We start from the raw sequence: 72,089 nt of genomic DNA, 5'->3' as shown, positions 1-72,089 counted from the left end.
CCCTGACAGATCGCTCAGCACACAGCGCCAGGGCCTTGACATGGGCTGAGTGATCATGCATACAGGGCCGGATTGAAGCAGGGGCAAAAGGGGTCAGTACCCCTGGGCTCCCCTCTATCTAGGGTTCCCCTGTGGTTGGCATGTATTTTTTTTTTACATGCTTCTCAGTCCCATGGAGGACAGCAGCAGCAGCCTAGTCATGGGAGGGTTTTTAATCAGAGGCAGCACTGGGACTGTGAGGTCTCCTACAGAGTAAGGTGCAGAGGGACAAACACAGACTTTTCATGTGATATGTATATATATATATATATATATATATATATATATATATATTTTGACCAAGTTTATACTGCCTTTACTCTGTATTTTGACAGTGTAATATTCTCCCCTGCAGTTTGCGGCCAGTAATGACAAGTGCAAGAGGGCCCCCCTGTGTAAATTGCCCCGGGCTCCCCGAAGGCTTAATCTGGCACTGCATGTATAGCATTAGTCAGAACGTTTAGCGGGTCGCTCTGTGTGTAGGGACCATTACACTGGAAGCCTAAGATAGAATAGTGTCAGACTTGCTGTTTTATTTACTGATGTGTTTTCTCGTCTCTCTCCAGGGTTGCGGTGCAGAGCTGCTGTAGCTACGTGTTGTGAATCATACAAGGATAGAGACAGGGATTATAGATTTATCAGAAACTCATTTGGATATAGATGCATCTGCAGCCATACAAGATACGATTATTGAATGGATTATTGAAATAAGTTTGTATTTATCTGCCTAACAGATATACATCTATACAGAGGTAGCATTATAGATGTATAACAGCACATTTTGGTTTTATCATTCTGGGAGCCTCAGCACCTCTACAGTGAGCAGGAAGCCCCAGCGCCACTACAATCAGCAGAGGGCCCCAGCACGAAGCCACCGCTACAGCAGGGAGCCCCAGCACCCCTACAGTCAGCAGAGAGCCCCAGCACGGCGCCACCACTACAGTGAGCAGGGAGCCCCAGCGCCGGTACAGTGAGCAGGGCGCCCCAGCACTGCTGCAATAAGTAGAGAGCCCCAACACTGCTACACCCAGCCAGGAGTTCCAGCGCCCGGTGATTAGAAGGAGACCCCACTGCAGCACTGCTGGAGGTACAAGCGCCGCTTGCACTGGTGGGGGCGGGGAATTCAAACAATTTTAAGCCCCTAATCTCCCCCTCCTCTTCATCCTCCTGACCTACACCTCCCATCCTCTACTCCCATCTCCTTTACACCTGCCCCTCATCTCCTCTGCCGCCCCTCATGTCTTCTACCCTGCCTCTCTCCTCCTCTAACCCTCTCCTTCTCTACTTCTGCCCCTCTCCTCCTCTGCCACCCCCACTTCCTCTACGCTCCCTGTCTTCTCCTCTACCCCTGCCCCCATCACGTCCTGTACCCTGTTAACCTATGCCCCTCTCTCCTCATCTACCCCACCCTCTCCTCCTCTGTCACCCCACTGTCATGGTGGAGGCCACACCATGAACTCTCTCCTCTTCTACCCCCATCTCATCCTACCCTCCTCTCCTCTACCACCTTTCCTCCTCTACCCCCGTCCTGTCATCCTGTACTCCCCTATAGTTCTGTACTCTCCCCTAGTTCTGTACTCTCCTTTCTGGTGGTGGAGGGGGGCCCTTTCAAAATTTTGCAATGGGCCCTCATAGTACTAGTTACGCCCCTGCTCAGGCACATAACTAAGTGTCCGCAATGTGCATTCCACACTGCTGACAAGCACGCCAGCGTAAATGCGTCATCAGCGTGCATCATTATGTCGCTCATCCAGGATCACAATCGTCACTCACCACTCGTGGGGTGCACAATGTGTCCCACACACAACCGCTTCCGCGTACCACCAGCTAACACCCAGAAGTGTAATGTTTACAACTACAAGCAGCAGAAGTTTATTATTAATCATTAAAATATGTCACCTACGGATCCTAACTAAGCACTGCAGGAAGTGGCGTAACTATATCCCCGCAGCCACGCTGTGGCGGGGAGGCGCTGAGGGACTGTGGGCGCCGGTCTGCGGGGCAATAGTTACTAGTATGCGTCTGTGTGGCCGGGAGCGGGACATATCGGCAGCACCGCTCCCCTCCCCCTAGCCCTCCCACTCGCCCGCCCAAGTAAAGTTACACCCCCTCCTACTAGCCCTTCCACTCACCCGCCCATGTAAAGTTAAACACCCCCTTACCCCTCCGCATGCCGCCCCATTCAGGGTCCCGCAGCGCAGATCTTCTCCTGGCTCCGTCTCCTCCTGCAGTTCTAATGAAAAATAGCTATCACAAAATGGCTGCCCCCCCATACAGCAGTCAGTTTTTTGGGGATGCTAGAGGAGGCGTGGGCCTCCTCTAGCATCTTTAAAAAATGTCTGCTATTAGGGGCAGCCATTTTGTGATGGTCATTTTTCATTAGAACTGCAAGAGGAGATGGATCCGGGAGAAGATCTGCGATGCGGGACCCTGAATGCGGCGGCGGCATGCAGAGGGGTAAGGGGGTGTTTAACTTCACTTTGGAAGGTGGGTGGGAGGGCTAGGGTGAGGGGGGCTACGCTACCGATATCGGCGGGGGGGGGCGCAAATGTATTAGTTACGCCACTGCCTGCAGGCATGTTCATATATAGATATAGATTCAATCAGGCCTACTTATTGCGCTAAAGGATCGATTATCAGCTGCTACTCCGATAAGGCTCCCCTGTTAGTGAGAGTCTAACAACAAAGATACAAGAAAAAATAATTTATCAGAGAGCGCTAGACTTAGTACCACCTAGTCAATTATACACTGGTTACTGAATGAAACACCAATCACATTTCATATGACAGTTCTTTGTCCCCAAGATTGAAGTTCTTTATTAAAAACCCAACGCGTTTCGTCAGAAAGACTTCATCAGGGGTGTGACAAAAGGATTTAATTATTAGGCCTGCTCGGCAATTAATATTTCATTCACAACAACGTAAAATCAGTAATGTGGTAGATTAGAGAGAAGCCAATCCGGCTTAAGATAATAAATAATTCCTGTGGGGATACAGTCCTTAAATAGTGGGCTCACAGGGCCAATCCGGTGATAGATTGGGGTAACTCAGTCTGGTTCAGTTTGTCCGACAATTACTGTAGTTATGAGGTCCTCAGATATCGGGCTCACAGAGCCAATAAAGAGATGGATTTAGGGGAAGCCAATCTGTTCTATTTTGCTGGATATTTTCTCTGTAAGCGTGAAACCATTGAAGGTACTCTTTACCTAGAACGGCGCCCGCGATTGGCATCGCGGGCGTCGGGGGTAAAAAATTGTGGGCATCGCGGCCATCGCATGCACATAAAAACGGGTGCGACGAGATGCCCGCGATGCCCGCGATTTTCCCATAGGGATCAATGTTAAAAGTCAGATTGGACGCGATTTTAGTGTTAAATGCCTCAATGCCCGCGATTTATACATAGGAAACAATGTTAAATGGGCCACAGAGCCCTAATAGTCCCCCTGAAGTCTTAAATGGCCCCCACAATTTTTAACGCCACCCCACGATCAACGTGAACCCGAAGCGTGGCGAGCGCAGCGAGCCCGCGAGGGACGGCGGTACGCGTCCTCCGACTTTTTCATACCCCCACTATCCACGTCGGCGTGGAGTTGAGAATAGAATAGTGTGGCGAGTGCAGCGAGCCACCGAGCCCAAAGCGTGGCGAGCGCGGCGTGCCCCGCGAGGGGAGGCGGATACCTGTGAATCCCGCAAAGGGACGCGTTTACCTCTGAAGGTATCCGCGTCCCCTCGCCACGCTTCGGGCTCGGTGGCTCGCTGCGCTCGCCACACTATTCTATTCTCAACTCCACGCCGACGTGGATAGTGGGGGTATGAAAAGGTCGGAGGATGCGTACCGCCGCCCCTCGCGGGCTCGCTGCGCTCGCCACGCTTCGGGTTCACGTTGATCGTGGGGTGGCGTTAAAAATTGTGGGGGCCATTTAAGACTTCAGGGGGACTATTAGGGCTCTGTGGCCCATTTAACATTGTTTCCTATGTATAAATCGCGGGCATTGAGGCATTTAACACTAAAATCGCGTCCAATCTGACTTTTAACATTGATCCCTATGGGAAATCGCGGCCATCGCGGGCACCCGTTTTTTAGTGCATACGATGGTCGCGATGGTCGCGATGGGCGCCGTTCTAGGTAAAGAGTACCCCATTGAATATTAGGCTCGCCAGGCCGTATTCATACGGATGGACATTTTAGATCCAATAGAAAAAAAGGGGAGGGGTCCAGATGTGAATAACACCTCTCAAAATCACCACAGTGTAGTATAAGTCCCAAGCTCCTTCACTGGCTGATATATGTTCATATATATAATTATGTATATAGATCAAAACCTTATTGGCTATAGGGTGATGTTTAGCGGGGGGGGGGGGGGGCTATAATGATAACCAGCTGTTTGGGTAGCATCACCAAAAATATTGTGCATTAATTACAAACAAAAAAAAAAATCTATACAAAAATGTACCTAGATAATCAAAGGTAAAACGCTAAAAAAATATTAATAATAATAATAATAATAATAATAATAATAATAATAATAATAATAATTAAAAAAAATCTATTTCCTAATGCCACCAGTTGCTCATAGCTACATATCAATTATAGCGTGTATACAAAATTTTTCTTATCTCTCAGATTTCTATTCAACAGTCTCCAATTCAGTCTCCTCTAGTAGAGCAACAGGTCTAGAATCCAAATGGTTGAAGGTATTAGCACCTTCTAACTCATAAAAATATTGACAAACGATTCACCTCATTGAGGCCCTTTGGTGCACTTTGGTACCTAACTACTCCTCACATTATTTAAGGTGAAGAACCACCACTGACCACTAGAGGCCACTCTATGGGCCAAATTACTCCTTAACACACAGTGAAAGCAAAATGATCTGTTCCAAACTTTCTGAATATGGAGAGAGGGAGCTGTGAAGGCAGAGGGGGAAATTTACTAAGAATACGAATACATATACGTACTGTAACCAAAATATGATTCATAAATAGGTCAGATTTATTAATCTGCCATATTTACTGATTTGCATTTGGCCGATGGCGTAGGCGGGCCTATTCCGCCAGATTTGTATTTAGCGGCCGTATATACAGCCGCTAAATACAAATACGAGTTGGCAGCCTGCACGGATCAGTCAGATCTGCTGCCGTGTAAAAAAAATTGAAAAAATAAATAATTTTTAAAAACGGCGTGGGGTCCCCCCCTAAGGCCATGACCAGTCCCAGGCTCACAGAGCTGCTGGGACTCATAGTTCCACAGCAGAACCCAATAGTGTTAGCTTTATTTTACACAAACATCAGCCCGGTGCCCAAAGCCCAGGGGAACCGGGGACAGCCCCGGGCTTCAGCCTGGGCAGGTAAATTCTGGAGTGGGGGACCCCTTCATTGGGGGTATCCGAATCCCAGATTGACTACACCCTTAACTGTAATTTTTTACAGGCTTTTAACTAGTAAATTATAAGGCATTCTGTTATAATTCTGTTAGAATTGCTATAGGCTACGCATAACTGTCTCCAGATCAAGTTAACAGTGTCAGAGATATTTATTTTGTTACACATATTTCTTTTTAACCTCTAAGAGGTTTATCCAGCGGTGGCATAGACACATCCATGAAAAGAAAATGAAATGCAGTATGAGAGCCATCCGACAACTGGAAGTCCGAGTGCCTGTCAGATCGAGAGGTTCTCTCCCCACTGATCAACGGTCTGACGTACATTCATAGTGACAAGTGTTCTTAAGCTTCAATTACTCTACGGATTCATTTTCTATTTAATCAAATATTTTAGCTTTTGAACTTCACATTCTATAACTGTTTGTGTGGAGATTGCTGACAGCAAAAGACTATTTGGAAATTGCTGTTTTAGAGATAAAAGATGGAATTAAAAATAGAGATGACATACATTTTACAGGTGCAATCTATAATTATCATGTTTTAGAATATTCTACCAGACACGCTTAGGCATTGATGTCTAACAATGGCTGATTTCTAAATTGCACAAAAGGGGAGGCATACAGTAGCTTACACATACGTAGATTCTAACTGGGTCTAATAAGGGCTAAGCCATGGGGCAGTACAGGTGGTGTAATGGTTAGCATTACTGCCTCGCGGCAATGAAGTCATGGGTTCGATTACCACCACAGCCTTAACCGTGTGTAGAGTTTGTATATTCTTCCCGTGCTCGAATGAGTTTCCTCCAGGCAGTGGCGTAGCTACGTTTTGGGCGCCCCCCTGCCGTTAGGGGGGGCGCCCCCCCCCCCCCCCCCCGTCGCCGCCCCGCCAAGCACCCCTACCCTGCCGCCCATGCAAACCCCCCTCAATCCCCCACAGACTTACCTATCGCGCTGGTCCCGGCGGCTCCGTTCTTCTGCTGAGGACCACCAGAAAATGGCCGCCCCCATACAGCAGACAGTTTCAGAGAACTGTGTGCTATATGGGGGCTGCCATTTTGTGGTGGTCCTCAGCAGAAGAACGGAGCCGCCGGGACCAGCGCGATAGGTAAGTCTGCGGGGGATTGAGGGGGAGTTTAACTATAGCACCGCAGCCCCCGGCGCCCCCACATGCACAGCGCCCCCCCGCGGTGGCGGGGGCTGCGGTGCTATAGTTACGCCGCTGCCTCCAGGTACTCCAGATACCTCCCACAATACACAAATATACAGGTATGTTAATTGGCTCCCAACAAAAAAAATGAACCCTAATGTTTAAGCATGTACATGTCTTTAGGAGGGATTGGTACTAAATCCCGGCGGTCGGAATCCTGGCGTTCAAAATCCCATTCCGGAATCCCAACCGCCAAAATCCCTGCGCTCGCCACGCAGCAGGCACACTAATTTATTCTCCCTCCCCTTGTCGGGATTTCAGCGGTCGGGATTTTGAATTCCGACCACCGGCATTGTATCTGCATCCCCTTTAGGACAGACTAGATGGGCCATCAAATTCTATGAGCTGGCTAGTTCTGAAGTAATTCCCTTTGATGGATACTAAGTGTAATAGTAGCACTTGCAAAAATATAAAGGGAACATCATACTCAGTCTGCAAATACAATCACCAACCCTCTATCTGCCCCTCTGATGGACCTGTACTGACTCTGTTCATCTAGGAGCTCTCTATGGATCATGAAACTGGACCTCCATTGGTGGTACCTCTAAGAGTTTTTACATGATACCTGTTAGCTTACTGCTACCAATGATGGACTCCTCTCTGATTAGGCAGACCTTGACCTCTCTATTACTTTGGCATCTCTTTCTAAGGGATACTTAACCCTTCTCATCTCCAGTCCGACTGTGTCTTGGGTGAACTCTGTAACAAAACCAATAAGGTCTGAGTCCGGATCTTGCGTTAACATGTATTCAATAAAATATAACTGAACTGTAATTTGATGGTTTAGTAGTGTTACACCAGTAGTGTTTATGATGTTTTAGTACTGTTATATATGATGGTCACTTTGGTGTAATGGGGTTTGATTTTAATGACCAGCAATGTCAAAATGTTTGAAATGTTCAATGTGATGTCATCAATGTAGCAGTATGAAAAATGTAATCAGAAAATTCCCGTGAGTGAAGTCATTGACTTAAAGTCAACATTTTTGGTTGGCCAAACTTGCTTGTATACTCTTGGCCTCGATATCCAAAACCTCATAGAAGCCCTATTGTGAGTCTTAACTCTTCTCCTGATGACCGTATCTGATGATAAGATAAGGAACTGCTGTGAGGAAGGAGTCTAGGACACATGGGCATGCGCTTGGACCACTAGAGGAAAGAAGATTTTGTAAGAAGGAAAATCCTTTTATGGTCAGGGCAATTAAATTATGGAACTCTGTTCCTGGAGAGGTGGTGTCAGCAGAGAACAATAAATACTGTTCTCTGTTTGTGCTTCAATAAATAAGTACAATAATATTATTTTGATTAATTTTATGCATTTAATCACGTTAAAAGTATAAAAAAAGGTATACATTTTCAGTCTCTAGAGTATAAATCTATGCTAAATGACCTCCTCTCTATCCATATGTACTAAGGAAATGATCCAGGTAGGCATTAAGCCTGTTGATGTGCAAGATACTGAACCACAGGAGAGTGATCAGAGGTGACTCTTGGTGATTGACAGATGTATTCGTCAGGAGCACCGGTACCAGCAGGTATAGATGTGACAGTTAGTAAATGTCCCCAGTTGCTATTAAACAAACTTTTTATAGATTGAGGCACAGATGCTTCTGCAAATGAGCAAATCTCTATATGGCAGTACATTATTGTGAAGAACTCACAAGTTCTGTATTTATGACAGTTAAGTCGCACATTTAAGCAGCTGAGAAAATCAGAAATAGCATATGTTTGTCATAACATACCCAATTTAAATTTCCTCAACAACTAAGCATGCTGATTTATAAGCTCAATGATAAACTGATGGTATATTGTGCATCACAGTCACAAGCACCACAGGAATAAGGGAATTCAAGGCTTTATTAAGCACACAAACACACAAGGTAGTGCAAGTTGTAATCAGTTCACACAGGAACTTGGGGATTTGAAGGTAAAGGTGGATGGGATCTCATGCCTAAAGGCAAGGGCTGAAATGGCCTCCATCTTGAAGCCATGGCCAACAGGTTTAAGGGGCCGCACTCCTGCAAGAGCTGGCAGATAGGGACTAAAACTAATCCTGTCACTGCAGTACTAACAACCCTTCCTAGGCTATGATAATCTCTGGAATGGCAGACAGTAGTCGTTCCTTGGGATGAGCAGCCAGAAGTCTATCTGTGGAATCAGTAGACATGACAGAAGTTCCTCCTTGGAATTGTCATATAGATATTCCTAGTTGAGATTAGCATACAGTAGTCCCTCCCTGGGATCAGCAGATGGAAGTACCTACTTGAGATTGGTTGACAGAAGTTTCTCCTTGGAAATGACAGACAGATGTCTTTCATGGGAACAGGCAGACCAATTCCTGGAGTTCCAGAATCAAAACTTCTTGTTGGGGCAGAACACTCAGATACCCATCCTGGAGCTGGATGTCAGGAACCAAGTTGAATGGTTTAGTCTGTTTTGTTTTCTGTTCAGTTTGTGTTTGGCGTTTGACTCACTGGTGGCCTCAAGTGGTAGGTCTGTGCCATATCAGCTCAATATTCTGGGAGCTAATTATTCACTAGTCTGCGAGGTAATGAGCTCGTTAAGCACAAGCTTGGGAGCTGCCTGGATCTCCACCAGGTGTAATTAATCACTTGAGCCCTTTATAGGGCAGGCTCTCCTGCAATACTCTGCCAGTGATAGCTTCCTGTTACCAGTGTTTAGTTCCTGCTTCCTGTGCAGGGAACTCTCTGTCAGCTCTCAGCTACGCTACCTGGTCCCTTGTTCCGGTCTCCTGTTTGGATCTCAGGATATATCCTTTGCAGCTCAGCTCCCAGTTCCTTTGTCTCATTCTGGGTCCCATTACGTCTGCGGCTCTGCTTCCGTGTCTGGCCCTGATCCACTGTTACCTCCTTTCTGTGGGTCACGTAAGTGTTCCTGTGGAGCCTGGTTATTTTCCATTTGTTCTTTTGGACAGCTGCCAAGCTCTTTTAGTTATTGGGCCGTTCAGCCCATTGTTTAGTTTGTTTGGGTTCAGGATTGCGCCCCGCCATGGGCCAAGCCCATTTCCTCCCTATGGTAGTTACCAGTTATTTACCTTTGTCTCCTTTTGCTTGCCCTTTCTATGCATTTAATAGGCAGGGCCTGACCCGTTCAGTCCTGGTTTTGTTTTGGGGATTCGCCTCTTAGCCTTGTCTCCTTTTTGTGTGGAGATTCCCCGTACTCCGTCTCTTGTGCTTGCGACTTGATCGCATCACCGTCATTGGCCAGGTGCCAGCAGATAGGGGCATTTTTCAGTTAGGCCCGTTAGCTAGAGAATCCTCTTGAGCCACCTCTGACGATCACTAACTCTTTGTCTTTCCATAAGACCTAGCTGCATCGGGGTTGGAGCGGGCCTAACTCGCTCCTTCGAACACGGCGGCCACAGGTGAAGCCTAGTGTTCGCAGGGGTTTGTCATCTGCCCGAGGTGCTCAATAGAGTTACCGTAGGGTTCACTGTGGCCGTCCTAACCAGCGGTCCCGGTCACGGGCTCACGTCTGACCTCCGGCTCTCTGCCTCCTGTAGTCTCCCCCAGCGCCCAGGCAGCAACCCTAACATTATCACTGGCCATACCGATATATGCATGTGTTCACAATAGTCATAGGGATACATGCATATATACAATTTTGTTTCATGATATTTTGGATGTTGTGCTTGATTACTGGACCTATAGATTTACCCATATTAAGATTTTTTTTCTCCCTTACGTTCCAGTAATTGTCCGGTTCAGGGTTTTGTTTTATTCAGCTTGCTCAGGTGGTCTGGTCTGTTTGTTTCATTGCTGTACATAATTATGCAGGCCTTGCAAGCATCCTTGGTTGCCTTAAATACGTCTTTTTCAACCTTGAAGCCTGAGCGGGTTGAGGTTTTGCAGCAATCATTTCTGCAACTACAGGACCTCTTAAAAAAATATTTTCCTGGACCTCTCTGAGGTTGTTGGGGTTGTATCTGCTTCTAATGAGAATGAGACCCTGGTTAATGAAGTGTCAACCGGCAATTCCTCATACCAAGAGGTTCAGAAGAGTCATAGAAGTTTTGTACGGCCAAGGCTCTCACAGAAGGAGCGCTGCCAGAGGGGGTCTCAGAAACCGTTACTCCAGAGGCGGCCTCAAGTGGCTTAACCCCAGAGGGGGTCTTAGAGGCCTTTACCCCCAAAGAGGCCTCAAGGGGCTTAACCTCAAAGGGGAAATCCCAGGTGATAGTTTCAGCTGGGATTGTTAATAACATTGTTTCTGAAGTTCCTAGAGTCGCCTCCGATGTTGAGGATTCCGTAGTGGTACCCGATGTTGGGGGTCCCGGAGCTACCTCTAATGTTATAGGTTCCAGATTGGTACCCAATCTCCCGGTCCCCACGGACGAGTCCATTGCCAGGGGCCCACCGTGTGACTCAGGTGCCAGGGGCCCGCTGTGCGACTCAGGTGCCGGGAGCTTGACGTACGACTTAGGCGCTGGGGGCTCACTGGCGAGTCCGCTGCCGGAAGCCCATCGGGTAACTGGAATGCACAGGGCCCGCCAAGTGAGTCAAAGGCCGTAGCCTTGAGTGGTGGCCCAAAGGCCGTAGCCCCAAGTGGGGGCCTAAAGGCCGTAGCCCCGAGTGGGGGCCCAGAGGTCTGTTTCGCCAAAGAAGAGGGTCAAGTCTGTTTCGCCCCAGAAAGGGGTCAAGTCTGTTTTGCCCCAGAAGGGGGTCAAGTCTGTTTCGCCCCAGAAGGGGGTCAAGTCTGTTTCACCCCAGAAGGGAGTCAACTCTGTTTCGCCCCAGAAGGGGGTCAAGTCTGTCCGGTCCCAGAGGGGGACTCTGCCTGTCCAGTCCCAGAGGGGGACTCTGCCTGTCCAGTCCCAGAAGGGGACTCTCCCTGTCCGGTCCCAGAGGGGGGCTCAGTCCATCTTGCCCCAAGAGGTATCTTAGAAGCTGTGTCCCCAGAAGGGGTGGCCACATCCTTGACTTAGGTCCCAAAAGCCACAGCCTCAGCAAGGGTCTCAAAGGCCATAAGCCCAGTGGGGGTTTCTGTCTTGTCTGCTTCTAGGGAGGCTTCAGGAGTTGCAGTCTCTGCAATATTGTTCTCGCTAAGAGTTCCAGTTCAGAGGTCCCAGAGGTGGATGTCTCCACGTCCGTAATATTTGAAGGAGATCTAGCCCATTTTATTTCCCGGTTAATCATTATGCTGCCCTTTTTGAGTCAGGACCATCTTCCGGGGTCACTTGGGCTAATACTGTTTACCTCCTCATTTCTGCCTTCAAGGGTAGAACTTTTAAATGGGCTTACGAGCGGATCAATTCTGGTGACCCTTGTCTTCGAGATCTATCTTCTATCTGTGATGCGGTTAGTAAGAAATTTGGTCCCAGAAAGAGGGGTTTTGTTTCTCCAGCTCCTGTAAACGTGGTGCCCAGCATAAGCCAGGGGACCTGGCTTCTGAAGAATCACAGTCTCTGTTTGTTTATTCTTCTTCTGCCTCATCCCTTGGTCTGAAATCCAGGAGTTTAGCTATTGGTTTTGCCTCACTAACTCCTGCCAAAAATTTTTTGGACACATCTGGTACCTGTAAGTCTGGGGAATCCAATAAAAATTCTGCCTGTGGCCAATTAAGTCATTCTTCCCTTTTTGAGATTCCATCTGTTAAAAATACTCTCATGATCTCCTCAGATGGGGACTTCTCGGATTCTGATTTGGTAACATATAGCTGTGGTTTGGTAGAAGGTACCATCAGATCTGATAATGTGTGGGGCCTTAAACTGCTTATACCATACTTATACCATCGAAATCTAGGAAAAAGAAAAATAAGTATTGATCTGTCCCTTTTACCCAGATTATCACCTTTTATTTCTTGTGTTTGTGCCCTGTGGTCACCGTCAAGTGGGGGGCACTGTCACAAGCTGTTGTCACAGCTTGTGTCTGTTTGTCCGGTGTTGCTTTATTGTCCTTCTACCAATGTCCAGGCGCATATGCTTTTTGGTAAGTCTGGATATTGGGGTCTGTTGACCCCTCCTCAAGGGGGGGGGGGGGGTACTGTCAGGAACCAGGTTGAATGGTTCAGTCTGTTTTGTTTTATGTTCAGTTTGTGTTTGGCATTTGACTCACTGGTGGCCTCCAGTGGTAGGTCTGTGCCATATCAGCTCAATATTCTGAGGGCTATTTATTCACTAGTCTGCGAGGTAATGAGCTCGTTAAGCACAAGCTTGGGAGCTGCCTGGATCTCCAACAGGTGTAATTAATCACTTGAGCCCTTTATAGGGCAGGCTCTCCTGCAATACTCTGCCAGTGATAGCTTCCTGTTACCAGTGTTTAGTTCCTGGTAACAGATGGAGAACCAGATTGCGGGTGTTCTGCTGCCTTCTGTGAGAGGCAGATGCCAGAGGCCGGCTATCCTGCTCATACTGGCTCCTGGAATGGAGACCGGAACCACCACAGAGACCAAGGTGGTGGACGCGGAGGCAGAGCTGGAGGTTAGAGGGAGAGGCATCCATTTCAACAGTATCGTCCACGGCATCCCTAGAGGTTAAGGAAACAGAAGAGGGGTAAGAGGTCTGGCACTGTGGTTAGATTACTAGTGTTTTCCTGGCCAATGTTCAATAACTCCCAAATAAAATGGATGAGATTAGGCTAAGGATAGACTGTTATCGGTACTTATGTACTAACTGGGCTGCCGATTTTGAAATCGGGTCCATCGCATCGCATCGGACCATATCGCATGCGATGCGATGCAAAGCGATGGACCCGATTTTTCCATAGGATTCAATGTTAAAATGGACTGAGTCCATTTTAACATGGAATTCAATGGGAAAAGGGGTCCTTTTCAAACCCCTACTATCCAAATGGGCATGGAGTTGGATATAAACCTGTGGCGAGTGTTGCGAGCCACCGAGCCCGAAGCGTGGCGAGCGTAGCGAGCCCCGCGAGGGGACACAGAATACCGTCCCCGCGCGGGGCTCGCTTCGCTCGCCACGCTTCGAGCTCGGTGGCTCGCTACGCTCGCCACAGGTTTATATCCAACTCCATGCCCACTTGGATAGTAGGGTTATGAAAAGGACCCCTTTTTCCCATTGAATTCCATGTTAAAATGGACTCAGTCCATTTTAACATTGAATCCTATGGAAAAATCGGGTCATCGCATCGCATGCGATATGGTCGTATGCGATGTGATGCGATGCGATATCGCATCGCATCTGATTGTATGCCTTAAGTTAAGGCATACAATCAAAAAATCGGCAGCCCAGATAATACATAAGTACCCTGTTATCAGCTGCTGAATAGCTGCTCTCTACTTATATTCACGCAGAACTGGCTGGGTATTGGTGATCCTGCCTGCCTATTTGAATTACCTGGGAGGACTTTATTTAGAGACGATAGAACATCAGAGTCTGGAAAGAAAAAAAGTGGTGGCCTTTGCATATTCACCCATAACAACTGGTGTTCGGATGTAGCCATGATCAAGGAGTTTTGCTCAGCTGATTTGGAATATATCTACGGTATAGGCCATTCTACTTGCCCCAGGAGTTTTCGGTGGTCTTTGTGACTGCAGTTTATATCCCACCACATCACATGCCAATATTTCCCTAGCTTTGGACACCTTGTTTAATGTTATTTCCAAATTATTAACTGCTCATCCGGAGTGTGCTTTTATTGTCGCTGGTGACTTTAATTAGTATTTGAAGTCAGTTCTTCCTAAATTTTCTCCAGAATGTGGGCATCCCAACATGTGGAAATAACACATTGGACCATGTATATACGAATATCAGAGACGCTTATAAGACTGTTTTATGCCCCCATATTGGGCAGTCGGATCATTCTTCTTTATTTTTAGTTCCCAAATATCTCTCAGCGTTTAAAAAGTCGGTACTTGTTACCTAGAACTGCGCCGACGATTGTGATCCTAGGCATCGCAAGGAAAAAAATCGCGTCGGTCGCATCGCATGCGGACAAAAAATCGTGATGCGATGCGACTGACACGATTACCGCGATTTTACATAGGGAACAATGTTAAATGGCCCAATTGACCCGATTTCACATAGGGAACAATGTTAAATGGCCCACATACCCCAAATACCCACCCTGAAGTGTGAAATGGTCCCCCCAATTGTTAACCCCACCCCACGATCAACGTCAACCCGAAGCGTGGCGAGCGCAGCGAGCCCGCGAGGGGCGGCTGTACGCATCCTCGGATCTTTTCATACCTCCATTATCCACGTCGGCGTGGAGTTGAGAATAGAAAGTGTTGCGAGCGCAGCGAGCCACCGAGCCCGAAACGTGGCGAGCGCAGCGAGCTCCGCGAGGTGACGCGGATACCTTCACAGGTATCCGCGTCCCCTCACGGGCTTCACAAGTATCCGCGTCCCCTCGCGGGCTTCACAGGTATCTGCGTCCCCTCGCGGGGCGCGGTGGCTCGCTGCGCTCGCCACACTTTCTATTCTCAACTACACGCCGACGTGGATAGTGGGGGTATGAAAAGGTCGGAGGACGCGTACCGCCGCCCCTCGCGGGCTCGCTGAGCTCGCCACGCTTCGGGTTGACGTTGATCGTGGGGTGGCGTTAACAATTGGGGGGGCCATTTCACACTTCAGGGTGGCTATTTGGGGTCTGTGGGCCATTTAACATTGTTCCCTATGTAAAATCGGGTTAATTGGGCCATTTAACATTGTTCCCTATGTAAATCGCGGTAATCGCGTCGGTCGCATCGCATGCGTTTTTTTGGCCGCATACGATGCGACTGACGCGATTTACCTTTTACCATTCATTTCTATGTGAAATCGTGGGCGTCGCATCGCATGCCATTATAATGGCATGCGATGTACATGCGATGCCCGCGATGGGCTCCGTTCTAGGTAACAAGTACCAAAAAGTCTAGGCCAGTTGTTAAGAATATTATGGTTTGGCCGGATGGGGCTTTATTGAGTTTGCAGGGATGACTGAAATGTACGGATTGGGACCTGTTTATTGAGGAGGCAACCGATGATTCTAGCATCAATGTAGACTCACTAGCTTCCATGATTTTGATGTACCTTAAATTTTGTATTGAGGGTGTAACTTGGGAAAAGAGTATAAGTTTATTTCCAAATGAAAAACTATGGATGAATAGTGAGGTTCGTTCACTATTGAGATCTAGGGATAGGGCGTTTAGATCTAAAGATAGACTAGCATATATTGTTGCTCGTTCAAATTTAAAGAGGATAAGAAGGCCTACTCGGATAAAATCGATGGCCATTTTAAGTGATCTGGAGATCCAAGATCAATGTGGCATGGGATCAAACATATTACAAACCACAGTGGCTCAAGTACTGATGGGCCTTCTGTGGATGAGTTTAATACATTTTATGCTAGGTTTGAAGAGGGAAACCTGATTCCTGCAGTTACATTTTGTGAGCGTTCTGATTTCCCACTGGAATTTTCCGCAGTCTGATTGTGCCTACGGCAAATTAATGGCAGGAAAGCCTCCGGTCCGGACGGTATTCCATGTAAAGTTTTACGTACCTGTGCTGGTCAATAAGGAGGAATTTTTACAAGGATTTTTAATCTATCATTATTTTATTGTGTTGTTCCACAATGTGTTAAAGTTACTACAATTGTTCCTATCCCCAAATCTGCAGTAGTATCCGGGTTAAATGATTACCGTCCAATCGCCCTTACTTCACTTATTATGAAGTGTTTTGAGAGAGTGGTCTTAGATCATCTTAAGGGTGTTATTCCAGTGGGGTTTGACCCCTATCAATTTGCATATAGGTCAAATAGATCCACTGAAGACGCGGCCCTTTCTGTTCTCCATAAAATTTTCTGTCATCTGGTTAAGAGGGACTCTTATGTTAGACTGTTATTTGTAGACTATAGCTCTGTTTTTAACACCGTTGTGCCTGCGGCATTGATTGCAAAGCTTAGGGAAATTGGTTACAATGCTCCTATGTGTGACTGGCTGTTGGATTTCTTAACTGGTAGTCCACAGTCAGTCATAATGGGTTCAACTATATGCTTGGGATAGGCATATTGATATCCTTACAAAAAAATAAGGATCAAATATGGTTTGAGGTAACATGTTTAAAAAAGGGGCAGACTAGATGGGCCAAGTGGTTCTTATCTGCCGTCAAATTCTATGTTTCTATGTTTCTATCTGAGCTAGTCTTAAATGTAGGAATGTGTTTTGAGTCTCTTTTGATATTTATTGTATACCTCGGATTGTCAGAGTCCAACCTCATTGTTAAGTTCACTGAAGATACTACGGTAGTGGGTATGATTAGTGAAGGGGAAGAGTACGGTTATAGAACGGAGGTGCAACAATTGATAAAATGGGGAGAGGCTAATAACTTACTCTTGAATAGTAAAAAAACAAAAGAGGTGGTTATAGATTTTTGGAGATCTATGAAATCCACCATTAGACCACTATCTTTAAATGGTGAAGAGGTGGAGAGGGTTAGTAATATAACATTTCTAGGTATTACGTTTACTGAAGACCAGACATGGTCTGTGTATACCGCCGTAGTGGTTAGAAAGGCTCAGCAACACCTTTTTTGCTTGCGGAGACATAGGGCAGTGGGGTTATCTAGGCCGATACTTGTGAATTTCTACTGCTGTATAATTGAGAGCCTATTAACCTATGCTATCACAGCTTTCTGCGCACTTGTGTGGCTGGTCAGTTGGGCACAAAGCGCCACTTCTGCCAGGGGCAGGCATGTCCTCTGGAGACCTTAGATTAGTGTGTCCTTGGTTTTGTCAATGGGAGTGGGGTAGCGCTGCAGCTTCACCTATCTTCCAATGTGACAATGATTAATGGTGCTGAGCATCGGGAGCCAAGGCACACTGATTGCACAAGTGTGCAGTGCATTACTGGGAGTTGACTAAGTTCCATGACACTTTGCACCAGAGGGCAGAGGCTGAGACGTTTGTGATGAGCTCTAAATGGTGGAGCTCATTACATGCTTCTCAAGCCCATGGAGAGCAGCAGCGGCAGCCTAGTCATGGGATGGTTTTTAATCAGAGGCAGCACTGGCGCTGTGCTGCCTAAAGGCAAAAAAAATCGCTCACAGTTCTGCCCCTGACTTGCAACTGGCCGCGGACATTTTTTTTGTGAAAAATGCTGTGGGCGGCCATGGCCCAGCCAGGGGGGTGAGAGCAGCCGGTCCTAGTGTCCGCCCCTGCGCTGGTTCACTGTAGCAAGTGTTGTTCTTAGGGCACCGCATTCTGTAGCTGGATGTGGACAGAGGGTAAGGAGTCATGGGGAACCCGGCCACAGGGTGCTCCCGGCAGGGGTGGGCGTGTTCTGGGTGGGATTTAAAGCTTAATGGTGCACAGGGAGGGGCATGTGTGGCTGCTGAGCACCATGACATGTCAGGGCACTGAGGCCATGTGCTGTCTGAAAAGCTGCTGTGGTAAGTGAGGACTGTTAGGACTGCGTTGCTGGCTGCTGGCACGGGAACGATGGCAGTTACACAGGTCCATGCCATTGTCTCTTTATTAATAGGCCAGATCTGTGTGTGTGTTTGTATAACACTGGGCGGGCGGGGGGGTGGAGGTCACACTTTGACTCCGCCCAGCGTTATACACACACTCACAGATTGACAGATCTGGGCTACTATATAAGAGACGATGATTTGTTTAACCTTTTCCTCACCACTTTTAGTATTCAGTATATAAAATGACAAATTTTCAGGGCTGCTACTGCTCCCCCAGACCCCCAGACTCCTAGTGGGAGATTTTGGATTATATTTGGAAACCCCCCTCTAAAAATCCTGCGTTTGCCACTGAAAGATCACACATTTAGTTGATGTTGGCACGTTGCATCTTGACGGCAGATTTACAGGTCTCGCTAATTTTTAGTTGATTATGCAATTCTTAACAAACTAAGTTTTCAAATTTCCTAGCATCAGACCTGCTGCATTCTAATTGAATTACCTTTAACCAATGTACTGATAAATTGGATCTTCAAAATTAATTAAAAATGTTTCCTGGAATGCATTTTATAGAAAGATTGTTTTTATGCATGACATGAAGGTAAATGGATAATGTAACATTTCTCTGCTTGCGGAAAGATGAATTGTGAATATTAATTTGCCATAATTCTCTGTTATTTTCTCACTTTCTCTGTTCTGTGTAATGTGTAAGAAATAGAACGACAGAAACAAAAGAAGATAAAACATTGTCAGTAAATTAGATTTGCAAATGTAATCTAAGCTTACAATGCGCAGAGGGCGGCATTTCTGCAGTGAAAATTATAATTATTTGGTTCTGCTCTGCGCCCCCGTTCACAAGAAAGGGCCTGAACTGTGGAGCTGTGTTTCGGAAGAGAGGGTTCTGTAAAAGTTTGCAGAAGCAGCCGGAAAGTACGACCATTTTGAATTTGAAAACTCCCAACCTCTATCCCCACAACCATTTTACTCCTACTGGACTGTTGCCTTCTTCTGAATGAATTCGGTCAAGTGGCAGAACACGTCATGGGGCGGAGTTGGTGCTCAGTTTATTTATATAAGTTGATTATGTTCAGCTCAGTGATGTAAATGCAGGGTGGTTAGACTGACATATGTCCAGGGACCCACAAGGTGAAGGGGGTCCTCCGAACTTTGGTGCAAACGCTCCAGTATCTGGATAGGACCAAAGCTATAAGGCTCCTAGGGAATTATGTTGTTGTTGTTTATCTATACCTTAACTTAACTCTTAAGCCTAGAAATAACTGGACAAACCTTAACTGAAATAAGACACGGACACCAACTGCGTAAGGTTAAAGGTCATGAATATTTATTTAAATGGTATGACCCCTATTTGTATAAGGGATGGCAAAGAAAGCACTTGAGACCAGCCCCAGTTCCGGGTGTTGCCATGGTAACGACCGTAGCGTCCCAATCTAGCAACACCCCTTCACGTGGGGTACAGCCCGCGCTGTGACGGACATACTGCCCCCTTCTATTGCATGACGCGGACCTTCCAGGAAGTGTCCGACGCCCCCAGCCGGAGCATGGGGACTCGCCCGCCTTCTTGGCAAAGGGGGGGCAATACCGCACAGTGACCACCTGACACCCCACCTGACTGCTGGTCGAGAGCGCCTTCTCGCCGATTGGTTAAACTAAAACTATGGCATGCTAGCCGAATTTGGTGAAATGGCGTCAGGCCAGATAGCACGTGGAAAAAAGAAGAGGGTAGGGAGGGTGGGAATCCAGACTCAAAGAGGCCTCACTTCCTGGCTGCAATCCCAGATATACCCCTCTCTGAGCTGACGCCCCCCTGTGCCCTGATTGGTGGTTCCACCTACTGCTCTCTGCTATTACCCACGGCTATGCACTGCTGTTGATGTTACACTGCTTATGGACCACAAATTCCCAGTATCTTAAATTCCCTCTGACCTATGCGGCCCTCGCTCTATCTAAGGCTCCTAGGGAATTATGTTGTTGTTGTTTATCTATACCTTAACTTAACTCTTAAGCCTAGAAATAACTGGACAAACCTTAACTGAAATAAGACACGGACACCAACTGCGTAAGGTTAAAGGTCATGAATATTTATTTAAATGGTATGACCCCTATTTGTATAAGGGATGGCAAAGAAAGCACTTGAGACCAGCCCCAGTTCCGGGTGTTGCCATGGTAACGACCGTAGCGTCCCAATCTAGCAACACCCCTTCACGTGGGGTACAGCCCGCGCTGTGACGGACATACCGCCCCCTTCTATTGCATGACGCGGACCTTCCAGGAAGTGTCCGACGCCCCCAGCCGGAGCATGGGGACTCGCCCGCCTTCTTGGCAAAGGGGGGGCAATACCGCACAGTGACCACCTGACACCCCACCTGACTGCTGGTCGAGAGCGCCTTCTCGCCACAGCCCGGGCTCCCACGGCCCAAAGGGTCGCCTCTTGGAACCCGGACCCGCCATCCAACAAATAGCTACCCTACGCTAAACTACCCTAAACTAGCAAAATATTCTGTAGGAAAACTGCCATACCGGTGTCCGACAGATGGACCCCGTCAGGCCTGTACAAACCGGGGGACCCGGTTACTATGGAGGGGTGCCTAACCGCGGTGCCACCCAATGCAACAATGTGCCTGGTGACCGCGTGGTTCAACTTCCGCCTGGCCCTTTCGATTGCCGCTACATTCCGGCACCCACGCCAGTTAACACGTGGAATGACGTCAGACCAAACCAGTCTCAAACCCGGCCAGAGTTCTAACAGCCGCGACAAATCTTTCTTGATCTTAACCGTCAGGTCGATGCCTGTACTTCTAACCAAGTCATTGCCACCTAAGTGGATAACCAGCACGTCGGGACGGCCCCACCTACGGGCTTTGGCAGACACAAGGTCCCCAAAAACCGTCCCACTGCATGCCCCGAACCCCTAACCACCGTGTTTCTGAAGCTTTTGCTATGACGGGAGCCCCGGAGGCTAAAGGGTGCCTAGCTGCCCAAAATATAAATGAGTGTCCTATGAACCAAACCCTCCCCAGAGTCAATTCGGAGGGGAGAGGGGCTGAAAAAGAAGAAACCTAGAGGTTAACATCATGATATACTGTACACACAACAAAATACATTTTCTACGACCCAAGTGAAGGGGAAAAACTTAAAAAACCTCCTGTGAACTTGGGGGTGATGCCAATTGAATTAGTCCATCGAAGGAGGAAAAATTAAAAAATTCCCTTCACACCGTCGATTCCAGAACGCTAGCCTTCCAGAACCGATTGTAAACAATCGTTTTTGGGCCGGCGCAACAGGCGCTTACTTCTACTACTTATCTAACTTATCTAGCCTTACGTATTTCCTATAAGCGGAAGACTTCCACCTGCCAACCGCTTGAATAACGGAAGGTGGAAGCCCTGCCGCCGCTGCGCAAGTGGCTGCCCCAATTCGGAAGGAATGTGTTCCGAAATCTTGCTCCCGCAGACCTAACGCAGCCAAACATCGCCGAAACACAGCCGAAAACTGGAATCGGGTCAGTGGTAGACCATCCGCATGTGCTAGGAACTGCAAGGCAGCCCCCGGTCCGCGGGAGCTATATTCCTGATATAAGGAAACCGGACACGTAGCAGCGTTAGCCTGCGCTTTCAGGGTAACCCATTGGCCCCTGCCCAATTGGTCCGTTTTGGACCTCCTGAGTTTGCATAATACCTGTCCTCCTCGAGAGATTACGTCTTCCCCGAGGAGTCCAGTGAGGGCTTGCTTGCTAGCTGCCACCAGCTCACTGATGCGGAATGCGCCATAAAAAGCAAATGCGAATGCAACCTTAAATAAAGACGCCTCAAACTCATTTTCTGCTACTGAGGCTAAACATCCTATCAATTCCCCCAGTAAGTTCTCGTCTATGGGTTTGCGTGAATCCGGGGGCACCGGACGCACTTTCGCCCAACCCTTCATGGCTTTCGATAGGACAAAGGACCTCGTGGGGTCTGGTTCTCCGCGTAAGCGCGAATGAAAGGCGATGCCTGCCAAAGCCGCCGCCATAGCCGACTTTGACCTGCCTCGCCTATGGTGACCCCAAACGAAAGCGAGTAACCGGTCGTTGACCGACTTACCCCTGGCTTCGGGGGAGCCCTGAAATGTCGACCAATCCTGCCAAGCAGCCCCATATGCTCTGCGGGTGGATAGGGCCAATGACAATAAAGCCAGGTCCGTCATGCCGGCTCTATGATCTGCCACACAGAAGGGGGACACTTAAGCCCCAGTGGTGAAGCTTTCGGGGCCAATTCCCTAAACCTACCAAACTGAAATCTGGATAGAGCGTCCGCTATATTGTTATCCACCCCCGGGACATGCCTGGCTCTAAAGTGAATGTTGTGCCGCAAGCCGAGTAACACCAAATGCCTTAGGAGGCGTAATGCCTCCGGGGATGACGCTCGCTGATTATTGATGGCGTGCACTACCCCTAGGTTGTCACACCAGAACACTATATGTTGGTTCCTTAATCGCGAGGCCCAGAGCTCTGCTGAGACTATGATCGGGAAAAGTTCCAGCAGCAGCAGGTTCACCGTGAAACCACGGTCAACCCACGACTGGGGCCACCTTGCGGCGCACCATTCGCCATTGAAATACGCCCCGAAGCCTGACGATCCCGCCGCGTCCGTGAACAACTGCAGCTCGACGTTGGAGGCGGGGTCGGAAGGCCAGATGAGTTCCCTGTTGAAGTGCTCCAGGAATGTGGACCACACCAACAGGTCGTCCTTCATTTCTCTGCACAGCCTAACGGTGTGGTGGGGGTCCCTCACCCCTGCTGTGGCCCGTTCCAGCTTGCGGCAGAACACCCTACCCATGGGGATAATGCGGCATGCGAAGTTAAATGATCCAAGCAGAGACTGCAACCTGCGCAGTTGGACCCTCTTCTTCTGTCTGCATTCCTCTATGAGGGCGTGTAACTTAATCACTTTATCCTCTGGGAGTCTACAACAACCCGCTCCCGTATCTATCTCTATGCCCAGATATGACAGAACCGTGGTAGGGCCCTCTGTCTTATCTGCTGCAATGGGGACCCCTAGGGCCGACATGATCTCCATGGCTGCCGATAATATGTTCCCGCAAGTGTCCCGATCTCCTGGCCCCATGAAGAGAAAATCGTCCAGATAGTGCGCGACTCCTCGACATCCTGTGTCAGCTTGGATGCACCAATGAAGGAAGGAACTGAATCTCTCAAAATAGGAGCAGGAGACCGAGCACCCCATGGGGAGGCACTTGTCTATGTATATCCCCCCGTCGAGCCGGAAGCCCATGAACCTAAATGACTGGGGGTGCAATGGGAGCAGGCAGAACGCTGACTCTATGTCTAGCTTAGCCATAAGGGCACCCTTGCCCAACTCCCGGACCATGACTAGTACCTCATCGAATAATTGGTACCGAACACTGCAATGACTTTCGGGGATGGCGTCGTTGATGGATGCCCCGTGGGGGTAAGACAAATGCTGAATTAGCCTGTATTTGCCGGGTGTTTTCTTGGGGACCACCCCCAAAGGGGAGAAACACATTCCCGGTAATGGCTCGGTCTGAAAAGGCCCCGCCATGCGGCCCAACTCAATTTCAGCTCTGACTTTAAGTCTTACCACCTCGGGGAAATCCCTCGCCGACTTGAGGTTCTTGTGGGACACTACCATCACTGACTCAGGGACAGGGAGGTGGAAACCGTGGGTAAAACCAAGGCCCAGGAACGATGCGTCGGCCCTGTTAGGATAACTGGCCAGGCGGCGCAACAGTTCCGGTACCACTATCGGGGAGGGGGCCTTACTTACTGCTAGTCCCGGCATCTGCTTGGTGACCGGGTGCTCTACAAGACTTGCCCGGATGCCCTGCCCCGCAATGACGGCATTCATGGCGGAAGCGACATTTTGCGCCCCGTTCACATTTGCCGTCATTGAAAGCAAAGCACTTCCCTTTGCCGCCGGGTTTAGCCCCGGGTTTCCCCCCTGGAAAGGACTTCTTTGATGAGGACTCGGTGGAGGGCTGCCCCTTACCTATCACCTCCAACCATATCTCGACATGTTTGCACCCCATGGGCATGACTCTGGACCCGTCGTGATTAAGGCGAAACTTCTCGTCATATTCACGCCGGCGTTAGCCTTGTAGGACATGAATGTCTCGTTGATTAAGAATAAGTAACGGATGACATTCATGTGTTCCTCGGGCCTGGTGCTGAGGTAACACGAGGCAAACACCAGGAACCCCTTCAGCCAATTGTGAAAACTCTTAAAGGCGAGCTCACCATTGCCTGGGGCCTTCTTGGCTTTGTCCAGGTCCTTCTTCATGTCCGAGGTGAGTGCGAACAGGTCAACGAACTTGCCCCTTTTTATCCTGTCCTTGACCCCCCTGCGTAAACCTCGGGATACGGCTGTGTTAGCGCAGTGCACCATGTCCCCGGAGGGGGGAGCCTCAGCTGCTGCGGTCTCCCTCCTGGGGCGCTTGGTGCCCTTGACCCTCTTTGCAATTGCGCGTGCCACTAATTTAGCCAGCTTACGCGGGCGCTTGGGGGAACCAGACCCATCACTACTGGCAGATGAGTGATAAGATGAAGAATCACACATAGAAGAACCAGTATGCTCACCACCCATGGATGTTTCTCCCTGCTCCACAGCGGCTGATGTTGACGGCTCTGTGTCGGCAGCCGCCGTTGACAGGCCCAATGCCTGGTGATCCCCTGAAGCAGAGCCAGCTGACTCCCCGCCTGTGGAGGCCGTTGGGGTGGGTGGTCGAGGTGGTGGGGCTGTTCTTCGGACAGACATGTTGACTGCATTTCGGGATGGCCCTCTGGGTACCGCGTCGGGACCAGCACTTGCGTCATGTTCTGGAGACAAAGGTACAATATTACTGGCTGGACCGTAACGTGCAGCCTGCGCCTGGCTGTATCCCCCAAATTGCCCGCCTGCAAAGCTACCGGCTGATGAGACAGGGGGCTGGGTGGGCGCCGCGTACTGTTGCTGCATTTGGGGGTAACCTGCGCCCTGATAAACTTGCTGGTGGCCGGTCGGCCATTGTGGAGCTGTTTGTGGGGGGTACCCCCGCCAGGAGGGGCCTGAAACCCCGCCCCCCAAACCACCTGTGCCCGGGAAATATGGGAAACCCAGGGAGGGGCCCCAGGTTGGCTGCTGAGAAAACTGAGGCGGGGCGGGCTGATAGCCTTGGCCCCCGCCCACCGTTTGGGTGGCTCCGGGCCACGCCTGGGAAAATTGTCCCTGGGTGGCGTGGGGCTGGACATGGCTGAGCCCGTGGGGCCCTGAAGCGGGTGCCCCCTGCTGCATCTGATGGGGGCCCTGAAAAACACCACCATAACCTGCCCCGGGGCCCATGCCGGGGTACCAAGGCTGTTGCTGTGTGTATGTTGGTGCCATAGGAGGGGCATGGGCTGCGGCCTGTGCCCTCCCTGCGCCCCCCGGTTGCACCTGTATTACCATGGCCGCCAAAGGAAAGACCCCCGGGGCTGTCCCCCTGCTGCCAGTGGCAGGGGTCCCCCCACCCCTGGGAAATGAAATGACCTGGCCTGCCATGAGGGGGATGGGGCTGCCGGCTGGTCCGCCAGTGATGCGCTGGATGGGGCTGCCCACAGGAGTGGATGCCCTCAGATTGTCTGGGAGGGAACCTGAGGGGGAACCTGGCGTCTGGGTGGCGATTAGGCCCAGACCAGGTAACCGTTGGATGTATGGGCTGCCTGACCGTGATGAGGCTTCAGAGCCTCCAGCGGCGGGGGGGGTCCCCCACCCGGCCGCTGGGGTGGCGTCTGACGCCCTGCGTGTGCCGCTGCTGCCCGCTCCGTCAGCCGCGTGACTTGCGGCCTGGGGCCGGGACTCGTCGCCCGCTGTGCTGCTGCGACCGCCGGGTGAGCCAGGCGCATGGCGCGCGTCAGCACCCGGCGGCAGCATGTACGCGCGCACTGGAGAACCTGCGCTGGGGACTGCGGACGTAGGCCCCGCTGAGTAGCGGGGACCTGCCGGCGTCCGCCCCCCTCCCCGCGACGCTGCGGAGGATAGAGGGCGGGCGGCATCTGCGAGCCAGCGCGGTGGGGGAGCTGAGCGGCGTGGGCGGCCAGACATGTTTGCAAGGTAATGAGAAAATACTTAGCTTCGCTTCCAGACTGTCTCCAGATGAATCCAGACTCAAAGAGGCCTCACTTCCTGGCTGCAATCCCAGATATACCCCTCTCTGAGCTGACGCCCCCCTGTGCCCTGATTGGTGGTTCCACCTACTGCTCTCTGCTATTACCCACGGCTATGCACTGCTGTTGATGTTACACTGCTTATGGACCACAAATTCCCAGTATCTTAAATTCCCTCTGACCTATGCGGCCCTCGCTCTATCTTGCTTGGATTTTCGGACATCCTCGGATCATTGTCTGCTGTGACTTTGGTGACAGACACTGATCTCTGCTGGGCCCAGCTGACCCACCACTATTTGCCACTTATTTTGACATGTTCCTCTTTTGTTGGGGTTCACCTGTGAAGCTTGGCATTCCTGACGTTGCTCCCACAGATGCATGTTGGTGTGTCTGTCCTTTGTAAATGCCTCTGACCAGCAGTTTGTAAAGCTCCCGCTAGTCTGCCGGTTGCCGGTTTCACTCTGTAGGTACCTACGGAGACCCATCTTGGGAGTTTGCCAGGTCCTCCATTCCTCTTACACCACTGGTTTTGCTCTTGTTTATGAATGTGGGATGACATCAGCCAATAGTTTCTGAGTGTCTCCGGTCTGCAACTAGGCAAATATATGCCCTTATTCTAGTTGATTCGGTCAGATGCGTATTTTCGGACAGGAACCGAGTGTTCTTAGCCCTGCCTTCTGTACGGATCGCTCACACCGTCCGAATGCGGTAAGACGCCAATCGAACGGACCACGAGTGGATTTTTCATGTGAACACCTCCTCCATCTGTGGGAACCTCCCCCATCATTCGATGGTCGCCGACCATCGAATGCTGGACCGAGTGGTCAGGCAGCACCGAGTGCTCCAGACCACTCGGGCATTTCTACATGCAAAAGCAGGGATATGGGCGGGCAGCTGGCATCCGGCTATGTCAGATGTCCGCCCCCCACACGTGCGTCACGGCCGGATTACCATACATACGCCCAGCGTTTTCATGGGAACGCCCAGGAAACTCATGGGCATACACATATGGTAATGAGCCCAAACAGCCCTTCACGCCCCTCTCCACCCCCGGATTGTTCCAACCAATCGTTTTCTGTACAGAATTCACGCCATATTCGTAAGTGCGCGGCGTTTGCACATGCGCAGATACGCCTCTGCACATGCGCAAACACCAACCATCGGCCGGCCGCATTCGTAGCCATTCGGCTCAACCAGAATAAGGCCCATAGTGTGGATACACTGAACAGGAGTCACAGGTGCTCATTTAAGTTGTTAGATGCTGCAGATCCCTTGTGGTGCCATATAAATAAATGATGAGGATAATAATAGTCAGGGCCTGATAGGCTGATAATGCTGCAGCCTGGAGCACTGGATCCTGAGGGGGCACATTGTTAGCATAATAGCCGCTGAGGCTGTACCTACTGATGGAAGCCATGGCGCGTGCGGAGGGAGAGGAGTCTCTACAGATTCTATGTGGATAGCAACCCATAAATGGCCACCACCTTCTAGGAGATAGATGCTAGAGGTCCTACTAGACCTCTAGTGTCTGTCAGGAGAAGGCAATACCTGTTAGTGCAAATTCTGTGAGCGCTAATGCACTCTGAGCCGTAACCCGCTGGCAACAAACATGCAACCCACCTGGCAATGAGCATGTATCACTCTGACAACACAAAAGAAATCCCCTGGCAACAAGTATGTAACCCCAGGCACTAAGTATGTAACCCATGGCAACGAGCACTAAACCCCTGGCAATGAGCATGTAACCCCCGAGCACGTAGGTAAGAAAAATTATGGGGGGGGACGGGACCTCTGTATTAGCCTTTGGCAAGAGGCCCTGATGTTAGTGTCTAAAATTGCAGAACCCCAGCACCAAAAACAAACATATTCCTCTCCCCATGTCAACAGGTGCTGTCTGTTACCTGTTATCACGCCACAATATGGGATGCAAACCCAAAGTTAAATTCTGAGGATGGAGAGTTGATAATGAGTTGGAATTTCTACTTCTTGCAAAGTCCTCTAAATATTTCCAAAATTTATCCGGACAATTCCATTAAATAATTAAAATGGTCCACCAATCATTTATCATAAGTCATTAAAATAATGTTATCGTCGGACGCAATTACCAAAAGGTTAATCTACAGTACCACAGCGCCTGATTCCCGATTCAGACCCGCTCGCTAGGCAGCGCGCATTTGCTGCCTACCGAGCGTTTAAGCGCCCCCTACCACCACAACGAATGCCCCGCCACCTAAATCCCCTCGGCAGCATGCGAGGGGATGCGTTCACTAACACATCCCCTTCCTTGCGTCCGCTAGCCTTCCACACACAAATTTGTGTCTAAATTAGGCCCTACGTCCATCTTGTTCCCAAACCCTCATGCGGGAACCAGCACCATACTGTCTCATCGTTAAACAGCTTATAAATATTTTTAGTGGAAGGTCGAGAAGATTTTCTTTGCAATTCTATTTTAAAGTGTGTTCGGTGATTAAACCGGCTTATCTACGCACACCCTGTGTGGAATTTGAATACGCTGTAAGCACAGCTGGATATTACAGCCTTCCGTTTTAGATTTTAGATGATATTTTCGCTTGCCAGGTTGCAGGTGGGCGTCAGGTGCTTTGTAAAATAGATAGATAGCTATGCGCGGTGTAATTACACAGTTGGCAAGGAGCTTGGATGGATTTTTTTTGTTCTCCTCAGCCTTAAAAAGACAGGTTGCGGTGAAAAGCGGGAAACTCTGTCAGACGGTTACAGCGGCAGATTGAAGAGTCCTAGCTGCAGCTTTCCAGATGCCCAATTAATTACTCTAATAATACGGGTGACAATCATGCACACAAGATAAATTTCCGCAATTGGCCATAATCACATTTTATTATGTGGTTTGAATGCTGTGAATATAAACACAATGCGGAATGAGCAAACTCTTGTTTATAGCTTAGTTCTATTTTCAATTATTTTGTAGATGTGTTTAAGGCGATGTGCTGTCATAAATATATATATACATACCACAAAATATGTTTAGATACTCCAATGTTACCCCCTTAATTTGAAAGGAAGGAAATCATACATTATTAAAATATTTGAATTCAAACCCGACCAAGTAGAAGCCACATACCTCTACCTCTTCCCTAACCGTAGTGTGCATTACCAGTGTGTCTCTCCCACCTGGTCAAATGTGTCGGGCCATCACCGGGGGGCAGCAGGCGAGCGCCACTGCAGCGCATACTACTCACCTCCTTTGCGTGCAATAGTCCACCCCGGAGCCCGGAAAGAGATGTAACATGGCGCAGTTGTGCCACTCCTCAGACTCCTCCGCAGCCGTATAACTATAGAGGTGGCCACACAGATCCCCCGACCATCCATTACCCCCAGGAATTTCATATTTATCTCATTTGGGGTAATTACCATAGGCATGCGCAGCCCATTTTCTTAGGGGGTGCACCATTGGAGGGGCATGTCCATTACCGCCTACTGGGCGTGTCTATCAATGCCCATTGGGCATTAATGCAAACTAAATAAAAGGTGACTTATTTAATGTATATGCACATTAGAATTAATCATTACCCACATACAGTAGTAAAAACAGGGACAGTGCGCGCCAAAGGTGCGCTGCAAAAATGTACGCATGCCCATCACACATAATGCCACACACCATAATGCCCATTCCACATCATGCCAGGGCTTGACAATTTTTTGTAAAATAGGGAAAGCAGAGAAAATATGCACTGAAAATTCACACCACAATGCCTATTACAAGTCACACAACCATTACATAGTAAACCATACAGTGGGGGAAATTTACCAAAATGGATTCGTAAAAAATAGGTGTATTCGTAGGCAGAAATACACCTATTTTTTACACATTTGTATTTTCGGGATTTACAATCCCGAAAATACAACAATTCGTATTCCTAATGATGGGACTTTCGTATTTGTATTTACAAATACGAATGTTTACACCATCGATAGAATATGACAGAAATCACCATTCAAAAGAATGGTGGTTTCTGATTTACTAAGCAGCCGTATTGATAATACGGCTGCTACTTGGTGTAAAACAGGCACCAAAATACGACAGGAAAATACACCCTGATGTTCCTGTCGTATTTGGCTTTAGCCTGCACGGATCAGTCAGATCCGTGCAGGCTTTAGTGTAAAAAAAAATAGAAAAATTAAATAAATAAATAAATAAAAAAACAGCGTGGGGTCCCCCCCACAGCTGTAACCAGCACCAGGCTGAAGGAGCCGGGGCCGGTAATTAAAAATCAGGGAACCCGACAAATAGGGGTTCCCCGATTTTTAACAACCAGTCCCAGGCTCCAGGTCCGGGGCTGGTTCCCAAAATACGGGGGAAAAAATGACTAGGGGTCCCCCGTATTTATGAACCAGCCCCAGGCCAAACCAGCCAGCAGGGTAATGTCACAGCCGGGGGACACTTATGATATAAGGTCCCGCGGCCAAAACATTAACCCCCTGACCGGTCAGCCTGGACAGGGGCCCTGGGGGAGTGGGGACCCCCCCAATGAAGGGGTCCCCCCCTCCAGGACTTACCTGACCAGACTGAAGCCTGGTGCTGTCCCCGGTGACCCTGGGCTGTGGTCACCGGGCTGATCTTGGTGTAAAAAAAAGAATAAACTATTGTTTAATACTGGTGAACTATGAGTCCCAGCAAGCCTCCCCCGCAAGCTGGGACTTGGAGAACCACAAGTGTCCCAGCCTGCGGGGCATTAAAGGGCCCGCTGGGTCTTGTAGTTCCACAGTATTAAAAATAGTAAAATAAAATACACTGACACACACTTAAAATAAAACTTTAATACATCCAAAGCCCTTACATACTGATACTTACCTATCTTCATTCCGTAGGTAGCCCTGGTCCTGATGTCCTGGTCTTCTGGTCCTGTGTCGTCTTCTGGCTCCATGTCGACCGTCGCTGTCCATGTCGTCGTCGCTGTCGGTGTCCGGGTCCGACGAAATCCATCGAGGAAGCTGTGGAAGGAAACTATACTCACCTGTCCCAGGGCGACGTAGTCCAGGGAAGGGGTCTTTGCAAAAAAACAAACAGAGAACGCGAACCAGATTGGCCGCTAGGCCGCAAGGCGGCCAATAGCGGCATTCGGGGGCAGAGCCGCACGATGTACACAGAGTACCGTGCGGCTCAGCTGTTCGGTCTGGTTCGCGTTCTCGGTTTGTTTTTTTGCAAAGACCCCTTCCCTGGACTACGTCGCCCAGCTGTCCAAAGGCCCCCAAATTCTAGGGGCATTCTAGCTGGGGCAGATTGGAGTTTGGGCATCTGCCACCTGAGCTCCCTTGGGATGCAGTAGAGAATGCTGCCTGGCCGGTCTAATTTTGAATCACGCACATTCAAAGTGACCAGGCAGTATCCTCTTCCTCCTTTCCACCTGTAGGCAGGCATATTGGTTGTCAGCGTGCTGATAGATAAATGTCTGGAGCTATGCACCAATCAGAGTCCAGAATTCTCCACCTGCCTCCCAAGCAACAGCCAAACAGTGAATGGCTGTCAACATGCTGATGGCTGGTTTGCTAGATCTATCCACCAATCAGAGTTCTGGCAGCCAGTCACTGTATGGATGTGGAGAGATAGCACTTTTGTCAAGGAGAGTGACACTGGCTTATTTAGTGGCACATTTTTAGGAAGTTTTGTTGTAAATCCCTGCTGGAATGAAAATGTTGTGATCAGTAATGAGAACAGCATTGGATGGATGAAAAAAAAATTCATGAATTTATACCTGCTGTGATTCCTCTTTGAAGGAAAAGTGTTATTTATTGATTGTCACTCTTTCGTTTAAGAAATTAGAACACAACATCAGTTCCGGCTCTGCCGTTAGAAATGAGGGGAAAAAAACATTAATATGCGACTCAAGCAAGAAAACACGGACAAAGAATATAAAAACAATTGTTATTAAAAAGGACTGCACGAAAGCACTGTCAGAGCAGACTAAGGGCAACATTCACGAAGATCGAACACCTGCGGATGAGGCAATCTCCACCAGGAATCCCAATTCGGAAATTTACTAAACACTAATTCAAAGTATGAATTTCAAATACTGTACGTACCGTAGAGCACCTTTTGGCAGCCGGGATCAGTGAGATCCATGCAGGGCTACTGTATGTTAAGATAAAAGAGTGGGTTAAGTTAAAAAATAATGCTGTGGGGTCCCCTCCTCCTAAGCATACCCATCCCTGGGCTCTTTGAGCCTGTGTTAATTCTGAAAATACAGGAAAAAAATTGTGTAGGGGTTCCTCGTATTTAAAGAACCAGCATCAGCCTCTTGGACCGGATCTGGTTCAAAAAATATGGGGGACAAAAGATATAGGGGTCCTTGGTAGTTTTAAAAACATCACAGGATTCCACTAGTCAGAAAGGGAATACCACAGCCGGGGGACACATATCAACCCCTGGAGCTGTGGCACTAACACCCCCTCCCCCCCCTTCTAGTCAGCCCTGGCCGGGGTCCCTGAGTTAGTGTGGACCCCCCCCCCCCCCCCCCAATAAAAGAAGTCCACCCCCTCCAGTGCTCCCAAGGGCTATGGTTGAAGCCCTGGGCCATCCCTTGCATCCTTGGGTATGGGTGCCGAGTTGATAGCTTTTTGTGCAAAATTAGACTAAAAATTGAGTTATAATGTGAAACTACAAGCAACACCCCCCCCCCCCACACACACACACACACACATACATGCTGGTACTTGGAGAACCACAAGTACCAGCATGCATGAAATTAGAGAGAAAGCAAGTACGGTTAGTTCCACAGTAAAACAATTATTTAAAAAAAAAAAACGCAAACTCATCAAGTAATTGCTTATTGATCACCCAGACACACTTACTTATACACACATACCAACCTAAATTTCCACATAGCCCTTAAGGTCCTCTTGTCCAGTTGAATCCACAGGGTACAGCACTACAGAGACTCTAGGTTGCTACTCCTCCGGGGAAGCTTCATTCTCTGTACCAAGATGGCCACCTAGACTACTACTACTGAGCATGTGTCACAGTGTAAGAGTTCCACAGTGGATGACAATTGCCCAATACTTAAGCTTCAGGGAGACCTGATTGTTATAATAATTCAAAATACTTTCCAGTCCGCTTCATCTATCAGTGTGTATAACAGTGAGTACAGCTATACCTACTTTACCTTTAATAAAGCCATTGGTATCTTAGGCTGTGGCCCAGACACAGTGACAATATTGGCAGCAGTCTTGCCACTGTTTTCAGACCATATCCAATCAACTATCCTTCAATTAGTGGTTAATTTATGCGAGTGTAATATTTTTAACCTAATAACCAAATAATTTACATTATCAGCCCTGTTATACGGCCTTCACTATATTATTTGAGTCCTCTTGACAACTTTACATTTTTTTATAATTAAATGATCAAGGTTTGTGGGTATTTAATTTAGCAAATTTACATAGATTTTAGTTTTCAAGGTTTAATATAGACCATGAAAGTTCTGCCATTTGGAAATTATGGCCATTATTCTGGTTGACTCACAAGCCTCCCCCTCCGGTGCGAGCACCACGCCTATAGTGCAGGTCAGTGAAGGCGCTCACACAAAAGCCCTGCACATGCGCATATCTGATTACTGGATGTGCAGGGCACAACCATCAGTCTCCAATGCAGGGCCGGAGTGCCCCAGACGGGGGGGGGGGCACTCCGGTGCTCCCCTGCTCCCCTGGGCGGGGGTGGGGGGTGGGGCTGCTGCTCAACAGGGGGGGTGCTGGGTATTGCGGGCCCTCTATCTACACGGGGTGGGGGGGTGCCGGGTATTCTGCCACTCTATCTACATGGGGGGGGGGTGCCGGGTATCGTGGTGGCAGCCCGGCCGATCCACACAGGTGGTGCCACATCATCCACGGTGGGGGAGGGGCAACAGGAGATCCGGGGATGATGACGATGCCACTCACCTCCATCCGGGGGGGGAGACATCTGTGACCTGTTCCAAACTACCGCCCTCCAGCACCCTCCAGTGGCCGGCGCCCTAGGCAAATGCCTAGAGCTGCCTAGTGGTGGCGCCGGCCCTGCTCCCATGTAAACGCGCAGGGGACCGAATGGATAAGAAACGGGGCCCAAATGTGCTTTGCAACTGAACCAGAATAAGCCCCATAATATATTGCAGTAACAGCAAATACCTTTTCGTGCAAATAAAAAAGCCTGAAGAATCAATGTCCGCAGGCTTCTTTTCATTTTCACCATAGAAAACTGATTTGGCACTGTTTTTGGAGAGGAATTTATGATCCAGATTGCTTTTGGCGTGGAGCGGTTTAAGGTTTAATGTTTCTTTATAAATACGGTAGGCCCCATTACCTAGAGCTCTGTTGGCGAGTCAGAGTTCTGAATAATTTAGAGGCACAGAAAGAGCAAGAATATTAGACTAGCCTACACGTCCTCAAACTATTTTGCTCTGGGACCCCATCAGGCAATAAAAATAATGACAGTACCCCAGCAAGTTGCTGCAGAAGGTCATCACATCACATGTGTAGTTAGCAGACAGCACATACATGGCAGCATTGTGGAGGCACAGAGTGATGGGAGGAGTCTGATATACCATAACCCATCACATCACACGTGTAGTCAGCAGACAGCACATACATGGCAGCATTGTGGAGGCACAGAGTGATGGGAGGAGTCTAATATACCATAACCCATCACATCACACGTGTGGTCAGCAGACAGCACATACATGGCAGCATTGTGGAGGCACAGAGTGATGGGAGGAGTCTGATATACCATAACCCATCACATCACACGTGTGGTCAGCAGACAGCACATACATGGCAGCATTGTGGAGGCATAAACTGATGGGAGGAGTCTGATATACCATAACCCATCACATCACACGTGTAGTCAGCAGACAGCACATACATGGCAGCATTGTGGAGGCATAAACTGATGGGAGGAGTCTGATATACCATAACCCATCACATCACACGTGTAGTCAGCAGACAGCACATACAGGCAGCATTGTGGAGGCACAGAGTGATGGGAGGAGTCTGATATACCATAACCAGGGGCGGGCTGGGCCGGGGGGCAGGGTGCCATATGCCCCCCGGGCCAGTACATATATGCGGCACTAGGGCCGCTTGTGCTGCGCATACCTGACAGCCGGGAAGGATCTTCTGCCTGCCTCCCCGGCTGTCAGTGTCAGGAGGATGCGGCCGCTGCTCAGCTCACTGCTGTGTGCACTGTGCAGATGCTTAGGAGGCGGAGGGCTCTGTGAGGGGGCGGGGCTTAGCTGGGCTCCGTGAAGGGGCGGGGCTTCACGGAGCTCCGTGGAGGGGGCGGGGCTTATCGGGCTGAGCTGGGGGAGACGCTGACAAAATGGCCACTTGCTAGCTGAGGTGACTGCACTGCTGGGTGCAGACAAGCTAGCAGCCTTTCTGATTGTGCGGCTCACACCTTCCTTCCCTCCCTCAGTAGCCACAGGATTTATACAGCTGCTGCAGCCCTGGAAAGAGGGATCTTTTAGCGGCAAGGGGTGTATGCAGCTGTACCCCATGCAGTAAGTAAGCCACAGTAAGCTACTGTTTTTTGATTTTTTTTTTCAATTAAAAATTTTAAATCTTAAACTGCCTACACATTACACAATGCTGGGCTGGGGCTGTGCTGAGCTCTGGGCTGGGCCATGTGCTGGTCTTGGCTGTGCTGAGCTCTGGGCTCCCTGGGGCTGTGCTGAGCTTTGGGCTCCCTGGGGCTGTGCTGAGCTCTGGGCTGGGGCTGTGCTGAGCTCTGGGCTGGGGCTGTGCTGAGCTTTGGGCTGGGCTAGGGCTGTGCTGAGCTCTGGGCTGGGCCCTGTGCTGGTCTGGGCTCTCTGGGCTGTGCTGAGCTCTGGGCTCGCTGGGCTGGGGCTGTGCTGAGCTCTGGGCTGGGCTCTGTGCTGAGCTCTGGGCTGGGGCTGGGCTGAGCTCTGGCTGCATCTATGGCCGCACCTATGACAGCCACCCCAGCCCCTGCAAGAACCAGGTGCACACATGGCTCCGCCCCCTCTCTATTATATGTTCCTCCCCATCTACCTTCCCTAGGGATGTGTCAGAATCACAGCACACCTGCCCTGGGACAAGCAGTCCCCTTACTCTCTTTAATGAGTGGGGCAGTACCCAGCTTCCTTATGTCCTTGTCCTGTGCCAACCTACTCCTGCTGTCCCCAGCTCCCAGCTATTCCGTCCTGGCTCTCCTCTAATACGCAGCACTCCTCCTAATACAGTACCCATTTCTCCTTTCCCCGGCTTCCACTGCAACCTGCATCTTTCTGCCCTCTCTAGCGCCCTATGCCTCTCTAGCGCCCTGCATCTTTCTGCCCTCCATAGTGCCCTATGTCTCTCTCTATCCCTCCCTAGTGCCTGTGTCTCTCTATCCCACCCTACATCTCTCTATCCCTCCCTATTGATCTGTCTCTCCCTGCCATCACTGTCTCTGCGTCTCTCTCTGCCGTCACTGTCCCTGCATCCCCGCCGACAATATCCCTGCATTGTGGCCCACTTCCATGTGACATAATGTGAATTTTGGCTCCTACTATGCGGCAGAATGTGAATTTTGGACCATTCCGTGTGACATATTGTGAATTTCGGCTCAATTCAGGTGGCATAACTTAAATTTTGACTCCTTCTTTGTGAATTATGGTTTATTGTGTGTGGCATTATGCAAATTTTGGCTTATTCTGTGTAACATTACATAATGTGAATTTTTACTCAATCTCTGTGAAATTTGGCTTATTCCATATGGTATAAAGTGTAAGGGACAAGTACAGTATAAGGGGGTCTACTATTGTGTTGCATAATTTGCGTAAGAGGTATATGGTGGGGTACACTACACTCAAGGACATGCCCCCTTTTGAGCGGCCACACATCTTTCCCTGCAGCGTGCACGCTGAACCATCACTTTGCCATACCCCCACTTAAAAATATCTACTTCAATCACTATATATATATATTAAAAATTTTTTAATATATTATATTTTATTTCGTCATTTACTAATGGGCCGGTGCTCTGTACTTGCCCCCCAGGCTAAAAGTTGCCAGCCAGCCCCTGACCATAACCCATCACATCACACGTGTAGTCAGCAGACAGCATATACATGGCAGCATTGTGGAGGGACAGAGTGATGGGAGGAGTCTGATATTCCATAACCCATCACATAACACGTGTAGTCAGCAGACAGCACATACATGGCAGCATTGTGGAGGCACAGAGTGATGGGAGGAGTCTAATATACCATAACCCATCACATCACACGTGTGGTCAGCAGACAGCACATACATGGCAGCATTGTGGAGGCACACAGTGATGGGAGGAGTCTAATATACCATAACCCGTCACATCACACGTGTAGTCAGCAGACAGCACATACATGGCAGCATTGTGGAGGGACAGAGTGATGGGAGGAGTCTGATATTCCATAACCCATCACATAACACGTGTAGTCAGCAGACAGCACATACATGGCAGCATTGTGGAGGCACAGAGTGATGGGAGGAGTCTAATATACCATAACCCATAACCTCACATGTGTAGTCAGCAGACATCACATACATGGCAGCATTGTGGAGGCAAAGAGTAATGGGAGGAGTCTGATATACTATAACCCACCACATCACATGTGTAGTCAGCAGACAGCACATACATGGCAGCATTGTGGAGGCACAGAGTGATGGGAGGAGTCTAATATACCATAACCCATCACATCACACGTGTGGTCAGCAGACAGCACATACATGGCAGCATTGTGGAGGCACAGAGTGATGGGAGGAGTCTGATATACCATAACCCATCACATCACACGTGTGGTCAGCAGACAGCACATACATGGCAGCATTGTGGAGGCATAAACTGATGGGAGGAGTCTGATATACCATAACCCATCACATCACACGTGTAGTCAGCAGACAGCACATACATGGCAGCATTGTGGAGGCATAAACTGATGGGAGGAGTCTGATATACCATAACCCATCACATCACACGTGTAGTCAGCAGACAGCACATACAGGCAGCATTGTGGAGGCACAGAGTGATGGGAGGAGTCTGATATACCATAACCCATCACATCACACGTGTAGTCAGCAGACAGCATATACATGGCAGCATTGTGGAGGGACAGAGTGATGGGAGGAGTCTGATATTCCATAACCCATCACATAACACGTGTAGTCAGCAGACAGCACATACATGGCAGCATTGTGGAGGCACAGAGTGATGGGAGGAGTCTAATATACCATAACCCATCACATCACACGTGTGGTCAGCAGACAGCACATACATGGCAGCATTGTGGAGGCACACAGTGATGGGAGGAGTCTAATATACCATAACCCGTCACATCACACGTGTAGTCAGCAGACAGCACATACATGGCAGCATTGTGGAGGGACAGAGTGATGGGAGGAGTCTGATATTCCATAACCCATCACATAACACGTGTAGTCAGCAGACAGCACATACATGGCAGCATTGTGGAGGCACAGAGTGATGGGAGGAGTCTAATATACCATAACCCATAACCTCACATGTGTAGTCAGCAGACATCACATACATGGCAGCATTGTGGAGGCAAAGAGTAATGGGAGGAGTCTGATATACTATAACCCACCACATCACATGTGTAGTCAGCAGACAGCACATACATGGCAGCATTGTGGAGGCAAAGAGTGGTGGGAGGAGTCTAATATACCATAACCCATCACATCACATGTGTAGACAGCAGACAGCACATACATGGCAGCATTGTGGAGGCACAGAGTGATGGGAGGAGTCTGAAATACCATAACCCATCACATCACATGTGTAGTCAGCAGACAGCACATACATGGCAGCATTGTGGAGGCACAGAGTGATGGGAGGAGTCTGATATACCATAACCCATCACCTCACATGTGTAGTCAGCAGACAGCACATACATGGCAGCATTGTGGGGGCACAGAGTGATGGGAGGAGTCTGATATACCATAACCCATCACATCATACGTGTAGTCAGCAGACAGTACATACATGGCAGCATTGTAGGGGCACAGAGTGATGGGAGGAGTCAAATATACCATAACCCTTCACATCACATGTGTAGTCAGCAGACAGCACATACTGTACATGGGAGCATTGTGGAGGCACAGTGATGGGAGGAGTCTGATATACCATAACCCATCACATCACACGTGTGGTCAGCAGACAGCACATACATGGCAGCATTGTGGAGGCACAGAGTGATGGGAGAAGTCTAATATACCATAACCCGTCACATCACACGTGTGGTCAGCAGACAGCACATACATGGCAGCATTGTGGAGGAACAGAGTGATGGGAGGAGTCTAATATACCATAACCCATCACATCACATGTGTAGTCAACAGACAGCACATACATGGCAGCATTGTGGAGGCACACAGTGATGGGAGGAGTTTAATATACCATAACCCGTCACATCACACGTGTAGTCAGCAGACAGCACATACATGGCAGCATTGTAGAGTGACAGAGTGATGGGAGGAGTCTAATATACCATAACCGATCACATCACATGTGTAGTCAGCAGACAGCACATACATGGCAGCATTGTGGAGGCACAGAGTGATGGGAGAAGTCTTATATACCATAACCCATCACATCACACGTGTGGTCAGCAGACAGCACATACATGGCAGCATTGTGTAGGGACAGAGTGATGGGAGGAGTCTGATATACCATAACCCATCACATCACACGTGTAGTCAGCAGACAGCACATACATGGCAGCATTGTGGAGGCACAGAGTTATGGGAGGAGTCTAATATACCATAACCCATCACTTGTGTAGTCAGCAGACAGCACATACATGGCAGCATTGTGGAGGCACAGAGTGATGGGAGGAGTCTAATATACCTTAACCCATCACATCACATGTGTAGTCTGCAGACCGCACATACATGGCAGCATTGTGGGGGCACAGAGTGATGGGAGGAGTCTGATATACCATAACCCATCACATCACACGTGTAGTGAGCAGACAGCACATACATGGCAGCATTGTGGAGGGACAACATGATGTGAGGAGTCTAATATACCTTAACCCATCACATCACATGTGTAGTCAGCAGACCGCACATACATGGCAGCATTGTGGAGGCACAGAGTGATGGGAGGAGTCTGATATACCATAACCCATCACATCACATGTGTAGTCAGCAGAAAGCACATACTTGGCAGCATTGTGGGGGCACAGAGTGATGGGAGGAGTCTGATATACCATAACCCATCACATCACATGTGTAGTCAGCAGACAGCACATACATGGCAGCATTGTGGAGGCACAAAATGATGGGAGGAGTCTGAAGTAACAGACAATTCAACAGACTTTCAGACTCCTTGGATCACTGACTGAGATTAGAAAAGTCATCAGCCCGATGGACAGCAAAATGGAGTCGTGACCACATGCTGAGAAGGTCGGGACCCACTTTGGGTTCAGGACCCACAGTTTGAGAACCGCTGAGCTAGCCCAACGCCATAAGTTGTAGGTTTATTAACTAGCTACAAATATACTCATTGTTGTGTACCCTACTTGTAATTTCACCAGCATACAAAATTTTGGGGTATATGTTAAAATGATGCAAGTTCAATTGGCAGTTACCATCAAGCGTGGCCGGATCCAAGGAGGGGAGACATGGGCGGTTCTTCTCAGGCCCCCACAAATTAGGGGCCCTCTACCCTCCTCCCCCCGAATCGCACTAATACTGAAATAGGAACACAGCATGATTTCCCCACTATACAGCTGCTGCCAGCACCGCCCGCCGAGGAGCTGATGACGTCACTCTCAGCCTCTCGCGGGATTTCACAGTCACTCCTGCTGCGACTGCGATTTCTGTGATGTCCAGGAGCTCAGAGTAAGGCGGTGCCATTTCACTCAGTCTCAGATCCTTCCGCACTGGCGCCGGCAGTGTGTTATTGGCTGGCAGCGGGCTGTGAGCTGTGTGCCGCTGGCAATGTGTTATAGGTTGGCAGTGGCTTTGACCTGTGTGGCACTGGTGGTGTGTGACTGGCTGGCAGCGGCTTTGAGCTGTGTGGCACCGGACATATTAATTATTGTGAATTATTACTAAGCAGCACTATATATATATACTATTTTCTATTGGTCGAGGGTGAGTCATGTCCACAACAAAATGGAGTCACTATAGCAATGGATTCATCTGTATGCAACATGTGTTGCTGAAGCCTTGGCTTAGTGTGCCTCATTCAGCCCGGTATTTACAGTAGACTTATTTTCCGTTCATTACCATTATATATATAATTGGCAGTAATGAAATTCATCTTAATAACTCTTTAAATAGTTGCAATCACACAAACACATTTAAACCTTAAATCTCTCAGTAATATAAATTATTTAAATGTCCTGTAGAGAAGCCAATTAAAAAATCTCTCTCTTAATACCGCTCTTGCATTGTTCCACAGCAGAGTGATGGGAGGAGTCTGATATTCCATAACCCATCACATAACACGTGTAGTCAGCAGACAGCACATACATGGCAGCATTGTGGAGGCACAGAGTGATGGGAGGAGTCTAATATACCATAACCCATCACATCACACGTGTGGTCAGCAGACAGCACATACATGGCAGCATTGTGGAGGCACACAGTGATGGGAGGAGTCTAATATACCATAACCCGTCACATCACACGTGTAGTCAGCAGACAGCACATACATGGCAGCATTGTGGAGGGACAGAGTGATGGGAGGAGTCTGATATTCCATAACCCATCACATAACACGTGTAGTCAGCAGACAGCACATACATGGCAGCATTGTGGAGGCACAGAGTGATGGGAGGAGTCTAATATACCATAACCCATAACCTCACATGTGTAGTCAGCAGACATCACATACATGGCAGCATTGTGGAGGCAAAGAGTAATGGGAGGAGTCTGATATACTATAACCCACCACATCACATGTGTAGTCAGCAGACAGCACATACATGGCAGCATTGTGGAGGCAAAGAGTGGTGGGAGGAGTCTAATATACCATAACCCATCACATCACATGTGTAGACAGCAGACAGCACATACATGGCAGCATTGTGGAGGCACAGAGTGATGGGAGGAGTCTGAAATACCATAACCCATCACATCACATGTGTAGTCAGCAGACAGCACATACATGGCAGCATTGTGGAGGCACAGAGTGATGGGAGGAGTCTGATATACCATAACCCATCACCTCACATGTGTAGTCAGCAGACAGCACATACATGGCAGCATTGTGGGGGCACAGAGTGATGGGAGGAGTCTGATATACCATAACCCATCACATCATACGTGTAGTCAGCAGACAGTACATACATGGCAGCATTGTAGGGGCACAGAGTGATGGGAGGAGTCAAATATACCATAACCCTTCACATCACATGTGTAGTCAGCAGACAGCACATACTGTACATGGGAGCATTGTGGAGGCACAGTGATGGGAGGAGTCTGATATACCATAACCCATCACATCACACGTGTGGTCAGCAGACAGCACATACATGGCAGCATTGTGGAGGCACAGAGTGATGGGAGAAGTCTAATATACCATAACCCGTCACATCACACGTGTGGTCAGCAGACAGCACATACATGGCAGCATTGTGGAGGAACAGAGTGATGGGAGGAGTCTAATATACCATAACCCATCACATCACATGTGTAGTCAACAGACAGCACATACATGGCAGCATTGTGGAGGCACACAGTGATGGGAGGAGTTTAATATACCATAACCCGTCACATCACACGTGTAGTCAGCAGACAGCACATACATGGCAGCATTGTAGAGTGACAGAGTGATGGGAGGAGTCTAATATACCATAACCGATCACATCACATGTGTAGTCAGCAGACAGCACATACATGGCAGCATTGTGGAGGCACAGAGTGATGGGAGAAGTCTTATATACCATAACCCATCACATCACACGTGTGGTCAGCAGACAGCACATACATGGCAGCATTGTGTAGGGACAGAGTGATGGGAGGAGTCTGATATACCATAACCCATCACATCACACGTGTAGTCAGCAGACAGCACATACATGGCAGCATTGTGGAGGCACAGAGTTATGGGAGGAGTCTAATATACCATAACCCATCACTTGTGTAGTCAGCAGACAGCACATACATGGCAGCATTGTGGAGGCACAGAGTGATGGGAGGAGTCTAATATACCTTAACCCATCACATCACATGTGTAGTCTGCAGACCGCACATACATGGCAGCATTGTGGGGGCACAGAGTGATGGGAGGAGTCTGATATACCATAACCCATCACATCACACGTGTAGTGAGCAGACAGCACATACATGGCAGCATTGTGGAGGGACAACATGATGTGAGGAGTCTAATATACCTTAACCCATCACATCACATGTGTAGTCAGCAGACCGCACATACATGGCAGCATTGTGGAGGCACAGAGTGATGGGAGGAGTCTGATATACCATAACCCATCACATCACATGTGTAGTCAGCAGAAAGCACATACTTGGCAGCATTGTGGGGGCACAGAGTGATGGGAGGAGTCTGATATACCATAACCCATCACATCACATGTGTAGTCAGCAGACAGCACATACATGGCAGCATTGTGGAGGCACAAAATGATGGGAGGAGTCTGAAGTAACAGACAATTCAACAGACTTTCAGACTCCTTGGATCACTGACTGAGATTAGAAAAGTCATCAGCCCGATGGACAGCAAAATGGAGTCGTGACCACATGCTGAGAAGGTCGGGACCCACTTTGGGTTCAGGACCCACAGTTTGAGAACCGCTGAGCTAGCCCAACGCCATAAGTTGTAGGTTTATTAACTAGCTACAAATATACTCATTGTTGTGTACCCTACTTGTAATTTCACCAGCATACAAAATTTTGGGGTATATGTTAAAATGATGCAAGTTCAATTGGCAGTTACCATCAAGCGTGGCCGGATCCAAGGAGGGGAGACATGGGCGGTTCTTCTCAGGCCCCCACAAATTAGGGGCCCTCTACCCTCCTCCCCCCGAATCGCACTAATACTGAAATAGGAACACAGCATGATTTCCCCACTATACAGCTGCTGCCAGCACCGCCCGCCGAGGAGCTGATGACGTCACTCTCAGCCTCTCGCGGGATTTCACAGTCACTCCTGCTGCGACTGCGATTTCTGTGATGTCCAGGAGCTCAGAGTAAGGCGGTGCCATTTCACTCAGTCTCAGATCCTTCCGCACTGGCGCCGGCAGTGTGTTATTGGCTGGCAGCGGGCTGTGAGCTGTGTGCCGCTGGCAATGTGTTATAGGTTGGCAGTGGCTTTGACCTGTGTGGCACTGGTGGTGTGTGACTGGCTGGCAGCGGCTTTGAGCTGTGTGGCACCGGACATATTAATTATTGTGAATTATTACTAAGCAGCACTATATATATATACTATTTTCTATTGGTCGAGGGTGAGTCATGTCCACAACAAAATGGAGTCACTATAGCAATGGATTCATCTGTATGCAACATGTGTTGCTGAAGCCTTGGCTTAGTGTGCCTAATTCAGCCCGGTATTTACAGTAGACTTATTTTCCGTTCATTACCATTATATATATAATTGGCAGTAATGAAATTCATCTTAATAACTCTTTAAATAGTTGCAATCACACAAACACATTTAAACCTTAAATCTCTCAGTAATATAAATTATTTAAATGTCCTGTAGAGAAGCCAATTAAAAAATCTCTCTCTTAATACCGCTCTTGCATTGTTCCACAGCAGTAGGGTAATAGAATGATTTCCTTACCAGTGTGCTACTACTTTCTGCATCCAGCGCGCACAGCTATGTATTATACTGCAATTGTAATGGACCTAAGGTTCATGTGCACAGTACCGGGCGTATATTATCAACCTCTGCTGGTGTAATATGCAAAATGATGACGTTTCTTCTTCTGTGCCTACACATATAGATCTGTGACCAAATAATAATGATTGTGGCTATATCGTCCATAGAGCGTCAGCCTGTGCAAATTGCAAATTATTAAAGTTGGACTCATGTTGTGAAAAGTAGAACTGAAGAGCATTGAAATCAGATGAAACTTTAGTAATTGCACATTAATAGTGATTATTCTGATTATACACTTTTTTCAGTTATTTGGTGGACTGATATATCCTCCACACACACAGAAGGAAATTTGCTAAAATTGGAATTCTATTTAACTTGCGATGCTGATATGGGCAACCAATCAGATACTTTCTTTTATCTACTAGAAGATGCTAAACAAACAGGAAGAAGATTCTGATTGGATGCAACATCCCATGTGAAAAAGAACTCCCATCTTAGTAAATATCCCGCACAATGAGGGTTATTCAGATTCACTCACAAAGACACAATCACTCTCTAATGGACAAACCATTTGCACTGCAGGTGGGGCTGATGTAACATGTGCAGAGAGAGACCTGCTCCCAACTGCTGCCCTCCAGTAGCTGGTGCCCCAGGCAAATGCCTAAAGCTGCCTAGTGGTGGCGCCGGCCCTGAGAGTACCCCCAGGGGTATGAGTACCCCAGTTTGGGAACTGCTGGTGTCGAGGGTCGACGTAGTTTATCAATGCTAGCAGTCAATGACAGTCGTATTAACCTATATGAAGACAATGTTACTACAAAGGTTGCATTTTCAACATGCAATGTAATTAAATATAAAAGTCCAAACTTTAGTTATATACACTCATCTGCATTTCTGTTTAGAAATCAACTTCTACTTCTTTCCAGAATGAGTCCAATTGCTATTGTGAATAGAAGGCACAAATTGATATAGCCACAATGGGAATGAGTGCTGTCATTATGCAATCAGCCAATCAGAACTAGCCTGATAGTGCTGATACCAATCACCATGATTTCTTATAATCACAGTATCACCTGCATTAGATGTGCCTCCAACAAGGAATGTCTGCCAGTGCACCCACATCTAACTGAGTCACACATATGTGAACAAGCCTCTTACCAGTGGCAAACGCAGGATTTTCAGAAGGGGGTTTCCAGAGGGGCGGAGCAAAGCACAGAGATGGACACTTAGGTGCCCCAGTATACGCCGGGTCAGTTAGACCAAATGTATATAAATAATGATAATAATAATAATAATAATAATAATAATAATAATAATAATAGTAATAATAAAATTTTCTGGTGGGAGGACAGTTTGCTTGACTACAGATATCTCCAGTTCCCGGAAAAAGAATTCTTAGATTTTAATGGAATTAAAAACTAGAGAATCCCTCCTACCAAATGGTATTGGGGACTAGGGATCAGAGTTCAGGAGGCAGAGCAATCTGCCAACAAGTATATAAAACTACATACCAGGTGTGTGGAGCTGGAGCAGTAACCAGCTGCTTGAAGGCTGATATCTCTGGTTCTGGGAACAGTAGAGACAAGCTACTAGTGTCCATCAAAGGGGGAGAGTCCTGGCTTTTGGAATATATCCTCAGAAAAACTCTAAATCAGACAGAACCTGAAATATCTGACTGGGAATAGCAATTAACATGCTTGGATGGGGACCACTGCTTTGAAGTCAAATATCTCCGCTTCCCAAGGGCCGATTTTTAAAATTCTTGTACCTATGGAAAGAGGGGACCCTCAGCTTTAAGACCAGACTCCTGGGGGGTTTCTGGGTACTCAGAACCCCCCCCTGCGTGCGCTACTGCTTACTGTGCTTTGGCTATGCTTGCCGATCCCTTTTCAGGCATTACAGTGATTGGCTACACTGGGTGGCAGCACTGCATGTGCCCCCTAAGCTGGACCACTACTTAATGCTGTTGTCCATCTCCTGGCACCCAAATGGTGTAGCCTCATCATCATAACAAGATTATTGGTCCTACAGAGATTCACCAGGCCCAATTTTAAGATTGCTGTTGATAGAAGGGCTGGATAAGGGGGACCTCTAAGCGCAGTGGCATACCACCTACTGTCCCGCTTTCCGAGGGAACATCCCGTTTTTTGGGGACGTTCCCGCATCCTATCTGGGGCCTGTAGTGTTCCACGGTGGAAGGGGGCAGTTGGGAGTCTCCCCCATCACTCGCTGTGTAGTGCTGAATAGACGCTGTGTGCATGCGTACAGTGTCTATTCCCGCAGCCAGAGGGGCTGGGGGCATGGCTAGAAGCCTCTGGGCCATGCCCCCACAGCGGTAAAATTGGGGGCGTGGCCTCACTGGATGAAGCTCCCGAGGGCACTGAGTGTTGGGAGGTATGCAGTGGTATGGTGCAATCCCTGTAAATGTATATGGACTTTGTTGCCAGTAAATTCCCGCCAGCCATGTTTGGAATGGCAGTTGGTGTGGCTCTTTTATTTGAATTTTGGACTGTGCTACTACCTCACATCTGGAGCCACCACCGGCAAGGAAGACCAGGAACAGAGCATTTTGAACCTAATGGAACGGGCCAAACCGGAGGGTATTCTATGATCCTGTAGAAATTAAATTATGTGAACCTTTTGGGATGGGGATATTCAGGTTTAAGTATGATGGACAGACAACGAGATACAGAATCAGGAGGAGTGAGAGATGGTGATGAGGAGAGAGAGAGAGTGGAATGGCCGTGGTAAGAAAATATCATGCACTGTGGAGAGAACAATGGGAATTTGGAGACAATAGAGCAGGAGGAAGTAACAAACCAGCAGACCACCATATGATTTACGAGGAAGGCTTTCATTCATAATTACAGGTATATCCTCAGTTCATTCCCAAAACGTGGTCCATAAAAGGGGGCATAATTAATAACCGTATTCAACGAGAAACCACTGACCAAAAATAGTAATAATACAGAACCACAGCTCATGAAGACAAAGCCTTGCTCATATGTTTAATTCAGATTACATTGTACTAATTGGAATGGAAAGTAAATTGAATTAAGTAAGCTGCAATTATCTTATTGGCGTTCAATATATGCTTGTCCGATAATTAGGGCAACAAGTTCCAATGCCTACTTCATTTTGTACAATGTAGACTTAATATAAGAGTCTATGGCCCTGATTCTGGCTGCTTCAGTCCCCCGCGCGACTGATGTTTTTCTACTGTGCATGCGCATAATGGTTTATGCGCAGGTGTATCGTCCCTGGGCGAACGGGCTTGGCGACTTGCATAGCCAGGGGCGCGTGGTGGCGGCATTGTCAGGTGCCGCCCATGGGAATGCTCAATGTTTCATGGGTGTCCTTATGAAAACTCTGGATGCTCCCATGGAAATGTAAGCGTGTGCCAATGTGTGCCGGAGCCGGGCGGTTGATGTCACATGACGTCAGCCCCCCGCTCTGTCTTCGGCCGGAGGCCCACAAATATAAGTCATTATCCGCCCTGGAGAAATCACTCGATGGTCGGCAATCATCAAATGATTTTTCAGGATGAAGGCACATGCGAGGGGATTTGTCTTTGAGGGGATACAACTGCGGGGAGGATTCGCCGGCGCGGCGCAGCAATTGCTCGGTAAACTGCGAAATTCACAGCTTACCAAGTAAGGGCCTATGAGCAATAAATAAAATATAGCAAAATCTACATTTATACTGGAAGGGGTAAATTTACTAAGATGGGAGTTCCATTCAAGATGGGATGTTGCCCGTAGTAACCAATGAGATTTTACTTCCTGTTTACTTAGAACCTTCTAGTCTTCAATACAACTCCCATTGTGGTAAATGTAACCATAAGCGTCCATTGTTACAGCAGAAGGCACCATTGAGAATCAGAGATGTGAATGCTCGGATCTCACGAGACACGTGCCAAGGCCCTTTAACCCTTTGAGTTCCAACATCTCTGTGAGAGATGTTCAAAAGATCCACAAAAAAATGCCGGCGTCGCTCACAGTTGTTATATAAATTCAAATAAAAAATTTTGTGTAAAAAAAATATTATATTTCCTATATAAAGGTAAACATTACAGGTCAGTATGATGAATAAAAACGTTTGCTTAACAACTTTCACACCTATTTTGACCTTTTCACTTGGTGCTCAAATGGATAATAGAGGAGGACTGTGCTCAGACTCTATTGTGCGTACACAGACCTCTGAAAAAATGTCTGCCGCCGCCAACTTTTTGGTCGTTACGGCAGCGCTGCTGCACTCTGGAGGGGTAAGTGTTAATAATGGGTGCAGTTTGTGCAGTGTGGTCCCCCTGGGACTCAGGGGCCCGTGGGCACTGCGCACATTGCGCCCATTATAAATACACCACTGGATATACGCTTATCCGAACTTTGCCGATAAGAGGAAATCCTTTGTGTTTTCCCATGTTGCACAGATTCCAACACGAGGAAAAACTACAGCATTGGATTCTCCCAGTTCTCTATAAGGACTACGTGTCAGTGACTCGGTACCATTTATTACTGTCCATACCACTATGCCAGGAAATGCAGGGGGTGTGGCTTAATTGTAGTAGCCATGTCCCCTTTTAAAAAACTTTACAAAACACTTACTTGATGCCCTGCACAGGGGCGCACCATTACTTCTCAGCCTGGGGCAATTAATAATTAGTTTCCGATCCCCCAATCAAAGCGCCTGTGTCTGTATTGCGTATGCGCAGGGGCGCATTGGCTCGCCGGGAAACCAGGCCATTTCCAGGTGGGCCGGTCCAGATTTGGCCACTTTCCCCCCTGGCTGGGCCGTCGCTTTCCCCCCTGGCTGTGCCGCCCACCGTAAATATGGCTGCGGCTTTGACCAGTTTGAAGATGGCCACTGGCCGCTCTTGGGTGACGTCACCACATCACCCGGGACTGAGCAGCTTCAACGTGGTGGTGCGGTGGGCGGAAGCTGCTGCAACGTGGCACCGAAGCCGGGTTAATGTTGGTTTTCATTTTATCCATAAAAATGGCATCCCCAGAATTTTGTTACCAGAGCACGTACTGCACTTGCCCCAAGTTACGCCATGTAAAAACGGTCTGCGGATGTACCATATGAGTATATGGTAAACAACAATTTACAATGTTGTTTTATTGATAATTACTTTAAAATGCAATTATGGAATAACACATTCCCTGATCTCATTTACAGACATTTTCGCAGTAAATAAGACTGGCAGAGCTTAATTCCTATCATGACCAAAGTATCTGATTAGAATGGAAGAGGTTTATAATTATGGATTCCTATCACAACAGATGGTGTATATTATTTTCTATCTCGGGAACATAGAATTAGCATATATTTTGTTTAGTTCGGAATCTCCATCATATACAACAAATGTTTCAACTTAAAGGTATTGGAAATATGTTGTGCATCTGGTAACTCAATGCATTTTCCTTTTCATTGTTGCTATTTTGAAATTAAACCTGTGCTCATAGGCAGTTGCGTCATTAAGGGGGTGAGCCGCTGCTGAGTGCCACCCTTCGTGGGGTAACACAAAAATGCCGGCTCCTCCTCAGTGACAGGAGCCAGATGCTGCAGTATAACATTGCATGCAGCACTCAGCTCCTGTAACAGTGTAGGAGGTGGCACTGCAGACACAGCAGTGTCATCGGGCAGCCCAGGATCTCCAGGACCCCCAGAGAGAGATGAGAAACAGGGGTTTGGCCTTAATGTCATGCCCCTCCCCAGCGACAGACTGGGCCGCCGAATCGGCAATGGCATTTTGTCCCGTGAGTGCACACATCGGGCAGGCATGTGTGCGCTGCCTCTTCTGGCTTGCATGAGAGAGGGGAATAGCAGTGTGTGTTGCCTCCCTCTTTCCTGGACCTCAGCGGTGCACAGAGAGAGCCTGTCCAGTGGCTATCTCTGTGCTGATCGGGAGGCAGAGCCTCCAGCTTGCAAAAAGAAATCGGCCCACTTGACCATCGGCCCCTCTGGCATTTGCTAGATGGCCAGTCTGGTCCTGCCCCTCCCATATTGTGGGTGGGAGATTTTGAAGCACAATAGGTGTCACAGGGCAAAAGAACTCACCTGCTAAGTTCCAAGGTGTGAATCATCAATCATCTGGAGATGTATTGGACCGAGTTCAAGTGAAGAGGTTACCTTATGTTTCCAAGATTTTATACATCTCCCCCTTTATGGGCAAGAGTTGTACATAAATGGAGGATAGTTACTGTAGATGGCACTGTGAACACAGAATCTTCACACTATAGACCATGACACGATAGTACACATCTGCACTGTGATCAGGGACCTTGCACTATCGGGACTGGTTTTTTGCTCTTGTCAGGATGAAGAAAGTCCACAAAGAACATGACAGCGTTCAATACCTCCTACATATCCTCTTCCTTTGCAACTCAGAGGAATTCTACATTATGCCAACCAGTGGTAGATCTGAAAGATATGATCAAGAACTTACCTGCAAGATCCGATGATGTTCGACCACCAAAGATTAACCCGGGAAGATGTCCTGAAAATTCAGCCAATCACATTTACAGAAACTTCCCCACTCACACCTGTTTTTACTGCCGGAATAATTAAGAGTAAGAGATAGGGATAGGAAGCCCCAAATCCAGACTCTTCCAAAAAAGGAGACAGTTAAAATGTCAATGACTCCTGACTGAAAAATGAAGTTCTGCAGAAGATGCTAGAGATGTTCCCATTAGATGTAGAACCTTACAAACATGGTAAGTATGAGAACAGGTTAACCAAGGACTACAAACCTTCTGACTGAATAGAAGACCAAGTTTCATCTAAGTACTAAGAACAATCAAGTAGAGAAGTAGAGTAGAAAAGTCAAGTAGAGAAGATGAGGATCTACCCCCTAATGCTCAACACAGACGCGTGTCCGGCCTCCAACCCATAGTACAGCAGCAAAGCATGCTGTTGGGAACTCCCTGGTAACAAGCATGTATCCCCTCCCCACCCTGGCAATGAGCATTTAAGTCCCCTTACAATGCGAGATGTTCAACGCTACCGGTGCAAGCAGCTCCTAAAACATATAGTTAAATGAAATTTGGATGGAGCGCTAGAAATGTGTCAGTTAGTAATTGTATAATACTGTATGTAATAATTTTTATTGTTGCACCTGAAAAAATAAAAATAAAATAGATTAAATATTTTAAACATTATTTTAATCGGTACTTGTTTCCTAGCACGGCCACAACGATCATGATCGTGGGCATCGTGAGGAAAAATCGGGGGCATCGCGGCCATCGCATGCACTAAAAAATCGGGTGCGATGGTCGCGACGCGATGCCCGCGATTTCCCCATAGGGAACAATGTTAAATGGCTCAATTTAGCCGCGATGCCCCCGATTTCCCATAGGAGACAATGTTAAATGGGTCAATTTACCCAAATCATCATAGGGAACAATGTTAAATGGGCCATAAACCCCCCAAAACACCCCTGAACAGTGAAATGTCCCCCCAAAAGTATTTTACGCCACCCCACGATCAACGCGAACCCGAAGCGTGGCGAGCTCAGCGAGCCCGCGAGGGGCGGCGGTACGCGTCCTCCGACCTTTTCATACCCCCACTATCCACGTCGGCGTGGAGTTGAGAATAGAATAGTGTGGCGAGCGCAGCGAGCCACCGTGCCCGAAGCGTGGCGAGCGCAGCGAGCCCCGCGAGGGGCCGCGGATACCTGTGAAGCCCGCGAAGGGACGCGTTTACCTGTGAAGGTATCCGCGTCCCCTCGCGGGGCTCGCTGCGCTCGCCACGCTTCGGGCTCGGTGTCTCGCTACGCTCGCCACACTATTCTATTCTCAACTCCATGCCGACGTGGATAGTGGGGGTATGAAAAGGTCGGAGGACGCGTACCGCCGCCCCTCGCCACGCTTCGAGTTCGCGTTGATCGCGGGGTGGCGTAAACTACTTTTGGGGGGACATTTCACTGTTCTGGGGTGTTTTGGGGGCTTTCTGGCCCATTTACCATTGTTCCCTATGATGATTTGGTGAAATTGAGGTATTTAACATTGTTCCCTATGAGAAATCGGGGGCATCGCGGGTACATTGAGCCATTTAACATTGTTTCCTATGGGGAAATCGTGGGCATCGCGTCTGGACCATTTAAGCCTTTTTTAACCGCATACGACGCGACCGACGCGATTTTGACTTTTTTCAATGCATTTCAATGGGAAAATCGGGGGCATCGCGTCGGTCGCGTCGTATACCACTAAAAATGACACCCGATGCCCGCGATTGTGGCCGTGCTAGGAAACAAGTACCTTTTAATCTAATGGAAAAAGGAAAATTTGGGGCAGAATTTTCAGGCGCTGCGTCTTGTCTTATGCTGCCTCAACCTCACTATGGCCCTTATTCTGATCGGTGCGGCCCGATCAGAAATATGCGGTGATGTCCGTCTTGGCGAATCCCCGCCTTCCATACGGATCGCCACCTCCGTCCGTATGCGGATATGTGGCGGTCCGCATGAATGTGGACGGGGATACGCCTCCTCCATGGTGGGAGCAGCCCCTGCATTCGATGGTCGCCGAACATCGAATGCAGGGCCGCACGCTCCACCAGGTCCCGCAACACAAGACCACACGGACACTTGTCCGTGTGAAATCATGTATGGGGGCGGGCAGCTGACATCCGGCAATGTCAGATGCCCGCCCCGTACCCACGCGTCACGGCCTCATTACCATGCATACGCCCCGCGTTTGCATGGGAACGCCCATGAAACGCGGGGCGTATGCATAGGGTAATGAGGATAAGTAGCCCCTCACGCCCCTCTACGCCCCCTGTGCGGCGTATAAAGAATCCATGCGGCGAAATCGCCTGCACATGCGCAGAGTGACCTCTGCACATGCGCAGACGATAAACATCGGCGGGCCGTACGCAAGCGGGAATATCCGCACCGATCAGAATAAGGCCCTATGTAAGGACTAATCCTTTAAGCCCCAGACAAACATTAAAGAAAGGTTAAGGTTTGTGAGGTGGATGGCTCTAAACTGAGTTGAGCCACAGAATACTTATCTGGATGTTTGTTCTTCTTTGGTATAGTTCTTGTTCTCAGTTTGATTGTGGATCTCCCATTGGATATGAGGAAAAAATCAGAAGGTGTGGATGTTTTTAGGGGAGAATTTGGAAAAGATGGCTAAATAATATGCGATGTAAAGTTCCTACTGTACCTCACGTACATAGCAATGTAGAGAGGCTAAGACTATCAGGGTATCTTTTACTTGACGGGTGTTTTCTTATCATCCGTTTTTCGTACCTTACTCACATTCATCAAATATACGACTTTCACATCTAGGTATCTTTATACAGCGTACCAGTACTCATGGTTAGATGTGTGAATTAACTCTCGTAGAGGTTTCTTTATCCTTATTGGTTTTCTTTATTTCGTAATTTCATAAAAAGATCATTGATTATTAAAAATACATGATAAAAAGGAAGGGGAATAATCTGTTTGCTGGTAGGGAAATTATTTTAATCTTTTATTTTTCAGGTGCCACAATAAAAATTATTACATATTATACAATTAATAACTGACACATTTATAGCACTCCATCCAAGTTTTATGTAAGTCCCCTTGGCAACGAGCATGTAAGTTCCCTCTGCATCGAGCATGTAAGTCCCCTTGGCAGCGAGCATGAAAGTCCCCTTGGCAATGAACATGCAACGCCTCCCCCTTACAACAAGTATATAACTCCTCCCTGGCAAAGAACATATAACTCCCCCCTGGCAATGAGCATGTTTCTTGCCCTAGCAACAAGCATGTGTCTTCCCCTAGCAACGAGCATGTAACTCCCCCTAGCAACAAGCATGGAACTCCACCCCTGGCAGCGAGCATTGTGTCAGTGTCTGCTTCAACAGTCTCTTATTTACCACGCACTTGTCTTAATTTGCATTTGTACTGTAAATCCTTATTTTTTTTTTTGCTCATCTATGTATTGTCAATAAACAATAATAATATAGGTAAGCTTCACTTATATGGCATAATATGTAATAGGCATTACAGTGTGTGATATAATTTGTAATGCGTATTACGGTGGGTGTCATTATGTGTAATGGGCATTAAGGTGTATGGTGTTATGTTTATTGGGCATTACAGCATGTGGCATTAAGTTTAATGGGCATTATGGTGCGTGGCATTTTGTGTAATGGGCATTACAGTGTGTGGTATTATGGGCCTTTTTCCGGTTGGAGCGGCCGGGCCGTACGCGGACGTCCCGGGATTTTTTATGATCTGCGCATGCGTACATTCGCTAATGCGCAGGCGCGACCACTCACCAACGCTTACGGACGGGTCTCTACGTGCGAAAAAACCTGTACGCGAGTGTACGGGTATTGGGGGCGGCACAGGGGCGTGAAGAGGGGTGCGGCCGAAATAATGAGGGAAAATGGGCGTAAATATGGGCGTACACGGGGGTGTGCACCAAAAATGAGCGGTGCTACTACCGCACGATCGACTAAAGCACCGTTCATTTCGGACACAAAACAGGCGGCCGCCAACCGCCAGCTCAAACCACCCCTACAGATACCGCATGACAGCGTGCGCCTGGGTTAGCTAATTTACGCGGATTACTACTCAAACACATACACCTGAATGTAATAAGCAATGCTGCAGTCTATTAAGTCCAAACCATGAATTCACTACCTGCAAGCCACACGCAGCACTCTAACACATTGGAAGGTTATCTTTCTATACTTCTCTACATTTAAAGGTTTGTGTAATTTAAGGTAAGAATCTTTGTAAGACCTGCTTATATATGCTAAGGTAGGTATTTGTTAAACAGGTCGACACATTCACTACGTGCTTTCATAGACTTTACACAGTAGCACACTCAATCTACACAAGTCGACATGTGTCAACGTGTTCACTCTAATACAAACATAGGTTTTGTATTTATGATACAATAACATAAACCACATCTAACACCTACAAAGGATGTTTCAGCAATGTTTGAAGCCCATGCCCACTATTTTGCACACTAATTAATTCAATCAATTAATTAATTTTCATAATTATAGTTGAAAGGCAACATTTGCAGGTCCATATATATGAAGGGTATGTCAGCGTACACGGACGTACGCTCACTCTCACAAGCGGTGACATAAGCTGACTTTTCTATTGAAAACAATAGGGACCCGTCCATGCAAGCTGGCGTACGCTCAGATAGCCGCCAGAAGTCGGTGGGAAGACGGCCGAGAGACGTCCGTAAACGGTGGCGTACGCTCAATTGTACGCCAGTTGTCGGAGTGTAAGGGCTGGTCCGTCCGCGTACGTTGCCGTACGCTCATTTGTATGCCACTCCCCTTCTACGTTGTTTCTGCCCGTACGTATGCGGCTGAGTTGTGGGTGGACTTAACCCCAACGGCCGCGTGCGGATAGCGTACGTTAATAGCGAACGTACACACGTTTGGCCGCTCCGATCAGAATAAGGCCCTATGTGTAATGGGCATTACAGTGTAAATTTTTGCAGCGCACCTACTGCGCTCACTGTCCCTATTTATGCTGTGTGGGGGCAATGATTTATTCTGAAGTCCATATACATAAATAAGTCACCTACTGTATTTATTAAACAAAGGAAATCAGAAAGTCCCAAGGCACAATCTAGAAGTCCTTGCAATGTTGATGGAGGATCACTGGAAGGCCTTCTTTGAAGAATTTGCAACGAGAAAACAACACAGGGATATCGGATGGTGATGGATATTTGAAGTGATGTTCATAAAAAATAATAATGAAATAACGTGTAAGATTTTTAAAGAATGACTCAATAAATGTGAGTGAAGGGAAGGAATAAGTGGTCTCGTACCAAACTCACAAATTAATTTGTGAGATCCCGTGTATAAAGGTTTCTTTTAAACGTCACCTATTTAGTTTGCATTGATGCCCAGTAGGCAGTGATAGACATTCCCAGTAGGTGGTAATGGAAACGCCCCTCCAATTGTGCACCACCTAAGACAATGGGCTGCGAACGCCAATCCCCACCATAGGCATAATTTAGAAGACAATAAAATCCAAACCACGTACAATACTTATTCTACTATCTTTAATACCTACTAATATTGGATAAATGTGATTATTGTGTTATAATGAATTCTTAGTTAGGGCCCCAATGATAGAAATCTTCCCCTTTAGCTAGTTATATAAAGATGTTTGTGCTACGTGTCTTCGGTCAGACACCATATAACTATGTCACAGTGTGAAATAGAAAAATGCATTTAGCCGAAATCTCTGAATCAGATACTACTCTGTGTAATTGTAGCGTTTGGCTGGAGGAGAACGAACTTGCTGCCAAAACCTGAGCGAGCCAGAGAGGTAAATATTCCACAGCTTGTACTGAAAATGGAAATATAATGATTTAATGTCTGTGTTCAATAAGGTAAAAGCTGCCAGTTCCCGGTGTGGTTTTGCACCCCGAGATAACGTACACTTTGCAGGTTCTCAAGAAGTTCTACCGTATTCTTTGTCTTTTTTGTGAGTTTTTATAAATGTGCTGCTATAAATCACAATGCGATGGCTGTGGAGAAACAATGCAGCCGGTTAATGAGGTTTCAGTCTGATCTTCAGAAAAATACATGTGTCGGGAAGGTAGTCTATGACTCCCAGACACCTGCTTCCACACCTGAGTAACAGATTCATAACGGGTCATTTCTGCCTTAGACAAGAATGGGTCTGTGCAAACCACGGTATACAGAGTCAGGAGGGATACTTACATACCCCAGCTGTGAGAATACCGGCAGCCAATAGGCCGTCGGGGTCTCCGTAAGGACCTAGGGGTAGATGTATGAAGCAGTGATAAGGGAGGAGAAGTGATAAAGTGCCTGGTACTTTATCACCGGCCTATCAACTTCTGGTTGTTAAGTTACAGGCTGGGTTTAAAAAGGGACAGTCAGGAGCTGATTGGCTGGTGATAAAGTTCCAGGCACCTTATCATTTCTCCTCCCTTATCACTGTTTCATACATCTACCCCCTAATCATCTCCCACTAACCCTCACTGCTTGCAGCCTAACCTACACCCTTCCCACCCTACAGACTAACCCAAACCCTCCCCACTTTTGCCTAATCCTTGTACACCGCTGCCTAAACCTAAGCCCCCATCCCACAGCCTAAGTTTCCCCCTAGTGCCTAAACCTAACTCCCCCATCCCCGGATTACTTATATTCGGCATGCCGGCTGTCAGTGTTCCGTCGCCGGCATCCAGCGTCGGTGTTCTGACGGCAGCATCACTACCGCCACTAAGGTAATCTTTCTCCCTTCTGTGTCCTTCGGCCACGCAAAATAGTTTAATTGTGTTACCATGGAAAACACCACAATTCTGCTGTGATCTTTGCATCGAATGAAACTATAAACAGCTCTGTGTCATGTGCGTAGGAAAGAAATCTAAATCCTATAAGACCAGGAATGAAGCTATTTCATTTGTTACATGTTACCAGAGAACTTATACAAGCAAAAAATAAAGTCATCTGAAGGTGTAAACCTCTTTAAAATCTTACTGCGGCTTCAGAAATGACACAAAATAAGAAATCTGTACCCGCTATTAGTAAATAAAAAGGGGGAAGGACCGCAGAACTCATGATTTATTTAGAAGGGGATGAGAAATTACATTTGAACATAAGGGGCCAGATGTACTAAGCTTGAAAAGTGATTAAATCGAGAGTGATAAAATGCCAACCAATCAGGTCCTAACTGTCATGTTACAGGCCGGGTTTGAAAAATAACAGTTATGAGCTGATTTGTTGAAATCTCCATTTTATCAGTTTTCAAGGCTTGGTACGAGATGCCCAAGGTGTTCTGTAATTGTTAAAGTACTGTGCATACTCCACACTAGTTCCTACAGGGAGGCTTCATTCCCTAACCAAGATGGCCACTGTACTTCTGTGTATGAATAATGGCATCTTGCCATTGTGCTACTGCATAGAGGCTGTGCCAGTAACACTGCCACTGGTGCCACTGCCAGTGCTACTGCCTACCTAGGCTATTATATGTTGACCCTTTCCCATGTTGACCTAATGGTATAGACCTAATGACTGTCGACCATAATGCTGTAGACCAATTGATCCCAACCCAGCACGGACACCATTTCTCGGAGACAGTGGCGTACCTAGATATTCGTAGGCCCCATAGCAAAAGTTTGTAAGGGCCCCCTATTTAGCAACTGATGATGCTAAATGTAGGGCTATTTTTCAGCAGGCTCCAGCAGGAACTGAGGCCCTTATTCTAGTTCACTCTTTCTGACAAAATATTTCTTAGATGGACAAAACCATGTGCACTGCAGGTGAGGCAGGTGTAAAACCCCACCCAAATCTAATTATCTCTGCACAAGTAACACCTGCCTCACCTGCAGTGCACATGGTTTTGTCCATCTAAGAAATATTTTGTCAAAAAGAGTGAACTAGAATAAGGGCCTCAGTTCCTGCTGGAGCCTGCTGAAAAATAGCCCTGGCTAAATGTATGTAAAACATATTACTTAGACAGCAAAGATGGACCCCCTTCAGGTCTGGGCCCCATAGCAGCTGCACCCCTTGCACCTATGGTAGTTACGCCCTTGCTCGGAGACCTGCACAGTAGACTTCTGCCCGATCCCGGAGTCTACTGCAAGGGCACAGAGGAGGTCCAGATTCTGAGGCCTATGCTAGTTCAAAAGCAAATGCTTCTCAAGATTATCAGAAGGCTTCTTTAGAGAATCTGATTGGTTGCGACATCACCTATTTTTATATTTAAAAGCTTTGGTATACAGTATGTACCCCTATTTGTGTGTCTGTTACATACACACATGTGTTTGCACATTCATCTAAAGAATAAATAAAGTACTGCTCACCTACTGATTTATGAAAGAAAATACTCGACAGACACAAAATCTGAAGAGCGTGGCGGAGGGAGCTGTTACATCTTCATGTTCCAGGACTGTGGTGGTTGGAACGAGATCCGTCATTCTCTCTCCTGCGCTCCAGGACTGATGAGGCAGCAGTCTGAGTAAATTCCAATCAATAACATCCTCCTGTGGACAATATTGATTGCACTAAAGTCAGGCCTTCAAATGAACTTGTTTAATGCCAGTTCTGATTGACTTGCAAAACGATGTCACAAGCCATTAGAAGCTGGCATCGAGTACGGTAACCGAGGTTACAGAAACCGTCTTTCTGATGGAAACAGAAAAATTATTTCATTTTTCAGTCATATAGTTGTCATTGTGTAGTATAGATAATATGGCGGGGGGATTTTAAGAGATAATGCAACATGGCAGCTGCACTGCAGGTGGGGCAGATGTAACATGTGTAGTGATCAGAGATGGAGCTCGTATGGCCTGTATAAAGGATTTGTCAGATCCGCAGCTCTTCCTGGCGTTGCATGCGATATATGAAATGCAAAAGGAGTGAATACATTATACCGCATGTGATCCAGCTGCCGGGGAGCTGCCGGGTCACTTGCTGGGGTTTCACATGCAGGGCTGCCACTAGGAATTTTGTTCTGCATTGAAGAAGCAGGCAGCACAATGGAGGCAGTCGGGGGGGGGGGGGGGCAAAATGAGCTGTCTGGGCCCTTCCAGAGGCTGGGGCCCAGGACTGCTGTACCCACAGCACCCCCCTGTTGGCGGCCCTGTTCACATGCAATGGTAGCATATGATACCTCGGCCTAGTGTATGGGGGCCTTAACTCTCTCTCTCCACTTGTTACATCTGCCCCACCTTCAGTGCAACATGGTTTTGCCCATTTGTGAAAGATGAACTCTGAATCAGGCCCAGTGTTCCAAACAAATTTCTCAAGATCCCCCACTGAAAATGCATGTATGCTATTCTTTGGTATAGGCTAAAGCGCTTCCCGAACTGGGTGGTGTGCTGCAGAGTACCTGGCGCTGGCGGCTGCCAATCCAAAAATATGTGGACTTACAGATGCTCAAAACCGTCCGCCTCCGCATAGCTGCTCCTAATAAGGACAGGTAAGCTCACAAAGCATATTTACCTAATATAACCATCTTCTCTGCGTGTGGCGCCCAGCTGATACACTATGATGCAGTGATGAGAGGAAGCTATGGAAATACCGGGCAAAGTTTGTCTTTGACTTACCTGGGGGGAGATTCTCTAAGCTAAAAATGCGGTAAAAACCCCATTATCGGGTTATAGCATCCCCCGCCGGGTTACCGCGACGGGGGGCATCGCCAGAAAAATCTATGGGCTTCTAACGCAACTTCCCGCTGCCCCGCATCGCCCCCCTCCGAACCTGTGTACGGACAGCACAGAGCTGTGCTACCCGGACCTGAGACCTCCTCCTCCCTGCACTGATCCTCTTCCGGGTGCAGGGAGGAAGAGAGCCAGCCCCCCCCCCCAAAGCAGCAGCCAGCAGCCGGGTAAGGGAGGGAGGGGGGAGCTGCCGGCTGCTGCTGCCGACTCACTGACTCACCACAAAGGACATGAGCAAGAGCTGTCCTTTGCCATAATTATCGCATATGTTACAGCATACTATATGCGATAATTATGAATGCGGTAGTCGGCGATAGGGGGCGGTAAGGGGGACGCGGATGTTAGAGCATCCCCCCCCCCCGATCTCTTTTAGTGCATGTCCATACTTTGCCATACCTATTGCTGCCAGTCCACTCTCTGCTGCTAGATACATTAGGTTATATAGTATGTATGTGTAGGAAATATGGCAATGTAGATAGACTTTGGAAATAGTTAACGGAATTATGGGATAGTGTCCCGTGTAGCAGGTTTTTACACTAAAATACACTACACTAAAATACTATTGAAGAAATATTAGCCAGAGCTATTGGCCCTTACAATGAACCCGCACCCCTCCCCTTAAGTCCCCTTCTGATAATCACATAACAGACAATCCAATGCGTAGCCATTTCTAATCACATTGCCCTGTATACTCATACATTTTCTATTGGCAGATGTTGGATTGCATGACCACACAATAACCTTGCCAACTAAATAATAGCTAAACTTTTCTTGTATAGCTAAATGCCATTAAAATCAGTCAATCGTTATTAACTTATAAAACTTAAACTAAGTATGGTGGCAAGAAGAAAGAATGGCCATATCATCAGCGCCATTACGTCTTATGGGCGCTACACATGTCCACGATGTGATTTTTATTTCTGGTATTGGCTATCTTAATACATGCGTCTCTAACTCTCTTCCCCATACACCATAATACAGCCAGCCAGACACCCAATACCCCCAGTAAGGAAGGTCAGAGAATACCTTGTGCCTATATGTAAATAATAACTTAACATCATGTGAGAAAAATATGAGCACAGACTTGGAAGACGACAACTCGGAGACAGTGTGGGCAGAGATAACCGACAATAATAAGAAACCAAAAAACAAATTTATAATAGGGGTATGCTATAGACCACCAAATATAAATGAAAGGGAAGAGTCTCTTCTTTTAAACCAAATCAAACAAGCATCAAATCAGGGTCAGGTATTAATTATGGGGGATTTTAATTTACCCGACATTGATTGGGAAAACGAAACAGGTAAATCAGCAAGAAGCAATGGGTTCTTAAGCTTACTTAAAGACCAGTTTATTACACAAACGGTAGAAACTCCAACTCGTGATGAGGCGCTCTTGGACTTAGTATTAACAAATAACACAGACTTAGTTTCAAACACAAAAGTAATTGAACAATTAGGGAATAGTGATCACAATATGGTTTCACTGGAAATCAACTTCAGTAAATTACATCAAAAAGGATCTGCAAAAATACTAAACTTCAGAAAAGCGAACTTTGAATTATTCAGGGAAGCCCTAACAGGAATTGGGTGGGAAACGGTTATGGAGGGAAAAAATGCAGAAATGTGGGATACTCTAAAAAAGGTGCTTGATTCACTAACTATTGAATACATTCCTAAAGTAACTAAAGGTAAATTCAACAAAAAAAAGCCACCATGGTTGGACAAAGAAGTAAGGTCAGCTATCAACAATAAAACCAGAGCCTTTAAATTCTATAAAAATAACTTGAATGAGGAGGCGTTCGCAAAATACAAAGAATCAAACACAACTTGTAAAGGGGTAATCAAAGCAGCTAAAATATTATATGAAGAGTGCATAGCCACTGAAAGCAAAACCAACCCAAAGAAGTTTTTTAAATACATAAATAGTAAACGTTTAATTAAGGAAAACATAGGCCCACTAACTGATACTAGTGGAAAAAGTGTTACTGAGGACAAGGGAAAAGCAAAACTGTTAAATGAGTTCTTCTCATCAGTATTTACTAAGGGAGAGCAGACTGTGGAACAAACATTTACCACAAACGGGACAAATAAGCCAGATCTCATTGTGGATTTCACGCCGAAAGAAATAATACTGAGGCTAAGCAAACTCAAAAGTCACCAGGGCCAGATGGGATTCATCCGAGGGTATTAATGGAATTAAGGGATGAACTAGCTACCCCCCTACATTATATCTTTAGCAAGTCACTATCGTCAGGTATAGTACCAAAAGATTGGAGAATAGCAGAGGTAGTGCCAATATTCAAAAAAGGAAAAAAGGAAGATCCAGCTAATTACAGACCCGTTAGTTTAACATCAATTGTGGGTAAACTATTTGAAGGATTTTTAAGGGATGGTATCCAGGAATATTTAGATCATCACCGTCTACTCAGTACTAACCAACATGGGTTCGTGAAAAATCGTTCATGCCAAACTAATCTACTAGGGTTCTATGAAGAGGTTAGTAAAAACCTCGATAATGGAAATGCTGTAGATGTGATTTTCCTAGATTTCGCTAAAGCATTTGATACTGTCCCACACAAGAGATTGATTAATAAAATGGAGAACCTAGGATTGGGTGAAAATATCTGCAGATGGGTAGGGAATTGGCTATGTAATAGAGAACAAAGAGTGGTTGTGAATGGTGCCGTATCAGATATGATACCGGTACTAAGTGGAGTGCCCCAGGGTTCGGTTTTGGGGCCCATTTTGTTTAACATTTTTATTAACGATATTGGGATAGGGTTACTCAGCAATGTATCCATCTTTGCGGACGATACAAAACTTAGCAAAGTCATCAAATCACCAGAAGATGTCACCATGCTTCAAAATGATCTTGCAATTCTAGATGAGTGGGCAAAAAAATGGAAGATGAGGTTCAATGTAGATAAATGTAAGGTTATGCACCTTGGGAGACACAACCAGTGTGCAAGTTACAACCTTAGCGGAGAGGAACTGGGTAATTCCATACTTGAAAAGGATCTAGGAGTCCAAATAGACAGCAATCTAGGATGTAGTGCCCATTGTAATGTAGCTACAAAAAAGGCCAACAAAATTCTGGCATGTATTAAGAGGGGAATGGAAACTAGGGACTCAAGGGTAATTATGCCACTATATAAAGCATTGGTGAGACCTCACCTAGAGTACGGAGTACAGTTCTGGGCCCCACACTATAAAAAGGACATTATAGAATTAGAAAAAGTCCAAAGGCGAGCAACAAAGCTTATTAGGGGAATGGAGAATTTAAGCTACGGGGAGAGATTAAGCAATTTGGGACTATTTACATTAGAAAAGAGACGTTTAATGGGGGACATGCTCAACATGTACAAGTATATCAAGGGCCAATATAAGGAACTGTCACACACCCTATTTTCTACTAGAAAGGAATCTAGGACGCGAGGGCATGAGTATAGATTAGAAGAAAAAAGATTTCATTCAGCTAGTAGAAAGAATTTCTTTACAGTCAGAACAGTCAAACTCTGGAACTCTCTTCCCAGAGAGGTGGTAACGGCTGGCTCATTAAATGCGTTCAAGGCAAAGTTGGACAAACATTTACTGGAGAAAAACATCCATGGGTACAAATAAGAAATATAATTTGTCTGTAAAATACCAGAACCTACCAAATCAGCAATGGATATCTATACCAGGTTGAACTAGATGGACGCAAGTCTTTTTTCAGCCTTACCTACTATGTAACTATGTAACTATGTAATACACTGTATTGGGCAAAGAGCACACCTCCAAAACACAGTGCCATAGACACTGTACTGCCGTTCTTTCCCACCACAGATAAGTTGATAAACCCTAACCGGCAAAAAAAAAGAAAAAACGGGAGGGAAAAAAGATGACTCGGAGAGGGAGGTTTGGAAATCCATAGAGAAAGAGGCGGATCCTATTAATTCCTCACACTAAATGTCCTCACACTCCTCCTAATATTCTAAGTGCCCCCTATCCCCAGACCTATTAACTGTTTGATTACCTAACTACTGTAAATTTATGAGGATCATACAATCCTACTACCTTGAAGTTTATGACCACTTGAGCTTATTTATTGCACACTCTTCATAACTATCCCAGCCTCTGGATAGTGTCTTGTGATTCCCCCCTCCATTGTGGACATTGCCCTTTTTCCATCTCTGGCATTTCTCCAACTACTGTACATCGGCGGACACCATGCACAGAATTCTCAGGTGATCAGAAGAAACATCCTGCACCTATATTTGCGAAAAACCAACTGTGCACGGAAGCCGGACCTAATACTTCACTCAGTGATGGCCAAGGTGGTGGCTCGCTCCAAGGATCCTTCCGGTGACTCAAGTGATTACCACTTCCTCCAAAAAGTGGGTAGAGTACACCAGTGAGCGACAGCAACTGATTACATCCTCCAGCGGTATTTCACTAAGCCGTATTCATCGTGAGGACTTCATCTTTATTCCACCAACCAAGGACCTGGTTCAAAATGTGGTAATGTGCACTTACCTACACCCACCAGTGAATATTCCCCATCTTCCAATTACACAAATCCATTGAGGCTTGGCTATTGATTTTACCTTCATTCCAATTTACTTTTATTCTCCCCCCCCCTTACCTTTTATACCAATTAATTTATTGTATTGTACCATTGTGTATTCAGCTATTTTTAATGTGAGTAAAGAATTTGTTATATTTCAAATCATCTGGTATTATTCATTCACAGCGCTGCTGGACTCGCCTTGTGCTTGTCACCTTTCTTTGTCTTTTTCAGTGGGGAGTGACTGCCCCCACATTTGAGCAGCAGCTTCTATTGGGGCAACAGCCCATGTCAAAGCGCCTGAATATTCACAGGGAATATTTCTTTGTCAATCCTACTACCTTGAAGTTTATGACCACTTGAGCTTATTTATTGCACACTCTTCATAACTAACCATATTATAACCCTTTCACATTGCCAATATAACCCGGGTTGGACCTGTGTTGCTGATGTAATGACCCAGGTCGAGGTGCGGTATTAAAGCACCAAACCTTATAACCCTGGTCGACCAACCCAGGATTTTGACCCGGGTTATAAAACTGGTTAAACCCAGATTGCCCTATGTGTATAAGGTGACCTAGGTTTAATGTCCTCTTACCCGTATCTCTAATACCCCTTTCACACCAGAAAATGCAGGGACTCACCCGGGAATACAGCCCAGGGATAATTGGGCTGTATTCCCGGGGCATTCCCGGGTTGGCACCTTTAACACCAGAAAAGTCCCTACATTTTCTGGTGTAGGAAGGAGACGGGCAGGAGGTGGGATGGTGGTGGAATGACGGCAGAGAGTACTCCCCCGAGGGTTGCTGGTCCTCAGTGCAGGCCGGGGATCCACACAGGTGGCAGGCGCAGATGACAGCTCACCGGCTGCAGTGAGGTCAGCGTGATGTTTAAAAAATATCTATGTTTTTTTCTACCAAGTAATGTTTATATATACAGTATTATTATTATTATTATTATTATTATTATTATTATTATTATTATTATTATTATTATTATTATAATTATGGGGATAAAAGTCACTGTGTTTGAGCCCTTAATGTAATATTTTACTGTCGGAAATGTTTAATGACAAGATATAAATAGAGAGGACACATCATCGCATAATTATAAATTAAACATTCCTGAAATTAGATTTCCAGAATTAGGGCATCGCTGAGTGTTAATGAACTGCTTAATTTGTATATTTTGTCTAATGCATGTGATAATTAAGTTTAAAATAACCTGGCCTTGTATGAAGTCCAATTATACTTACACAAATGGGGGAAAAAACTTACAATTTAGATAAGGTAAATCATTAATTCAAGGCTCCTCAAATCATTTTCTTTGTAAATTCAATTTTAATTATATAAATGTTACATTTCTAAGGATTTTTTGTGTGCGTAAAGATAGGAGATTCCAGCATTAAATGTTAATGAGGGTGTTAGTCACAATGCTGGATAAATATTTCTCCATTCGCTCAAAGATAAAGAGAAATTATTCCCAAAAGAGAGATTTTTCTTCTCATTTTTTTGTTTTTCTTGCAACTTTTTTATTTTGATGAAATAGCGGTGCGAATTTGCATCCAAACCAGTCAACCAGAATAACCCCCACAAATCCAATCCATTGGAGAATAACCCCCACAAATCCAATCCATTGGAGAAGTTGCTCATACTGTAGCCACCACGGAGATTCTATTTATCATTTGTCTAGTACATTCTTTAATATGATAGCTCCAATAGACACTGCTTGGTTGCTATGGGCAACTTTAACTTCTCTTTAGAAGGTTTGATACATCCCTCCCATAGATCGCAAGATCAACCGAGGTTTGGACTAATGCGAACGATTAAATATTCAATGTACAGCTCTGTAGGCACCATCAAAATAATGAATAATAACTTTTCATAATCGGCATGTAAGCTGTTTTAGTGCAAGGGCTCCCCCGGTGTCCACAAGTGAGAACTACATTTTTCTTTAAAAAGCGTTGCAGTGTTCATACACCCATCTGCCACATATACACGGCACACACTTTCTAACTCACGGCCATAGGTGTGCACACATTGAGTGTTAGGGGTGCACAGGTACCCCCTAATGCTGTGCCCCACCCTTATGAACACCTCTGCTGCTAAGAATACCAGCAATACCCTTAACCAAAGACTTTTGCTTTTTAGAACTGTATTCCATTTAAAGAAGCGCCCATCAATTAATTATGTGTGTTTGTGCATTGTTAATTGAACTAGACCACAGGTCTTCAACCTGTGGCCCTCCAGATGTTGTGGAACTACATGTCCCAGCATGCCCTGACAGTTTTGGCATGCTGTTATAGGAAAAAAATGTGGCGATGCATGATGGAACATGTAGTTTCACAACATCTGGAGGGCCATAGGTTGAAGACCTATGAACTAGACCATTGTCATATCACTAAATACCTGCGTCATCCATATATGTTTATGACTGTATTTGCATGTACTGTTACACAGAGTAATTAGAAAATTAAAACTGAAATAGGCCGGAGATTATGGTGTGGCTGAGAGACATTTTATATTGCAGCGAGTGTCAATAAATGATGGAAGACACGCCTTATTGGCGGTGTTAGACACACCCAATAGGTGGAGCTATGCACACTCCTTTGACGGTGCACCCCCTAATAAAATCTGCCTATGCTCCCGGCAATGCACCAGCGTAGCCTCAAGCTCAAACAAGCCAACACGGTGAAACAAGTATTGAAATAAAAGGGCAACAATAAGACACATCTGTAGTTACTGCCATAAAACAATCAGTAAGACAACTGGATACTTCCAAAGAAAAAAATGAAAATGAATCTGCAAGGGCCAAGTCTCTTGCCCTTCCCAAAATGTTCGAAATGCAGACATATTCTTAATTTTACGGTACGGCATCATTAGATGTTTTCTGTTGGCCCTGCTGTACAATATCACCTAGTGTGTACTGAGCTTAAGTCTCTTTTATCACAATTAAAGACTCAGGGAACGGTCTAATTTATTTATTGTCTTATTATCAGTTGTGCTGTATGTGTTTGTTGTGTTGGCCTTTACCAAGGTCCTAGGTCTCTCTGAGGAGTGAATGAGCTTATAGAATAAGGTTTGGGGAGTGCTTGATAAAAATAGGGATGTGCACCCCTGGACTGATACGGGACACATGGGGGCACCCATGGAATTATACAGCACACATGCGGGCACCCATGGACTGATACGGGACACATGGGGGCACCAGTGGAATTATACGGCACAGATGCATTATTTTCCTGGTGACTTCCCTGCTGCCGATGTGGAACTTTGGAAGGTAAGTATTGATAAATATGGGTGCAGGATGTGCAGTGTTGGCCCTGTTTGGACCCATGTACACCGCACACGCTGCACTCCTTATAAATACGCTACTGTCTTGTGGGAAAATACGTCACAATATTGGACTTCCTCTTTGTGCTTTTCCTGTTTCCATATGCGGCTCTGTTCCCATCACTAAATTTCGGCTATTTAATGTGAATTTTTTAAATGTATTTATTGCTTAAATGATTCATCCTCTATTTATAGTCATCAACTAATTTGTTCAATTATGCAACTTGTCTACTACTGCATTTGGCTTTCTTAAGGTGATGATTTATTTATCATCTATTCATTGCCATCCATTATTTATTTACGGCTTATCTATTGTGCTCTCTTATTCTTTCTTTGTGGGGGCGTCTGCGGGAGATGCAGACAATATAACAACAAAACTGGTGAAGACCAAGGAGGGCACTAGAAGTTAGGATTTAGGGGGTTTTCTGTGTTGGGCATCAATACCTGCAATAGACCATTTCACAGCGCGCCCATATTATTATTATTATTTCAGTTTCTTTCCTCAGTCACATGACAAGACATGCAGCATAGTACAATGCTTGGGATTGGCTGCCAGCTACAGGAAGTCTCTCAGATCAAGAAAGATATGTTGAGGGAGATATTATTGTAGATCTATCAAAGTGATAAGTCACCCATGTGTTTTTTATTCATCAGAACTTTATGCTACAGAAATAAAGACACAGACAACTGTATAGATTGGATTAAATGAGGTCACAGCCAGAATTTATTATAATCGAATTGCTGAAATGTAAATAGATTGGTCAAAGTGGCCAAGAAGCATGGCCCCTTGGAAATAGCCCATTACTCACCTCATTGATAGTTAAATAAATGGGCGTGGAGTCTCCAAACCCTGCGTAACATTACTGAGTAGCTCCATTTCCCCTTTATCGGCAAAGTACTGATCCCTCCGTAAGTTGGTGACCTGGTTCTCCCCTAAGGTAGTGACCGACTCGCCCCTCTCAAAGGGGAAATGCTAGTCAATCTCTGTCATGCTAAATTTGAGCCACAAGTAGCCATGCTCTCCGCCAACCACAAGGCCATCACCTAACCAAATAAGAACCTCACTTCAGCACCCACAAAAGGGCTGTGACAAACAACCTCATGCCCTCCTTGTTTAAATAGACCCCGTCTGCCCTATAAAACTCTTCTGCCTCATAGTTAATTCTTGGGTGTCTAATCACTAAACCACCTAAACTCACCGCAAACCTTGATACTGCTGCGTTAAGCTTCCTCTTAAACCTATCCAATTGTGCACTCCCTTGCGAACCTCTCCAATCTCTCCTTGGAATAACTTCTGACCAAAACATCTTCACTTCTTGCCACCGCACCCTAATTCTTTGCATATCCTCCTTTATGGCCCTGATTAATTCCATGCCTTTGCATGACCTTAAGTCATTGCCGTCGGCATGGATAATCAAAAGATCAGGAGCACCCCATTTCGCTTCAGAGGCCCATAAAATCTACAATAACCTATACCAACAAAGACCTCTGACACCTATCCACTTTATCTTACGAGAACCCCCTGCACTAACTTCATGCTTTTCTGCCTAATAAACAAAAGAGTGCCCTACAATCCACACCCTACCCACCACATCTGCCGGACCTATTTGTAAATAGAGAACGTTAGAAACGTATCTTAATTTAACAACAAAAACGGATAGAACTTAGTTGTTTAGGCGACCCAGATGGATGTGAGCAACATTAAACCTCAATTTTGAGAGGAATAAGTGAAACGCCACCCATACCCCCTTGATGAAAGCGAGTAGCTTATTGCCCTGGGTTACCTAAAGAACAAACTCGCAAGGAGCACCGCGCTTCATAGCTTATACCCCCTTATATAAGCCTTATACGTTGATGACTTCCAACAACCTAACCATTTTATAGAGTCCACTAGAGGATCCTGCCGCAGCCGCGCATGTAGCCACCGCAATTCTAAAGAAATGAGTGCCATACTCCTCAAGCGGCAAGCCAAGCACAATTAAACACTTGTTGAACACACTAGTGTATTAGAATTTCATTAAAGGTGACTCATTTATATGCAACAACCACTGTGAACCCCTTAATGGTCTAATCCAGACTTATCTGTTTGCTAATTCAACCAGGCAAAATTTCTTCACCTCGCTTGCCTTAATTGAAATCCAACAACCTCTACCCAACTGGTCAGTCTAGGATCTACAGTATGTATCTTGATTAAAATCAGATCCTGTTTCAACAACACGTTATCCTTGAGTACTCCTGAAGCCTAGCAAGACTTATTTTTTGAAACTAACTCCCCGACCCTAAACACTCCAAAAAAGGCTAAAATGAACGCCAAACTAAAAAGCGTTGATTCAAACACATCCACTGCCACCCCAGATACTGTCCTCACTAAACAATCCTAAATCAATGGGCCTTCTCAAATCCCCCGCTACTATCTGCTCCCTAGTCCAACCTTTTAAAGCCTTAGATAATGAACAGGATTTTGTTGGATCCTTGAGACCCTTAACATGTGAAAAATAAGAAATGCCATCATCGCCTTAGATCTACCCTCTTCATGACATGACCAAGTGAACTCCAAAATGGCATCTTCTTGAGACTTACCCTCACCCAACCTTGCAGGAAAAACATACCATTTGTTCAGCCTACATGGGGCTAATTCTTTCAACGCTAAACCTTTGATAGTGGCTTGATGATCTGCCATAATTGAACAGGACATGACAAACCATGAAGATTACAATACACAAAAATAGTAGCGCTGAACAATAATAAAATTTACAAATTTAATAAAGACAAGTGGTACACATACAGATTAAAATAATCTCATTGTAGGCAGCCAACTAATTGCAGGTCCTGGTGCATATATTTATTTTAATCTGTATGTGTACCACTTGTCTTTATTAAATTTGTAAATTGTATTATTGTTCAGTGCTACTATTTTTGTGTATTGTTGTTTTCTTCTAAGGGACCCTCAATCCTTGTTTAGTAGCAGCTTCACACTACATCCCATCACAGCGCCCATTTGTGTTGTTTTACAACCACTTTTTCTTCTTTTAAACCATGAAGATTAGCTGAAGGGACAAGCCTCCTAAATCTATCCCATTGGAACGTGCTTAGCAGAAAAAG

Source organism: Crinia signifera, chromosome 2 (assembly GCF_055691185.1).
Source record: "Crinia signifera chromosome 2, ASM5569118v1, whole genome shotgun sequence".
NCBI classification, from domain to species: Eukaryota; Metazoa; Chordata; class Amphibia; order Anura; family Myobatrachidae; genus Crinia; species Crinia signifera.
The sequence above is the reverse complement of the archived record's forward strand: the minus strand, read 5'-3'. Positions refer to the sequence as shown.